A 72,089-nucleotide genomic window follows, 5' to 3' on the forward strand; every position below is an offset into this window, starting at 1 on the left:
TTTCTGTTCTGGTTTGTGTGGGGCAAAATCATGCAGTCTGTTCTTTTAGATTTTAAATACAGTATTATCAGTTTTGTATTTTTTTATATTAGTAATGGATATATATATATATATATATATATATATATATATATATTCACCAGTATATATATATATATATATATATATATATATATACTGGTGAATTTGGTGGTGGGTAGTTTTTTCAAGTGGTTTGTTTATATGCATAAAAGGGCAGGTGTATAAAACAAATACAAAATTTAAGATGCCCTTCTAAAAACCGTACTGTTTTAACTAACTTAATCTAAATGCTGCAGACAACTCTTTTCTGTCCTATGCCACTTCTGTCATGGACAAATGTGTAATTATTGTGATTATACTGCACCCTGGCGGCCAGATATGGACAATGCATTTTATAGTGCATTTCATTTTTACCTTTTCTGGCTTTCACCACAGGAAAAACAAATTGTTACTGATCATGCTTTCATTGTTCATCTGTAAGAAAAAAAAAAAAAAGTATACAGTTATTGGTGTAAACTCCACTACACTGTAAAAAATAAAAAAACACAATTTGTTGAGTCAGCTTAAAATAATGTTACCCTGCTGCCTTAAAATTTTAAGTTCAGTCAACTAAAATAAGTTTATTCAACTTGAAATGCTAAGTTGTACTAAGTAACAACTTAGATATTTGTGTCTGCTAAACTTAACAAATGGGCAAGTAACCCAGTTGCCTTAAAATTTTAAGTTGATTTAAATCAAATATCTAAGTTGTCACTTAGTATAATTTAACATTTCAAGTTGAATAAACTTTTTTTGAGTTGACTGAACTTAACATTTTAAGGCAGCCAGGTTACAAATTATTTTAAGTTGACTCAACAAATAGTTTTTTACAGTTTATTCTTTTTTCAAACTTTACTTTTTTTGATCTTCACTTTATGTTTAGAGTTATTATAGTTCTTGGCGTGAACAAGCTCTTAGGCCTCGGATATAATGAGCTAATGAACATTTAAAGCAGTATTGTTCAGGAAAAAAAATACAGTTCATTAAACATACTGCATGCCTATAATACATGGCAGTGTGGTTTTATCGTATTCACTTTACTATCCACCTGTTTTCATGTAAAAATTTGTAAATAGTAAGAGTGTTTTCTTAACGTGTCATCAGTCGGCCATATTGGCGGCACTGAACGTAAACAATGCCACTGAAATGAACGAAATTCACATATTTTGCTGATTACTGCTGCTGAAAATGGTCATTTATCATCATGTTTTGGGCTGTACTAGTCGGTCGGACCGGGAAAAACATTTGGAGTACTATAGACTGCCAAAAGTTATAACAAATCAAAAAACTGTCTGAGGAACAAAAGGCGTTTGTGGTTGGTCAAACTGAACCAGGACTTCCAGGGCCAAAATCTTGACAACATTTGTGTTTGTTCCTATCATTTCCAGTCAGGTAGGTGAAATATTAGGCTAATATCTTAATAAATACTGCTCATACATATCTTTACCACTTATTAACTGTAGTTTGTCAAACTCTCTATATGATTTAGCTGCTTCCACACATTTATTCTGTGGTTTAGACATCATAAATAAGCAGAATAATGTTTTCAGTAGTACATTAACCATGTAATCCATGCTGTTGTTTACATCTGAATATCACTAATGTGGTCGCACATCCTTAACTGACCAAATCGTGACGTAAGTGCAAACCCTCTATAATATGCTACTGAACATTTCAATAATTATCCAGGAAAAACAAATACAGTTCATTAACCATAGAGCAAGTCCCTAGCAGCATAGAAGTTTGGTTTTATCGCATTCACTTTTTATTTACTTTACTATCCAACTTATTCTTCAACCCAGAAGTAAGAATAACAATATGCATATTATGGTAAAGCTGTTTGTACATCAGACCAGTGTGTTTATAATTAAAATATGGTAAGACACACCAATTTTATAGCTCAAAAAAAAAAAAAAAAAAAAAAAAAAAAAAAAAAAAAAAAGCTGGACATGGATGAGACCGGAAGCCAAAACTATAAAATTTACAAACGGCCGCTCCCAGTTTTACGGGAAAAATAAGGTGGATAGCTACCGTACTATAACTAGCAACAAATAATGTTATTTACATTTTTAAAAAACACAAACGTTATTATAATTCATAACTGAACAAGACGGTTTGAAACAAATATACAAAACAATTTAAAAAAATCTACTTTTTACTTCAAAATATACTGTATATAGTTTATATAGAAAAACCTACCATGTTTTTTTCACATTAAAAGCAGAAGCAATCATTTTCTAACCTGTAGTAGCCTACTCACACCACCTTGTGGTCTTAAACTGGTTCAACGTCTGAACAATCAATGTAAACAATGCTACAAATACAGTATTCGCAGTCTTCTTTAAGCAAAGTATTGTAATTAAATGCTGGTTACAAACATACAAACCTTTTATGTCTTTTAAGCCAACGGACATTCAATATCTGTTGTGATTGTTTTGAGTTATCTGCTTTTTGCAGTTCATGAAACTCACCGGCAAGCACACCAGCGTCACGGGAGCGAGCACGTCTAAGCTCCGCCTTCTCTTTAACTTTGTTGACTACTGCGGACACGCGATAGATCACTCGCAGCATCTCTCTAAAGGACATGACTAGACTAAACGGACAGAGAATGGATGCAAACGTCGTGGTACTCGGCACAGACAATGTGGGAAAATCTGGTAAGTTTATTTTTTAGAAGATATACCATGATATATGTGCATAAAATGCATTTATTTCTTCTTAAGACATCTTTTGTAACTTTATGAACATCTTGCCCTGTGCTCATATGACTTGTTTATTGCAGCACTTATTGTCCGATTCCTGACTCGAAGATTCATCGGGGAATATGGGGATATCGGTATGTCTTTTAACTGACTGATTCATAATTTCATAAGTTTTCCTTAATGTTTTTACATTTCACAATAACTGATAGGCTGGTTTCTCCACAGAGTCCCTTTACACTCACAATGTTGTTGTGGATGGACGAGAGCAGACTTTAAATATATGGGATGCACCATATTCACAGGTGATTCAGTGTTTCATTTGTAAAATTCAGGCTGTTTTGTTAACTTCTTGTGAACTATTTTAACATTTTATTAACATTATGTAATTTTTATTGAATTATATTGAAATACCCCTGGTCTGGTTTGCTAGATTTATAAGGTATTTGGACAAGAATTTGTAAACTTGTGCAGGCTAGAAGACTATCTTAATTCAGCAAAGACCATCAAACCAGCTTAGGCTGGTTTCATGTGTTCTGCATATTTGTGACCCTGGACCACAAAACCAGTCATAAGGGTCAGATTTTCCAAATTGAGATTTATACATCATCTGAAAGCTGATTAAATAAGCTTTCCATCGATGTATGGTTTGCTATGATAGAACAATATTTGGTCGAGATACAACTATTTGAATATCTGGAATCTGAGGGTGCAAAATAATTAAAATATTGAGAAAATCACCTTTAAAGTTGTCCATATAAAGTTCTTAACATTGCATATTACTAATCAAAAATTAAGTTTTGATATATTTACAGTAGGAATTTTACAAAATATCTTCATGGAACATGATGTTTACTTAATATCCTAATGATTTTTGGCATAAAACAAAAATCAATAATTTTAACCCATACAATGTATTTTTGGCTATTGCTACAAATATTCCCCAGCAACTTAAGACTGGTTTTGTGGTCCAGGGTCACATTTATAAAATGTTCTGTAGTCAATAACAAATATTAAATACACCATCTGAAATGTTAAATAAATACACAGTGGTCGTCTTCTCAGCAGGATCTGTCTTCCGAGTCCTTGATGTGTGAGAAAAGAGTCCAGTGGGCAGATGGCTTTGTGCTGGTCTACAGCATCTGTGACCGAGCCAGTTTCAACGCGGTTTCCAGACTCATTCAAATAATCAAAACCACTAAGGACTTTCTGGGCTTTGAGAAGATGCCCATAGTTATTGTGGGAAACAAGAGGGACCTGCACCATCGCCGTACGGTCCTCAGCGAAGAGGGCAGGCTGCTTGCGCTCTCTGCAGACTGTCAGTTTTATGAGGTCTCGGCAGCTGAGAACTACCACAGTGTCCTCATGGTTTTCCATGGGCTGGTGGATCGCATCAGGGAGTCCAGGGTGTCTGTAAAAAAGTTAGCAGGGATCAAGGGCATTGTGAAGAGCATGTCTGCAGTGTTCGCCCGCAGGCGAACAGATTCGCTGTGAAGCTGATGGGAGCTCTGGAAATAAAGCTTATGTGGTCTGATGTGACCTATTTTAGACCCACTGAGAGGGACGAGCTATTGCTGTGGCTTGCATGAGAGTCTGGAATCGCTCGTGTGACTACAGCTGGATCTTCTGCGTGGGCAGCCAAGAGATTGCCCTAGTATGTCTGCTGAGGTGATGGCTTCCTTTGAGAACATTGAAATCATAGAGTTCTCAATAAAATGCTTAAGATGTGATGTGGCAGCAGATTATATCAATCATAAGTGGAGTGAATATTCCATTGTATGAGGATAAATATGTAATTTAACCTCCTTTGCTTACTTTAAAAGGAATAGATCAGCTAAAAATTTCAATTTTCTGAAAATTTACTCAGGCCATCCGAGATGAAGATGAGTTTGTTTCTTCATCTGCACAGATTTACAGAAATGTAGTATTTGTTCACCAATGGATCCTCTGGAGTGAATGGGTGCCGTCAGAATGAGAGCTGATAAAAACAAGTAATCCACATAAACAACTGCTTTGGACTGTTTGGACTTCACAAAATGTGAATTGATGGCTGCAGTTGTGTTGATTACCTATGGATTATTGTGATGTTTTTATCAAATGTTTGAACTCTCATTCTGACGGCACCCATTCACTGCACAGGTGCGGAGGTGATGTGATGCTAAATTTGTTCAAAGTTTATATCTCGCAGTTCTTAGTAAAAAAGTCAGAATTGCGCGATATAAACTCGCAATTGCGAAAAAAGTCTGAATTGCAAGATACAAACTGGGAATTCTGAGAAAAAAATCTTTGTGACTTTATGACTCGCAATTGTAAGTTGACGTATATCACGCAATTCTACGAAAAAAACAAAAACAGAATTGAGATATTAACTCGCAATTGCAAGAAAAAAAACTAAATTGATATACATACTCAGAAAATTCTGCGTTTTTATCTCACAATTCTGACTTCATTTCTCAGAATTGTTTATATCTCGTAATTCTAAGGAAAAAGTCAGAATTGCGAGATATAAATTCGCAGTTGCAAAAAAAGTCAGAATTGCAAGATACAGACTCGAAATTCTAAAAAAAAATTCTGAATTGCGAGTTCATATCAATTCTCAGTAAAAAGTTGGAATTACGAGATATAAACTCGCAATTGTGGAAAAAGTCAGAATTGCTAGTTTATATCACGCAGTTCTGAGAAAAAAGTCAGAATTGCGAGATTTAAACTCACTAATGCAAAGAAATTCAGAATAGCGAGATATAAACTTGAAATTCTGAGAAAAAAGTCAGAATTGAGATAAATTCCCAATTGTGAGAAAAAATTTAGAATTGTGAGTTTATCTCTCACAATTCTAAGGAAAAAGTAATAATTGTGAGATATAAATTCGCAATTGAGAGAAAAAAGTTAGAATTGCGAGATATAAACTCGCATTTGCAAAGAAAGTCAGAATTGCAAAATATAAACTCACAATTGCGAAAAAAAAGTCAGAATTGTGAGATATAAACTCGCAATTGCAAAGAAAATCAGAATTGCAGATATAAACTCAGAATTCTGAGAAAAAAAGTCTGAATTGCGAGTTTATATTTCTCTAAATCTGTTTAGAAACAAACTCATCTACATCTTGGCTGGCCTGAGGGCGAGTACATTTTCAGCTAATTTTCTTTGTTGGGTGAACTATTCCTTTTGAACAGGAAAGATTTCAGTGCTTCTGCAAATAATCATGAACGTTGGAAGAAGGTAAACACTGTGGTGATGACGGCCGTGGGAATCTTTCATGAGTCAGTGCTGATGCGCCGTGGCCTAAAAATATAAGCTGACGCAATACAACATTGTATTTTGCTACATTAATCAAAACAAAAGTCTCCAAAAGTATCAGGTATTATCATTCAAGGAGCTGTTACCAGCTCAAGGCTGTCTTGGAGTTTAATTACAATGGACTGTTTGATGATTGCATCTGTGTTTTTTTTCCCCAGCTTCATTTCTGAGGCTGTTCAAGTGCTTTATGAAGAGTGTGTATTGGTTTCTCGACCACATTGTTTAATAATTCTTGTGCTATAGAGCTAACAATCAAAGGAACTCTTCCCCTGTGTGCCATTTTACAGTGCAATGTTACAATCAGAAAATGAATATGTTGTATTTGTATTGAATACATTGTTAAACCAAAATCAGGTTGTTAATGTTAACTGTGGTTGATGAAAGATTCCAGATAGAAGTTTAAAGGGAAACAAATGCAATGAATACATGGTGTACAGCTGACAGTTTATGTACATGTGTATTTATTTTTTAACAATCTAAACAAAAATTCATATTATTATATATTAATAAACCACAATCAGGCATTACAAGTGCATGTAAACAGGAATTAAAAGTGCATGTAAACATTTTGATCAGCTCTTTGTGATGTCATAACTGTGCAGTCTTTTCTAATGAACCTGTTGTGTAATGATCAAATCTCATTTTTCACATCTTGGTTTTTCAAGGGACGTCTTAAGGAGAAAGTGTATTGGTGTGACTGTTAATACAATAAAATATTATTGAAAAGTAGACCTGTGTCATTAATGAGATTTGCTGTCTAAGAGATTTGTGTCATTAATGAGATTTAGTTACTATTATATAATCAATCACAAATAATGTAAGATAACTGTAACTTGGTGATTTCTCTAGCACACATTTTATTCTACTGAAGTCATGCCACAATTTCTAAATCTGCACTTTTTTTTTTTACCAAACTACACTAGTGACCAAAATTTTGGGGTCAGTAAGACTTTCTAAAGGATCATGTGAGACTAAAGACTAGAGTAATAATGCTGAAACTTAAGCTTTGCCATCTCAATCTCATCTCCCTACCCCAAACTTTTGAACAATAAAGTGTATTTTATGCACCGTAAAATAACTTGCTTTATTATAGACAAGACTCTATAGCCTCTATATGTATAATTACGTGTAGGTTACTGAGTGTCAAGTTTTGCATCCTTGGAAGCCTGTACTTGCATCTTTTTACCAATTACGAGTATATCAGTTTTTTCTCGCGTCTGGACTTTATATCTCACAATTTATATCTCGCAATTCTGAGAAAAAAGTCAGAATGAGTTATAAACTCGCAATTGCGAGAAAAAAAAAAAAAGAATTATGAGTTTTTATGACGCTATTCTGAGAAAAAGGTCAGAATTGTGATATTTTAATTGAGTTTATGTCACGCAATTTTGAAAAAAGGTCAGAATTGAGATTTTAACTGGCAATTTCAAGAAAAAGTCAGAATTATGAGTTTATATGTTGCATTTCTGACTTTATTACTTGAAATTGCAAGTTTATATCAAAATTTTAAAAAGAAAGTCGCAACGGCGAGATATAAAGTCAGAATTAAAATTTTATATCTTGCAATTCTGAGAAAAAAGTCAGAATTGTGAGTTATAAACTTGCAATTGCGAGAAAAAAAATCAGAATGAGTATATGACGCAATTTTGAGAAAAAGGTCAGAATTGAGATTTTAACTCGCAATTTCAAGAAAAAGTCAGAATTACGAGTTTATATGTTGCATTCTGACTTCATTACTTGCAATTGCAAGTTTATATCAAAATTCTAAAAAGAAAGTCGCAACGGCGAGAAATAAAGTCAGAATTACAATTTTATATCTCGCAATTCTGAGAAAAAAGTCAGAATTATGAGTTATAAACTCGCAATTGCGAGAAAAAAATCTGAATTATGAGTTTATATGACGCAATTCTGAGGAAAAGGTTAGAATTGAGATTTTAACTCACAATTTGAAGAAAAAGTCAGAATTACGAGTTTATATCTTGCAATTCTGACCTTATATAATGCAATTCTGAGAAAAAAAGTCCGAACTGTAGGATATAAACTCGTAATTGTGAGAAAACTAAGAATTATGAGTTTATATCTCACAATTCTGATATATAACTTGCAATTGCGAGTTTATATCATGTAATTCTGAAAAAAAGTCGGAATCGCGAGATATGAACTCACAGTTGCGAAAAATAAAGTCAGAATTACGAGTTTATATGATGCAATTTCAAGAAAAAAAGTCAGAACGAGTTCATATACATATCTGAGAAAAAAGTGAGAATTTTGAGATAAAAACTTGCATTTGTTAGAAATAAAGTCAGAATTAGAAGTTTATATTACAGAATTCTAAAAAAAAGTCAGAATCACAAGAGATATAAACACGACATTGTGAGGAAAAGTCAGAATTATGAGTTTATATCACAATTCTGAGAAAAAAAGTCAGAATTGCGAGATATAAACAAAAGTCAGAAAAACGAGTTTATATCTAGCAATTCTGACTTATATAACCTATAACTTGCAATTGCAAGTTTATATCATGCAATTCTGAATTCAGAATTGCGTTATATAAAGTCACAATTGCAAGATATAAACTTGTAATTCTGACTTTACCTCGCAATTGCGTGTTTATATCTCACTATTCTGGCTTTTTTTTTTGTCTTCTCAAGCCAGAATTGCGAGATGTAAGCTCGCAATAGTGAGAAAAAAAGTCAGAATTGTGAGTTTATATCTCGCAATTCTCACTTTATAACTTACAATTGTGAGTTTGTATCATGTAATTCTCAGAAAAAAAAAAAAAAATTATTCAGTGGCGGAAAAAATTATTCCATAGTTGACATACCCCTCTCCCAGCACTTTAGAAATCATACTCCATGACTGCTATGCCTTGTGCGTTAAATGAACATGACAGACCTGCAGGATAAATAATGAAAACTGCATCCCACTCTGTCTATGCTGCATTCTCATTCTGAAGTAGAAGCGGTGATCTGTGTGCAATCTGGCAGACTCTTCCTGGGAGAAGTTGATGCTTTCTTGTTGCTGCCACCAAGAACTACTTTCTGCTGAATGGGAATCTGCTTCATGACCTTTTTCTTTAGCTGACGGATCTCCTCTGATATCTCCTTGAGCTCTGTAACCTTTTGAGGCTGCTTTTGAGAGTCGTCACTGGGACTGTGCATGTGGTCTTCTACACTGGACTCCACTATTAGGAAACCACTCACACATTCTTTTGATCCATCTTTTTCCACCAGTTGGGAACCTCCTTCTGGCTTGGATGATTGCCTAGGAATCTGTTATGAAAGAAAACAAAGCCATTCTTTAGTTTTCCACATGTGAAGGCTCTCAAAGGTAGCAGAAATTATGGAATTTGGCAGTCAAGCACTACTGTTCATTCATATGAATGTATAAGCATTAAAAACAAGCAGATGTCATGGAGTTAACCGGCTGAAGATGAAAAACATCTAGTTTGCTTGATGTTCAGACAACAATAGAGACCAAGACTTCAGAATGAGGCATTAACATATACTAAACATGGAGTTAAATCCCACTCACATAAACACTTCGGTTTGCAGAATGTCTGCTTTGTTTTCAATGGCTATGCCTAAATGTGGTTGGTCTGTCTCTTTTACTCATTTCAAACACTGTGAACCTATTATTTTGTGAGTAATGATTCTCTAAAATACCAAATGAAATACCATCAGAAAGTCAAAAGTCACACAACATCTCACTGTATGTGGACAGATATCAAGCTGCTAGAGGGCAGAGTAACTTTGGTGCCAGACCTATTGGAGTCTCCTCCTTTTGTCTAGCTATTTTATGGCATCCCAAACAGTCCCAAGCCAGGGGTTAATTAGGGAGGCACGGGACTGTCTGTAGCCAATTACAGCTCTTTGTCACATTCCCTGACCTCTATTGCCTCTAAAGTCTAAGTTACTGAGCTCTGAGCTACAGTGAAGACAGTAAAGATCTATTTCATTAAAGACATAAAAATGAAAATTCTGTCATCATTTATTCACCATCGTGTTGTTTTAAACCTGTATGACTTATTGTTTTTTTGTAAACACAGATATTTTGTTTTGTTTTCCTGAATGATTTGGACCCCACTGCCTTTTATTGAGTGGACAAAGCAATTTCTTCTAAATATCTTTTATGTTCCACAGGAGAAAGTCAGTCATAAAGGTTTGGAACAACAAGAGGGTAACTGATGACAGAACTTTCATTTTTTTGGAAGAACTATCCCATTAAGACACCTAACTTGTGTAAAGATACACTGGAATAAAAACAAACAAAAAAAAAAAAAACCAAAAACAAACAAAAAACAAAACAAAAAATAAATAAATAAATAAAATACACCACAAAACCAAAACAAGACAGAATGAAACAAACAAACAAAAAAGACAGAATAAAACAAAAAATAAAAACAAAACACAAAAATAAAAGTCAAAACAAAAAATAATAAAAACAAAACCTAAAAAATAAAACAAAAGCAAAACAATAAATAAACCACAAAACAAAATACAAAAGCAAAACAAAAAATAAAACAAAATCAAAAACAAAACATAAAAATAAACAAATAAACCACAAAATAAAAACAAAATACAAAACAAAAACAAAGTCGTAAAAAACAAAACACAAAAAATAAAAAACAACAAAAAATGAAAAATAAAAAACAAAAAGAATGAAACAAAACAAAAACAAAATCCTAAAAGCAAAACAAAACACACAAAAAGCAAAAGCAAAACAAAAAATATATAAAATAAACCACAAAACCAAAACAAGATAGAATGAAACAACAACAAAAAACTAAGCAAAATGGTAAAAACAAAAATAAAACACAAAAGCAAAACAAAACAAAAAACAAATAAACCACAAAACAAAAACAACAAAAACAAAACATAAAAATCAAAACAAAAGTTAAACTAATAAACCACGAAACAAAAACACAAAACAAAAACAAACTTGTTAAAAACAAAACACAAAAGCAAAACAAAAAATAAATAAACCACAAATTTATGGCACAGGCCCTAAATGGGAAGGTTCTGGCACCGAAAATTTAAGATGAAATGCCATAGAAAGTTTCTGTGCAATTTTCTGCAGCCAGGCAGATCAGAGTACCTTATCTACTTCTAAGAACATGAAGAAACGTGTGGCCTCGGCTCTTCACTGTTAACACTGTGGTCTATCACAGATCTTTCACTCCAGATTTTCCACTCAGTTAAACTCACACACATCCTTAAGAAACACGCAGACACAAGCATCAACCTACGGGTCATTCCATGATACCTGTGCCATTTGCCTCCATAAGAAATAATCAAACATACAATTAATATAAAAACAAATATATGTACTTAAAAACATAACAATACTATACTAAAATACTATGTATTCCTTCATCAATATTACATCAAATTAAAGTCAATTAAATATTTATAATTTAAATAGCATTTATGCTGATAAGGGTAAGGTTTTTGGCCTGTCCCTCACTATGATTTTTTTCTTTTTCAGCAGAACTTTTACTTTGCAAAACGACTGAAAGATAGAAAAATCACATTTGCATATTGTTCTAAATACAGTCTCATTGTTAAGCAGTGTTTTTGGCATAATTATGCATTTCCCTGATTTCATGTCAGCCCTGTTACCTTCATCAAAAAACGCTTGTAAAATAATGGTACATTCAAGTGACATCACTTCTCTCAACCAGGATTGTAACACTTAAAACACAAGCATGTTTCTCTCACTCCTCTATAATCTTATATTTTTGATGATTAATGAGGCTTCCTGCAATCATACAATGTCAACCCTGTTACCATTTTTTTATGTAAATGTAAACAATTATTTATTACATTTAATATAATCAATATCTACAAGTAACATTGTTTTAAAGTGTACAACGTGCTTTTGTGAACTTGACTAGTAGCTAGCAATTAGCAAATTAGTCTGAAATCATCAAACCTGTTACTGTCAGCCCTTGTATAAAGCACTAAATAAATAGAGGCGACTTGACTTGACTAATACAACCGTGCAGAGTAAATGCAAAATAATATAATGCAATTTTAAAGGGTAAAACTTTACTGTATTATGTAAACAAACATGTGCATTGTGCTAAAGAATGTGTGTCCTGTCATCCCTGTTAAACTGGTCAGTCCTGTGACCATGATGTCAACCCTGTTACTGCTCATAATTTCATTAAAATAGTAAAAATGATAATTGATACAGCCTTCCAAGATTTTCCATCATGACTTTAACTATAGTTTATTTTAGACAAAGCCCTTTTTAAATATCTATCTCATAAAAAAATATATATTTTTCTTAACTGACGTGGCCACTGTCCAAAATTAGGATGTTCTTAATCATCTAAATGACAGATAAAAAAAAATCTAAAAAAATGTGAAACAATCCCAGTGAAAATAGGGACTAAAACATAAAAACTATCACATAATTTTAATTAAATCTATAGTATATAGTAACGTTTGTATCTGTAACAGGGTTGACAAAAATGCCAAAACATGAGGTGGAAAAATAGTCATAAAATAATAAATTACATAGCCTGAGATGGCACAATACAATTTCTTGTCATTTTAGGGTGTCTTTATTTCATGGATATTTGAAAAATTTTATTAAACATTTTATATATATATATATTTTTTTTTTATTTTATTGGAAATGGCACCATTATAGTGGAATGACCCCTATCTCTACCTCTCACTTCTACAGATAAGCTTAAGTGCAAAAACAAAGAAGCTCTTAGACACAACAACCCAGATATACATAGAATGATAAGATCACCTGTGAGACGGGACTCAGTAGCACAGTCTAACCAAACATTATGTGTAACAAAGGTACAAACGTGCACCCAAAACACTCAAAATGTATTTTTAAACCAACCCTAAAGCGAAAAACTGAGGAAAAGGTTACTGAATATCATTAATAAAACATGAATTTATTTAATTTCACTCAGTTTTTAGTCAAACTGCTTGCAGTTTGTTGTATCACAGACGTCATCTTCCAGCTGCTTTCTGGGAACTGTGATGTAACAATCGACATCTCTGTACCCAATTCTGTCACTCCACATTTGTGATGCTAGCAGTCTGTGGCTAATTACAATATCAGACCACGTTTCCTAGAAGCAACCAGTGGGGTGTGTTCTACTGGTGGACATCTTCCAGTGAGACTCGCCTGCTGTTTTTCAAGGAATTCGAGACTAATATGGCAAAAAGAAAAATGGAGAACTTTAAATGATTCATAAGATTCTCTATGATCTCATCTGGTGGACGCACTGCAATATAATTAATCAAGGACGGGGATCTAAAATATCTTTTTTATTACATCTCGATGACTACTAGGTTAAAGAATCCACTGCACCTGGGAATAGGTATTCAGCATGTCATGAGAAACTAAACCTTCGCTAAAGCTCTTTATGAAGCTTTAAATCTGAATGAGCATTATTAAACATCACTTGTAATTTTAGAGTTTTTAAAAGTCTATTTATAGGAATGACACATGGCCAAGTGTTAACTCAAACTGTGCAATTATTCCCAGAACATAAATGATTTAAGGCTGAACAATGTGCTTAGTTCCAGTTTGACCTGCATGAGAGCATCCTTCATAAGGATAAAAATAAAATCAATTCTGATTAAGTTCAAAGAAGCTTGAGATCAAATTCATTTAATTAATTCTATGTTCTCATTCTGGTTTGGATTTTATTGGATTTCCTGTATCAACTAGATCTGACGCACATCAACGATTGACATGGAAGAGAAGAAATTGTTGAATAAAGTTATTATCTTTTGTCCACAAAAAGTATTCTCACAGCTTTATAAAATTAAGTTTGAACCACTGATGTCTGATGGACTATTTTAACTAAGTCTTCTCTACCTGTACGGGCCTTGAATGTGATAGTCATGTTGCTGTTTACGCTGTAAAAAAAAAATTCTTTCAAAAAGTTGTTTCAGCTTAATACAATTTGTCACCCCGCTGAACTTGAAATTTTAAGTTACTTAATGTTAATTTAAGTGACAAATGGAATATTTTAGTTGACTAAACTAAAAATTTAAGTCAGCGAGGTAACAAATTATTTAAAGTTAAAACAACTGTTTTTTTTTTTTTTTTTTTTTTTTTTACAGTGTATGCAGGGTCAGAAAGCTCTTGGATTTTATCAAAAATATCTTAATTTGTATTCCAAGGATGTACAAAGCTCTCGGTACACAGACGATGAACTTACACGTGATTCGTAGTAGTGATGGGAAGTTCGGATCATTTTAGGTCAGACTCGGACCTTTGAGTCTCGTTAAGCAAAATTAACGAATCTTTTTCGAGTCATTTCGTTCATTTTAGCAAAATATAATTAAAATGTTACGTCTTCCCTAACACATCTACTGTTTACACAAACGTTGATCACACTACAAACAAGACAAAACTATAATGCTATAAGAAACAGAAAAAGATTAATTCATTGTTTACCTGGGTCTTTAGTCTATGATTAGCTCACCTCACCTCTTATCTGACAAGTTTTCGGGTTTGAGCCGTTCGTTCATCACGTGACAGCCCCATAAGACGAATGAACGACTCGAAAAACCCGAAGACTCGAAACAGGTGAACTAATTCCAGTACAGAACCTAATGGGATGTTGCGCATGTGTGACTGAATGAATCACTCCCTGAGACGACTCGTTCTTCCCAAGTCACACTGAAGATTCGTTCAAGAACGACCCATTACTAATTCGTAGCAATAAGCTTTTGTACTTAAAAAGTATACAAATTTTTATTTTTTAAAATAAAATGACCAAATGTTTCGCTAGATAAGACCCTTCTTCCTCAGCTGGGATCATTTAGAGCCCTTTGAAGCCGCATTTAAACTACATTTTGGAAGTTCAAAATCGGGGCACCAATGAAGTCCATTATATGGAGAAAAATCCTGAAATGCTTTCCTTAAAAATCATAATTTCTTTAGGACTGAAGACAGAAAGACATTAACATCTTGGATGACAAGGGGGTGAGTAAATTATTTGTAAATTGTTGTTCTGAAAGTGGACTTCTTCTTTAATGAACTCTGTTGTGAACTATCCCTTTAAGTAGTGAAATTGCTTTATTAGATCTTTCATCTTTAGATTCATGACAGTTCTGTAAGCCAATAGCACAAATTCTTGCTGTGATTCCAGCTGGATCACTTCAGCTATTTTGCAACAGCTAGAAAATGAAGATTTGAAGCCAAAAACAATCAGCTGAATTTTATATTAATTTGATAAGCTTGTTAAGCTGACTTCTAATTTCAATATGCAAACATTTCTTCAAGAAGATGATAAACCATGTTAAACTGTGCCAACAAAACTATAAAGAAAACTGCATTTATCAAACAGTTGCACTGGGTCTTTAATGTAATATATATATATATATATATAGCTATAAAAAATTATACATAAACCATATTTATAGTTAGGTTGAGGACAGTTAGACAATGCCAGGACGTCACTCTTAAACCTTGGTTTCTTGAATAACATTAGTGACAAGCCACCAAAAGAACATCCAAGAATGAACTACTTAGTAATGATTGAAACTATTTGTTTCCATATCAGCTGACGTCTCGGATGTGTGTGGTTGTCTGGCATTGTCATTAACTACATGTTTGCCACTGACTCTGCGTAGGAAAAATAAATTACTCTGACAAATACAATAAATGTTGGCAACTACAGATAACTGACAACAAAAAATGACTAGCCTGTTATAAAAGCAAAAGCCTTGATTTATAATCCATTTACCCGTCCAAATACCACAGAGAGTCTGATATTAAAGTCAATAAGTACAGTAAATGTGAAAGTCAGAATGAGATTGTCACAGTGGGCCCTCAGTGGTATTTAAAATATTAAATACCACTGAGAGCACACTATGACAATCTTATATTGACTTTCACAAGTGCAATAAAGAGTTTGTCAGGCTCTGCGGGGGTCTGGAATGTGTGTACTATAAAACGCTCTGCGTTTGTGTGAAATCTCTTGCTAAAAAATATCAAAAGAACATTTAACTGTTCAAAAATTTGAAAAATCTGATATCCCAGTGCCTTAAGCACTCCAGTGGAGCCTGAAAAGGCCACCTGCAGATCTGATTCCCAAATAAATTTCTAAACACAACCTTCCTTACCCTTGCTGTGCCACACAACACCTTTTTTGTGTTTTTGTGTTGTGTCATTTATATACAATACCACTCAAAAGTGTTTGAACAGTAAGATTTTAATTTGTTTTAAACAAAGTTTCTTCTGCTCACCAAGCCTGCATTTATTTGATCCAAAGTACAGCAAAAACAGTACTTTAATAGTAAAGTAAACTTAATAGTAAACTTTTTAAAAACGTTTACTATTTAAAATAACTGTTTCTATTTGAATATATTTTAAAATTTAATTTATTCCTGTGATTTCAAAGCTGAATTTTAGCATCATTGCTCCAGTCACACGATCCTTCAGAAATCATTCTAATATTCTGTTTTTCTGCTTAGAAAACATTTATTATTATTACTATTATTATGTTGAAAACAGCTGAGTAGAATCTTTTCAGGTTTCTTTGATGAATACAAAGTTAAGAAGAACAGCATTTATCTGAAATAGAAACATTTTGTAACATTATAAATATCTTTATCATTGCTTTTGATTAATTTAAAGCATCCTTGCTAAATATAAGTATTAATTTCTATAATTTCTTTCTCAACAAGCTTTTGAGTGAATAATGTTACAAAAGCTTTTTATTTCAGCTAAATGCTAATCTATGAAACTTTCTATTCATCAAAGAATCCCTAAAAAAAAAACATTGATAATAATAATAATAAAAATGTTTGTTGAACAGCAAATCAGCATATTAGAATGATTTCTGAAGGATCATGTGACACTGAAAACTGACGTAATGATGCTGAAAATTTAGCTTTGATCACAGGAATAAATTATATTTTAAAATATATTCAAATAGGAAGCAGTTATTTTAAATGGTGAAAATATTTCGCAATATTACTGCTTTTGCTGTATTTCGATCAAATAAATGCAGGCTTGGTGAGCAGAATAGAATTCTTTAAAAAGCATTCAAATCTTACTGTTCAAAAACTTTTGACTGGTTTTTAAATTAAAATATAAAAACTCAATCTATTCCTTTACTCCAGTTCAAAACCTAAAATGAACATTTGTTAAAACCAGACAGGAGCTGTATCTCCTAATCTGTCTGCAAAAATACTCAGATCTATAATACAGACGACCTCTACCTCATCTGTTTTTGATTAAATCCTCATGTGGGCATCTTCTTTTCACACAACGCTTCACAAATGTCTAGAAAACATGTCTGCACACGTGCTTGCGCCGTGCCATGGATGCCCTGGTTTTTTCAAAGAAAGTGAAACTTAACTCGCTTGAGAATAAACAACACAATACAAGCAGAATTAAAATGATTTTCAATTAAACTTCATCTATAAGATCTGTAGACTATAAAGGAGGCCTTAAATGGGCAGTATTGATGTGTGTTGTGACAGGCTGCTGAAGTGTCTACAGAGTGAAGTGAGGTAATGAGGACTTTTACAGGACACAATGGGGTCAGACAACCACTCTGCCTAGCAACACCACAAAGAGAGACAGTCACAGACTGTGGACCGCCACGCTACATCACAACACCCACATCAGGTTAACTACCAGAGGTGTCGAGCCAGACGAAGGTTAACAGGTTACAGCTATCTGCTGTGCACATCTCCATGTTATCATTTACCATTTCTTAGGAAGGCATACAACTGCACCAAGGACTGTTAGAAATATGGTTGGGCCATGCTGTGGATATTTATTTGTTCTTTAAAAAGATGAAGACTAGATTTTATGTGTTGAGTAAACCAACCAAATTATATTTACAATTACACTACGGCTGTTGAATGCTTGAATCTGGTTGGCAGACAAACATTCTAAGGGGTGCAATTATTTTCATGCAGGTCTTTAAAGAAAGATTTTTATCATATCAAGTCTTTATCACATCAAAAATTGATATGGCTTTGAATGGAAACTTTGTAAAATGCCAAAATGCTCACAAAAATGGCAGATTTTTCATGCTTCTACAGAGGCATTTGATCTTGGAAGGACAACAATATTTGCATTGAGTTTGTTAGAACGGGTGAAATTTTTGAGAGGAACACAGGAAGTTCTCAGTAATCAAGTGAAATGAATCTTTGTCAGAGTCACTCTAAAAATATGCTCAATGATTTTTGCAAACAGCAAAAATTCCTTAAACACTCAAAGAAACGAAGCATTTATAAATTGTGTGTCCATCTGGACCAAAAATGTCCTTTTTTCTTTCTGAAAATATATTTAAGCAATGAGTTTGGTTTTAGAAAATACTGTTTTATAAACAAGATGTAAACACTGAACAACTTGCATTTAAAAAAATATATAATTTCTTTAATAAGTACTTTTATTAAAGAAATTATATCAACTCTATTGTAAAAAAGGCCCAACAAAGGTTGTACTTCCTTCGCCAGCTAAGAAAGTTCAACCTACAACAGGAGCTGCTAAAACAGTTCCACTCAGCCATCATCGAGTCTGTTCTCTGCACATCAATAACTGTCTGGTTTGGCCCAGCTATAAAATCAGACATCAGACGATTACAGAGAATAGTTCGGACTGCCGAGAGGATTATTGGTGCTCCCCTGCCCACCCTTCAACAACTGTATTCATCCAGAGTGAGGAAGAGAGCTCAGAAAATCACTAACCCTAACCCTAACCCATCTGGCCGGCACTACATTGCCCCAAACACCAGGACAACCAGGCACAAGAACAGTTTTTTCCCCCCAGGCAATTCTCCTTATGAACAGTTAAATGTTCCCCCCATTGTGCAATAACTTTTTATTTATTAGTTACCACCCCCATCCTAGCACATCCTTGGATCTTTACCTCTTCTATTCTATTCTATTCTATTCTATTCTATTCTATTCTATTCTATAGCACAACTGTACATACCACTTATTTATTTATTTCTCAATTTTTTATTTTTCTATTTTTTGTCTATTTAGATTTACATATGTGTATTTTATTCTCATCTTATTTTTCGAAGTTTTGTCTATTTATATTTACATATGTGTATTTTATTCTCATCTTATGTTTATTGTCTGTATGTTGTTGCTGTCTCTGTGTACTGGAAGCTAATGACACTAAAACAAATTCCTAGTTTGCGCAAGCATACTTGGCAATAAAAAAAGATTCTGATTCTGATTCTGATTTTAGAAAGTTCGCTGAAGTGTACTTCCTTTCACAGGGGTACATTCAATACCAGTTCATTAATCTAATTTTACTGTCAGTGAAACTATTTCCAAAATGAAGCCACAGCAGAATTATAGGAGTAGAATCTGTGTTTTTAAACTAATCAGTTGACTGAATGATTCAATGACTCACTCACAAATCACTTTGAATCACTGACATGTAACTCTGTTGTATTAAAACAACTATACTTTTCTGCTCATTGAAGTAAAATGACTAACTACTGTAGATGAACTGCTTAAATTAACCTTTTTCTTAAAGGGACAGTTCACCCAAAAATGAGAATTAGCCCATGATTTACTCATCCTCAAGCCATCCTAGATGTTTATGACTTTCTTCTTTCAGACGAATACAATCTGAGTTATATTATAAATGTTCTGGCTCTTCCAGGCTTTACAATGGCAGTGAATGGCTGCTGAGATTTCCAATAAAATGCATCCATCCATCATAAAAAATGCTCCACATTGTGGGTTAATAAAGGCCTACTGAAGTGAATCGAAGTGACAAATGCAGAAGCAAAGCAAAGAAGAGAGAAAAACACTTTTTTGTGCGACCTTATGGACATTTTTGTCCTTCTCAGTTTTTTTTATTTATTTTTTATCATTTTGCCTGTGTTCATCCCAACTGCATACATTTTGGCACGTGTGTATTTTTATTGGAATTGTAATATTTCACCCTAATTTCCTTTAATAAATCTATTTTACATTAGGTACAAAAAAATACTTCCTCTCAGGACCTTAAGGACAAAAATGTCCTCACTGAAACTTATTAAAACTGCAAGTTTTTTATTCCAGGGCCATTTAACTATAAAACGATGCAATTTTTTTTAATAGGCTTTAATTCTGTTGGCAAGGCTTCAAAATGAAGATTTTTACTTTTTTTTTTTTTTTTTTTACTAGATGGTGCCATTTTTTCAAGTTTGGCAAATACTCACTTTTTTTCCTGTTTTCTGCTTATGCATATTATAGTCTGTTATAGAGTCAACTGGATAATTTATGCAGCTATAATTGTGTGGGTATGTTGGTATGAATGTCAGAGTGTGAAAAAATTAAAAATTAAATTTTTGTGTGTGCCCACATGTAATGTTTGAGAGAGAGAAATTATACTGTACAGCAAATCACAAATCCCACCACTATGTATGTCAGCGGAGCTTTGCTGGAATGTAATGGGAAAAATTTAGTACTGAACCCAAACAAAATCTTACCAAAAGCTCATTTTTTCAGATACACATTTTTCGAGAATCAATGTGTTTTGTTACACAAACACACCGATTCGCTTCAGGAGGTCTTTATTAACCCATCGCGGCCATGTGGAGCACTTTTTATGATGGATGGATGCACTTTAAAACCCCTTCACCCATTATAAAGTTTGGAAGGGCCAGGACATGTTTTAATAAAACCCCTAATATCTTCATCTAAAAGAGGAAAGTCATATACATCTAGGATGGCTTGAGGTAAATCACAGGGTAATTTCCATTTTTGAGTGAACCCTCCCTTAAAGTGAAGTCTCCAATGTTAAGAAGATCTTACACAGTTGTGAAGAAAGGTCAAAATTTATTGAAGTAATTCAATGTTGCTCTCAGTCTAGACAGAATCTATAATAGAAAAAATCCACCTGATATGCAGAGCTAGGTGTGTGATCACAGCAGGAGCGAGTTGAGGTGTGTGTGTTTGTTTGTGTTGAAGGGGGTCTATGCACATGCGAGGAGTCCACGTGAACTAGATTCCAGATAGCTCAAAGCACGTGAGGGGCCAAATCAAATCAAACCCGAGGATGACTGACTCACTCACCAGCCTGTAATAAGAAAGGTTGTCCAGTGTTCTCTTCCTGACTGTGCCAAAGGACCGCAGGACAATGCTGACTCCATCCTTAGCCAGGTTGAAGCTGGTTTCATGGGTTCTCTTTACATTAGTCACCACAGACCCATAGACCTTCAGTAACTGCTGCCCTAATCCACTGACTACCCTCTGCAGCCCGTTACTCTGCAAGAGAAAATATATGTGTACTGTATGTGCACAAGCATATTAATATGAGTGTATAATGACGATTAAGCAATGAACAGTTTTGGGTACTACAGAATAGTTTCTTTCCAGGACTTCTAGCAACAAGTGTTGCGTAATATTGCTTAAATCTTCTTGGCCATCAGTAAATTCTGTGAAATTTCACAGGAAAACAAGGTCTGTTGTCAACAGTGTAGTGATCTATGAAGCGCAGAAATTACATTAACACAAATCAGATTTCTGTTCTGTTTTAGTGTGTGAATTACTAGACATTAAGTTTTCAAGTTCAATTTTTAAGAAGTGAAATGAAACTAAAAAGGCCAAAATTTTGAGTTTATATAAGTGGTATTACAGTCTTAATTTGCCAGATTTAGTGATGCTGAAAAATCTCACAAACCTTGAACTGCTCATGCTCATTATTTATCACCTCCTTCAAAAAACTGTGCTGTTTCATATACACTGCCACAGAGTTGGGCAGTCCCAGTACTCCACTTCCTACGGTTTTCACACTCCTCATGGTATATTCAACCTTCAAAAAGACAAAATCAATTTTTACACCACAGACATCAATGTTTTATATATATATTTTTACTGTTTTTAATTTTGTTTTTGTACAGGCAATACATTTTGTGCATGTAAAAATAAACAAATAACTTCATTAATTAAGCTGGGGCAACCGTGGCCTAATGGTTAGAGAGTCTGACTTGTAACCTGAAGGTTGCGGGTTTGAGTTTCAGGTCCGGCAGGGATTGTAGGTGGGGAGAGTGAATTACGACGACTGAGATGAGACCCTTGAGAAAGGCACCGAACCCCCAACTACTCCAGGTGTGTGTTGACGGTGTGTGTGTGTTTGTTCACTACTCACTGCTGTGTAACCTAGATGGGTTAAATGCAGAGCACAAATTCCCGAGTATGGGTCACCATACTTGGCCTCACGTCACATCCTTTCCTTTTTTAAAAATTCGATACAGAGAAGATTAGCATGGCCCCTGCAAAAGGATAACACGTAAATCCGTGAAGCGCACCATACTTTTGGGGGAAGTCATGGCCTAATGGTTAGAGAGTCAGAACTGTGACCTGAAGGTCGCCGGGTTGATTCCTGCACTGACAGGAATTGAAGGTGGGGACTAATAGCACTCTTTTTGAGCAAGGTACCAAACCCCCAATTGCTCCCTGGGTGCTGGAGCAATGGCTGCCCACTGCTCTGGGTGTGTGTTCGCAGTGTGTGTGTGTGTTCACTTCTCACTGCTCTGTGTGTGCACTTGGATGGGTTAAATGCAGAGCACCAATTTCGAGTATGGGTCACCATACTTAACAATATGTGACGACTTTCACTTCACTTTTAATTAATGAGTGAATTTGTGTGTGTACATATAGTTGAGGTCAAAACTTTACATCCCCCTTTCAGAATCTGCAATATGTTAATTATTTTACCAAAATAATAGGGATCATACAAAATGCATGTTGTTTATTTAGTACTGACCTGAATAAGATTTTTTACATAAAAGATGTTTACATATAGTCGCCAATATAGTGCTACAGCACTCAAAAGAAAAAAAAAAAAGAATTTGCTCATAACTCCTAAACTGTCAGTCACAGGCTCAAGTGTGTTATGTCATTGAAATCCTTGGCTCACGTCAGACAAAACACATGCCTCAGTTTCGATCGTGAGCTAGGCGAAATTTTTGGGTATTTTGGATTTTTAGTCCTAGGTTTTTCACCTGATCAGGACCAAACCAGTGCAGAAAGATTCTCTGGAGAGTGAATATCAGTAATTATCAAAAAAAAGGTTGAACTTCCGACTCACCATTGCAAAGGGGCACCAAAATGTTTGAAAGGGACAGGGCCGCTTTTAGTAAAATGCCTATAACTCCTGAACGGAATGAGATATCTCTGCCAAACTCAGAACACTTATGTAAGAGCTCAATCTAAGGTCACAGGGAAAAAAATCGTGAAGGTTAGCCACTTGGTGGTGCTGTAAGAGGAAAAAACGTTAAAATGGCTATAACTGCACAATCATTTGTCCATGAAAATCGATGTGCACAGTCTTGGTCTGAAGTGCCACAAGTGTATACAAGGACATTTGCGCATCTCAAAAAACATGGCCTCCACTGGCCGACAAAGTTTAAGCACCTGTTATACGAGATTAACGGAGGCCAAACAGAACGCAACTTGATGGGCCTGTTTGATTCACAGTCCCAAAGGTCTGAGAGAAATGTAAAAGAAATTAGCCACTGGGGAGTGATTTCGCATATTTTTAAGGGCGTAAACGATTGTACGTCGTACGTTTTTCCGCATATACACACAATATTCCTATCATATGATAGAACTCCTCATTCCAGACAACATTGTCTCTAGAACCACTGCTGTCAATCAAATCATTTGTTAAATGACTGAGATGATGTATAAACCTACTTTTTGCGAACTAGTCCTAGGTTTTCTGGAATAAAACACTAAAAAACACTGCAGTACAATTCTCTGGACTCTCTAGGCCAATAATTATCAAAAAAATTGTGAAATGTACCCTTTGGGAAGCTATAACGGGTCATTTAAAAAAAAAAGGCCTGCTCAAATTTACCCAAAATCCTATAAAGCTTAGAAAAACTCAAAACTTCACAAAAATCTGCTGAGCATATGCAACAGGTGATTCCAAACAAGCATGCAAAGTTTTAAGGGGATCGGACCACAGCTGGCGCTACATAACTGTCATAACTGTTAAAAAAATAATGCTTTTTAAATCATTGCTTTAGGTGGTTACAAGCTTGCTAAATTATGTATTTTTTCATATGTGCTTGAACCCCGATAATCGCTACTTGCAGCTGTATTTATACTTGTTTTCTTTGGGCACAAAAAGTATTTTTGTAGCTTCATAACATTACAGTTGCCCACCGATGTCACATGGACTATTTTAACAATGTCCTTACTAACTTTCTGGGCCTTAAAAGTGTCAGTTGTGTTGCTGTCTATGTGTTCCAAAGATGAACTAAGATCTTACAGGTTTGGAATGACACGAGGGTGAATAATTAATGACAGAATTTTAATTTTTTAATGGACTATTAACTTTTTTGCAGACTCCCTATTCTACCCTTGTATTGCACTGGCTTGATCAGTTCTTACAACTGTGTTTATGAGTAGCGGTTTGACAATGTTACTACAGCAATTGACTGCATGTGTTGGGTCATGTGCTCTCTGTTTGGGTCTGCTGGCATGGTACGGTGTGGAATCACAGTCATTTAGTGTACTAATTGAGCGAGAGGTATGCGCAACTGCGGTTTCCAAAATCAAGGAGATGTACAACACAGATGGCCACTAATTTGCGGTGGCTCTGTGAAGAGTTGTACACAATTACATAACCTAACGCTTCAATAAAGAGCATGTGCTCAACGCTGAAGCCACATTTTGCACTTGGAAGGACAAACTAACACTTGATTACGGTTTGCTACTTACCATGGAACTCGTGCCAGGGATCTCTGTGACCAGTCCCTGACCTTGACGTTTGGAGCGCTGGAGCTGTGCAGCTGTCTTCTCAAACGCCCGTCTGCAGATGGTGCCGGCCAGCGCTCCCAGCCTGCCAAAGCTGGGCTTTGGGCCAGAGGCTCCAACATCAGGCTCCTGCTCTCCCATACTCCCATCATCCTCTGCAAAAAAAGGGCTCTTACATCTTATGTGAGGACATAAAGAGTGGAAAGGAGGATTTTTGACTGCTTTGAGGCTCTCTTATAGTGGTCCAAACATTCATCTTATTCACTCAGTTTCTGTGACAAAAAGAAGAGTGCGAAAGGGTCACAGAGTGGTTAAAATGACTTTACGCAATGGAATTAAAAAACAACAATGGAATGGACAAACAGGATAAGTTGCTGAAAAGGCTATTAATAATGTAATAATATATTTACTTTATACAATTGATAAATATGTTATTTCCTATGATTTTTGTATGCTTTTTTAAATACACTGCCATTTAGAAGTTTGGAATCCGTAAGATTTTTTTTATGTTTTTAGAAGACGTCTCCTATGCTCATCAATTTGGAAGCCCAAATCCACCAATGAATGAAAAAAAAAAATGTTAAAAAGTTTGTTTTGCGACTTTTTCTCTCACTATTCTGACTTTTTTCTCAGGATTGTGAGAAATAAACTTTTTTTCATGATACAAACTTGCAATTCTGACTTTTTGTCCTAGAACTGTGAGATATAAACTCGCAATTGCGAGTTATAAAGTCAGAATTGCGTGATTTCAACTCAGAATTGCAAGAAAATTGCAAGACTTTTTTTCTCAGAATTGTGAGATATAAACTTTTTTCTCACATATGTGAGTTTGTATCTCACAATTCTGACTTTTTTCTCACAGCTGATGCAATTCTGACAATTCCTAATTTTGAGGGGCATAAACACTGACACAATCTTAAAAATAAAGGCTCTTTATTGGCATCAGTGGTTCTATGCAGAACCATAAACATCCATGGAACCTTTCAAATGCAGAAAAGGTTGTTTATAGTCTGAAAAGCTTCTTTAGATTTTTAAAAAGTTCTTCAAAAAGGTTCTGTTAGCAACTGTTCACTGAAAGGTTCTTTGGGGAACCAAAAATGGTTCTTCTATGGCATCACTGCAAAAACAACCTTTTGGAACCTTTATTTTTACGAGTGTATGTTCTCGGAATTGCAAGTTTATATCTCACAATTCTGACTTAACTCGCATGCTATGAAATCAGAATTGCGAAATATAAACGTGCAATTCTGACTTTTTCTCCTGCAATTGTGAGTTTATATCACACAATTCTGACTTTATAACTCGCAATTGCAAGTTTATGTCTCACAATTCTGAAAAAAAGTCAGAATTACAAGATGTAAACACGCAATTGTGAGAAAAAAAATTCAGAATTGTGAGATAAAAAGTCGCAATTACCGTTTTTAATTTTTTAATAAAGTAGCGGAAACAGGCTTCCATACATCAAAGTTCCATTTATTGACCAAAAACACAAAAAAATTAAGTAAGTATAAGAAATATTATTGCAATTTAAGGTAACAGTTTTCTATTTTAATATACTTTTAAATGTAATTTATTTCTGCAATGTCAAGATGAATTTTCAACATCATTACTCCGGTCTTCAGTGTCACATGATCTTTCAGAAATCATTCTAATATGCTGATTTATCATCATCTTTGGAAACAGTTGTGCTGCTTAATATTTTTTTGGAAACTTTAATACTTTTTCAAGATTCTTTGATGAATAAAAAGTTAAAAAGAACAGCATTTATTCAAACGACAACAATATAAATCTTCACTATCACTTTTTATCAATTTAACACATCCTTGCTGAATAAAAGTATTAATTTCTTTCAAACAAAGAAAGAAAAAATGTACTGACCCCAAACTTTAAACAATAGTGTATACTGTAACAAAAGATTTCTATTTTCAACTAATGCTTTTATTTTCAAGATTCGATTCAAAGAATCTTGAAAAAGTATATTAAGAAGCACAACTCAGCTAATCAGCATATTAGAATGACTTCTGAAGAATCATGTGACATTGAAGACTGGAGTAATGATGCTTTGCACCACAGAAATATATTCTAATTTAAAATATATTAAAATAGAAAACCACTATTTTAAATTGCAATAATATTTCACAATATTACATTTTTTCCTATATTTTTAATCAAATAAACACAGCCTTGATGAGCAGAAAAGACGTCTTTAAAAAAAAAATGTAAAGTCTTACTGACCCCAAACTTTTGAAAGGCAGTTTTTCTATTACAGGCTTTACTGTGACAACATACCCTATATGTGACATGGCCCACTACTGTGACAACTATAGCACTGGTTTCCCACATAGAGGGAGGAAATATATTCCTTCAGGCTAGGAAATGACAAAAACAAAAAGATGGCGGAAGTGAAGAAAGAGAGTTCTTAGCACTGTATCTTCAGGGCAGATATATAAATGATCTAAAATGCATAAGGGTTAAAAAGAGAAGTTCCTCAGGAAGCACTTCCTCTCGGTGTATAAACAAAACAAACAGCACCCAATGTAATAACGCCACACATGACTACTAAGCTCAGGGCTACAGAGGCATTCAGGCCCCCTCGCTCAATATCCAACATTAAATGCAATCCAATTCAATTTACAAAGGCAGACAAAACACAAGCTAAACAGATTCTCTCTGCTGAATGTACCAGTAAACATGGCCAGAGAAAGACAGAAGCATGAAAAAATGCTCTAACTGTATTGGGATAGAAATAACCAGCAGCGTGCTGCTTCTTTAGGGCCACGTGAGGAAGGAATTATCCCGTTCGACACACTTTCACACTCATGGATAAACAAAGGTTAAACCAAAAAGAGCTGTACACAGGAAACTTTACTTTTCTCTTTCTAAGAGAAAACATTGCCTCTGAGCAAACAGGTCTGTAAGTCACTTAAGTACATTATCGAACCATGATGCACTGAATGCAGAAGCTAAACAGGTCAGGAGCACATGTACTGTAACTCTTAATGCACACTGTGTCCTAACATAGACAGGTGACTGTTGGATAACACTTTATTTTAAAGGAACAGTTTAACCAAAAATGAAAATTGATGGATGAATTTGTTTCTTTATCAGAATAGATCTGGAGAAATTTAGCAGTGAATGGGTGCCGTCAGAATGAGAGTCCAAACAGCTGATAAAAACATCACAATAATCCATAAGCAATATGAATACCTTTATATCACGCATTTCTGACTTTATAACTCGCAACTGCAATATAAATATGCAAAAGCTGTCTGTTCGTGATAAAACAATCCTTAAGACATTTTAACTTTGAACCATTGTTGGTGGATTTTGATGTGAAAGAACAACAGGATGTATTATTATGGATTAAGCTATTCACATTCTGGCCAGAAACAATGTTCTAAAGTTAAAACACCTTAATAATGGATTGTTTTTTCTTACAAACATGTAATTTTTCACTTTACAATATGTTAATTGATGGCTTGGATTTGTGTATAACTTACTTGTGGATTATTTTGATGTTTTTATCAGCTGTTCAGACTCTCATTCTGATGGCACCCATTCACTGCAGAGGACCTATTGGTGAGCAAGAAATCTCCAAATCTGCAAGAATTCGCCAAAACCGCTAAGATGAAGAAACAAACTCATCTACATCTTGGATGACTCAAGTAAATTTTTAGCAAATTATCATTTTTGGATTATCTGTTCCTTTAAGAAGAATGTAGTTAAGATGACACGTTACATGTACTTACTTATAGTAATTATAACTATAGTAATATAGTAAACCAAACCCTAACCCTAACTACTATTACTTAGTGCTTATTTGTATAAAACAAATTACCATTTAATTCTTTTTTACACACTGTAAAAAAACAATTTGTTGAGTCAATTTAAAATAATCTACCCTGCTGCCTTAAAATTTTAAATTCAGTCAACTCAAAAAAGATTGGTCAACTTGAAATGTTAAGTTGTACTAAGTGACAACTTAGTTGATTTTGTTTAGTCAACTCAAATAAGTTTTCACTTAGTACAACTTAACATTTCAGATTGACTAAACTTATTTGAGTTGACTGAACTTAAAATGTTAAGTTGACTCAATATTTTTTTTTTTTTACAGTGTATATATATAGAATTATTTTAGTCAGTTGCCTGGACACGTTTTTTTACTTTTTATGTCATAATTATGATATACCAAAGCATGATTTTGTCTTATGTGTCGGAAATGGGCTTCTATTTTAGTCAGTCCATCCATCCAGCAACTGTATCCATTTTGTTTAATGTTTTAAAAGTTTTAGTATTATTTAATGACCCTGCCTTTTTTAGACATTAAACAGTGAGAGCGAAGCACTAGGGATCAATTCAAGCCAAAGCCAAAGCCAAAGTTCAAAGCCTTAATAGTTCAGTTCCATGATGTGTTGAAACACCCTCTTTAAAACATCCTGTTAATAGATGATGCAATTTGTAGCCATGAATGTGAATACGTGCCTCCGGACACATCTCTGTAGAACAGCAGATGCACAGAGGACACTTAAAGATGAAATATTATAATAAACAGACAGAAAGGAGGGTACAAGGCTACTACAGCTGTTCCAGGCAATGAGTCACTAAAATAGATCAACACTTATTCAATCCAGGGCTCTCTATTAGCTTTATCCATAGCTGCTATAAGATTTGAACCAGAGTAATACAGTTCACAACACAACTGTTTTTAAAAATCCAGCAGGTGTCAAATCCTGCTTCTAAAAGGCCACTGTCCCGCAAAGTTGAGATCCAACCCCAATTAAACACACCAGTAACAGCTAATAAATGTCTTCAGGCAACTTTACAAACTTCCAGGCAGATGTATTGGGACAAGTTAGAGTCAGATGTTGGCCCTCCAAGAGCAGGTTTGGACACCCCGGTCTCTGACCTTTGCCACATCAGAAAAAAAGATGGTAAATCATAACTGACATAAACAAAGTCATACTTATAAATAGATTACATACTAAAGTATTTACGATATAAAAAGTAAAAAGTATGACATTAAAAGGACTTTATTTATGTTTCATCATATAAATATGAATAGTATGTCATAATTCTGCAGATAAATAACTATGATTTTTGTAATGAGTGTAGAATAGCACCCATAAACTAGTCATGGATCAACAACAGAGAGAAAAAAAAAAGTGAATGCAATGTAGTTTTTGTAAAATTTGACAAAATTATTATGGACCCATCACATTTCAGGACTTCATCACTTTACCAATGAGGTTTCAGCAACATCTAGTGTCCAGCTTTAAAAGCACATGAATTTGGCTGGAGCCAACCTAAATTATTAGAATTTTTTATAATACGACTTTCTCCCATGGAATACAAATGGAGTAACATTAAAATATATATTTACCAAAAAAATGAAAATTCTGTCATTAAAGGAGAAGTCCACTTCCAGAACAACAATTTAGAGATAATGTACTCACCCCCTTGTCATCCAAGATGTTCATGCCTTTCTTTCTTCAGTCATAAAGAAATTATGTTTTTTGAGAAAAACATATCTGCATTTTTCTCCATATAATGGACTGATATGGTGCCCCAAGTTTGAATTTCCGAAATGCAGTTTAAATGCGTCTTCAAACTATCCCAAATATGGGATCCCAGTTAAGTAAGAAGGGTCCTATCTAGCAAAACGATCGGTTATTTTCATTTAAAAAAATACAATGTAAATTCTTTAAAAGGTAAAACAGCGATATAGGACGATTTTGAAGTTGTGTTTTTCGACATACCCTAACTGTCATGAACCCAGAAAAAAACAGAGGTCAGGAAGAGCAAGACAAGACGAGTGTTTGAGATTAAAATGTATATAAATTGTATTATTTTTAATGAAAATAACCAATCGTTTCACTAGATAAGACCCTTCTTTCTCGGCTGGGATCATTTAAAACCGCATTTGGGATCGTTTGAAGCCGCATTTAAAAGTTCAAACTCAGGGCACCATATCAGTCCATTATATGGAGAAAAATCCTGAAATGTTTTCCACAAAAAACATAATTTCTTTATAACTAAAGAAAGAAAGACATGAACATCTTGGATGACAAGGGGGAGAGTACATTATCTCCAAATTGTTGTTCTGGAAGTGGACTTCCCCTTTAATTACTCACCCTCATTTTGTTCCAAAGACCTTCGTTTATACGTGTCAAAAACTAACATGGAAAAGTAGAATAAAGTTGTTATTTTTGTTTTCTTTGTGCACCAAATTTTCTTGTAGCTTCATAAAATTAAGTTTGAACCACAGATGCCTCATGGACTATTTTAACAATGTCCTTACTACCTTTCTGGGCCCTGAACATGTCAACTGCATTGTTGTCTATACAGAGTCAGAAAGCTCTCGGGTTTTATCAAAAATATCGAATTAATGACAGAATTTTCATTTTTGGGTAAACTATCCCATTAAGCATATAAGATGATCAAAATACCTGTCTCAGTTGAAGATACAGGAAGGACAAAGTCAACTAGGTCCTCCATCAGACTTAGGGCCCTGGCAGCTCTCTGCTCGGCCAGGCAGGCAAGCTTGCTGTTAAGGACATAATGCATGCCGTCACTTAAGGCATTTTTACTCTGCTGGTACTGAGTAGACACCTTGTCCAATACAACATTAGAGGTCTGTTTGATTGGATAGGCAACACTATCCATGGCGGTTTCCAAAGTTGATGACATCAGCTCCTTGATACTTTCTGCCAGCTGTTGTGGAGGAAAAAGGAAATGTTTGCACTATACTTCTTGCATCTTAGCTAAATGTCTGGCCAAAATGAAAACAAATCCAATTAACAACTTTTTTTGAAGCACATTACCTCTGCAGGTGGACACTGCAAGGCTGGTACCTTCTCCTCCAGATGGTCCAGTCCTCTGCAGGCCACTGCGTTGGCTGCTACAACTATGAATAATAACATTTTCATAAAAATGCAGAGCGTTAATGTTTTATAACTTGATTAAATGTGTTAACACATATGTTAATGCAAGCATATGGTGATTCATCTGGCAAAAGCATGAACAGTTCCTTTTAAAATGTTTCCCCACCTAATGCTAAGCCTTACTAAGTCCTCCAGAATTCGTGAGGCTGACCTTTAAATTCTGAAATCACTGCTGAGCTGATCTGGAATGATTTTATTGCCTTGTAAATGTCTTGTTAATGTCCATTAAAGACACAGATCCACTGTGTGGATGAAATATTGCATACGTCATGTACAATACCGTTCAACAGTTTGGAGTAGTTAATTTTTAAAACATCTTTGAAAGAAGTCTCTTACACTTACCAAAGATACTTTATTTGATCAGAAACATAGTAAAAAAAAAAAAAAAATCAATTAACCGCAATTAATCACATCTAAAATAAAAGTTTGTGTTCACATAATATATGTGTGTGTACTGTACATATTTATATACAGTTGATGTCACAAGTTTACATACACCCTGTTAATTATTTTACCAAAATAAAAGGGATCATACAAAATGCATGTTATTTTGTTTGTTTGTTTTTCTTTTGCTTGGTGATACTTGTTCATGAGTCCCTTGTTTGTCCTGAACAGTTAAACTGCCTGTTGTTCTTCTAGAAAAATCCTTCAGGTCCCACAAATTCTTTTGTTTTTCAGCATTTTTGTGTATTTGAACCCTTTCCAACAATGACTGTATGATTTTGAGATCCATCTTTTCACACTGAGAACAACTGAGGGACTCATATGCAACTATTACAGAAGGTACAAATGGGGGTACAAACTTTTGAATTTGAAGATCAGGGTAAGTTAAACTTATTTTGTCTTCTGGGAAACATGTAAAAATCATATGTAGCTTCTAAAGGCTGTACTAAATGAAAAAATTATGATATTTAAGCAAAATAAGAAAAATGTACACATCTTCAATCTGTTCAAAAGTTTTCACCCCAGCTCTCAATGCATCGTTTTTCCTTCTGAAGCATCTGTGAGTGTTTGAACCTTCAGTTGCATATGAGTCCCTCAGTTGTCCTCAGTGTGAAAAGATGGATCTCAAAATCATACAGTCATTGTTGGAAAGGGTTCAAATACACAAAAATGCTGAAAAACCAAAGAATTTGTGGGACCTGGGGATTTTTTTGTGGGATTTTTCTGAAGAATGGCAGGCAGGGTAACTGTTCCAGGACAAACAAGAGACTCATGAACAACTATAACTAAACCAAAAAAAAAAAAAAAAACACAGCTGTGGATCATTCAGGTAACAACACAGTATTAAGAATCAAGCATATGTAAACTTTTGAGGGTCATTTTTATATATTAAACTGTTATTTTCTCCAGTGGACTGTGTAAATGTCTTTTATGTGAAATATCTTAGGTCAATACTAAATAAAAAAACAACATGCGTTTTGTATGATCCCTCTTATTTTGGTAAAATAACATTTTGCAGATTCTGCAAGGTGTATGTAAACTTTTTACTTAAACTGTATTTATAGTGTGTACTTGAAAAAAAAAGTTCTAAGAAATCTAAGAAAAAAAAGGAATGAATTATATTATGCAGCGCCGGACTACAAAATATTCAGCTATTAGCTCATTACAAAAAGGAAATACAGAGGCGAATCAGAGCGCTAGTAATAAGTAATTATGTCTCTCAGCAGATTAGTCTTGTGTAGTCTTAGTCAGATTAGTCTTGCTCAAGTGGACCCTTAAAGGATTTAAATATTTAACATTATTGCCCAATTATTCATCTAATCACAAACACGTTGAGACCAGAGTTCAGTTTTGCAATGCCAGACTATAACCTTGGCTTACACTGCATTTCTCAACTTGCATTTGAATTTATGTTACAAATATATTTGTACAAAACAGGACAAGAAACGCACTTGCAAAGGATGATGCAACTAAACAGCACCTGGCCTATTTATTGGTATTTTTCCAAGTTAAATAAATGATCTTTTACAGATATCTATTAAGATCACTGTTAAATGAAATCCAGTGCAATAAATAGTTCACGTTTTCACATTGACCTGCAAGCACAGCATCCACTGGCAGACATGTCAGAAGTAATTCATGAGTCATACTGTGTCTAGACAGACTCTCCCTCACTTGAGCATCAATATCCACGTTTGAAGACCAAAACAGCTCATTAACGTCTCATCAGATTAGTCCTTTTGCAGGGTCTCACTAAAACAGACTTTATTGCAATGCAGAAATAAGATATTACGCTACTCATTTTGTCATATTCTACACTACAAACTTAAGTTACATTTCAGGACTTGATAGCTTTAACAATGAAGTTTCAAAGTTGTAATCAATTTGATAATGAGTTTGATTAATAATACAGAAGATTTCACTTACGCTGGTTCTCTAGTACATGCAGGGCAGGTTGCATGCTCCATACAGCCAAGCTGCCAGCCCTACTCACACCTTTCTCATACATCCCACACACAGAGCTTATAATGGGATGAGACTGCTTCGTATGTACGTATGTCTTCTCAATGGATTCCAGAGCAGAACTGACAGACCGAAGATTGCGGATTCGAAGTAATACATTCTGTAAGGAAAAACTCATCACAATTCTTAAAACTAAAATGCCTTTTTTTTTTTTTTAGTTTTCTACCTCAATTTATAACCCAAACCCTGCCATACTTAAATGAACCGGTATTAGTTATAGCTTTAAATAACCCACAACTAGTGTGGACATAGACATACAGATAAACAGCACTGACCCTCAAAAAGAACAAATGTATTCATATTAAAAAAAAAAACAAAAAAAAAAACAGTGTAGGATGATAACCTTAAAAATGAAAAACTGAGCTATCAGCAAGAGGACAGAAGCTGGCAGAATTTGAAACATTACCTGATCCTTCAAAACTTCACCAGGGTCTTTTTTCTCAGACGCCATCTCCAATAGCCTTCAGTGAGCTACTGAAATATGTGGAGAGAAACTTCAGCAGGTCTAATCTTCAATGTAGACAAATATCTTGTGACAGAATTATAAGATTATGAGTACTGGGGCATTCTTAAGCAATGAGTAAATCTAGTAATCTCAGTAGAGGTCAGTATAGACTTTCACCAACAAATCAGAGTCTAAAATGAACTACACCCACTGGCAACCCTGTAATGATTTCAAAATCTCTCCCTGAATTACGTGCTTGTGTTTTTATTGGTTAGTTAATTCCAAAGACTGTGTTTGCTCTACTAAATATACGTTCAAGTTATTATAAAAATTTCTTACCTGGAGAAAGACACCTTTAATACCAACTAACTATTCCTCAGCGGTGTTGCCCACTGTTGCACGTTGTCCGCTGCAGTTAGTTTTGTGATGCAATAACGTCTACAACCACTAGATGCCAGTGTTGTACAATCACCCGTTTCTTTCGCCATGATTATCGCCACTAGATGTCAGAATTTGTCCAGCTCTATTTTAATATTCAGACTTAATATGAGAATCTGTGGGGCTTTCCACTAGCAGTTAAGAGGTGTTGACAAAAAGAAAAGACATTTGTGAGGACAGAACAATGCATGCATGACTGACGTCTTGTGTATTCAGTGTTATTTAGCATTATATATTAGCTATTATAGTTTTTAAGATTTTGAATGATATTTTATTTACTGTTTTTACTAGTTATAGTAATTTTGTTGTGTTTTTTGGCATTGTTTTTTATTTGCACTACCAGTCAAATTGTTTTTAACAGTAAGAGATATATATATATATATATATATATATATATATATATTTTTTTTTAAGAATTCTGTTCTGCTCACCAAGCCTGAATTTGTGATCTATAGTACAGCAAAACAGTTAAATTTTACAAATATTTTTACTATTTAAAATAACAGTTTTCTATTTGAATATATTTTAATATGTAATTTATTCCTGATTTCAAAGCTGAATTTTTTGCATCATTACTCCAGTCACATGATCCTTCAGAAATAATTCTAATATTCTGATTTGCTGCTCAAAAAAAACATTTATTATCATTATTATTATTATTATTATGTTGAAAACAGCTGAGCAGATTTTTACAGGTTTCTTTAAAGAACAGAAAGTTCAGAAGAACAGCATTTATCTAAAATAGAAATCTGTAAAATGATAAATGTCTTTATCATCAGTTTTGATCAATTTAAAGCATCCTTGCTAAATACAAGTATTAATTTATATAATTTCTTCTCCCTCAATTGTTTTAAATATTGATAATAATAATAATAAATGTTTCTTGAACAGCAAATCTGTGTATTAGAATGATTTCTGAAGTATCATGTGACATTGAAAATTTAGCTTTGATCACATGAATAAATGACATTTTAAAATATATTCAAATAGAAGGCAGTTATTTTAAATAGTAAAAATATTTCACAATATTATGTCTTCTGCAGTATTTTGAATTAAATAAATGCAGGCTTGGTGAGCAGAAGATAATTATTTAAAAAACATTAAAAAAATCTTACTGTTCAAAAACTCTTGACTGGTAGTGTGTGTGTGTATATATATATATATATATATATTATATTATTTATCTTATATAGTTTGTTATTTTAGTACTTCAAGTTAAACTAAAAGAAAATAAGAAATGTTAAACTTTTTTTTGATGGTTCTAATTGTATTTAATGATAATAACCATGATTCAGTGTGTATCCAACTGAAAAATACTGTCTAAATCAACCATGCTGATATTAAGTATGATCTTGTTTCTCCCCAAGCTGAATTATGTTTAAGTTCTTTATTATTTAAGAGTATCATGTTAATCTTCATATTTCATTTTAAGGACGTTATCAAAACTATCCATTTAGTCCAGCTCAACAATATTGAAATGCACTCTAAGATGAATAGAACCATACAAAAACCTCTCAATATTATTCAACTTGGAAATTACGACAGCATTTTTAAATGACTTTGAAAGGAAAACAGCTTTAAGAACTAGAAATTTCAAAAGGGACCACTAATTGACCTTTAAAGATTATACTAGCACAAGCTGAAATAACACTGGACATCATTGTTTGGATAAAGGCTAAAGTGTATTAGACAGGCTGAATAAAAAGCTTCTCTATAACCTTGAGATAATTTTATTAGTTTAGACTTGGCTAGATTGCCTGTAATGAATTTATGTCTATTCTCCTAAACAGGGATGGATCTGGCAAAAATGACATTGTCCATCAAGCCAACTATATAATTGTGATTTTCATTTCACGGACACATTGTGACAGAAGTGAACAGGAGAGCTTGTGCTGATAATAGACTCTGTGTGCGTCTCTCTCAATGATGTGGATCCAGCTGTCTGTGATCATAACAGCATCTGAAATGTGTTTACAGTCCTTGGAAGGATCAGCCACATTGAGAGCTGATGGTAAGAAAAGCAAATATAGATTTTTTTGCTAATAAATGGAAGACGAGTCCAATGCCAATCAGGGCTGATATAATCAATAGTGATACCAAGTTGTCGAAAACAAAGAATATGGGCAACAAAATAATTCAAAAGAAAATGATCCTCGAAGTTGTTGTGGAAACACAAACACTCACTAAGGAGTTGCCCATAGAGGCTCAAACCAATAAAGATACACAAAACAACAAAAACCAAAGAAGGGGATGTGGGAGATCAAAGGAGGAAAAAAATATTGTCATACCACAGGGATGAAAAATAGATAGGAAGACAAAAATTAAGAGCAGGATGATCATTTCAAAGACAGACAGAAACTGCTGTGTTCTGCATCTTAGTCAGCTGTTATGCTGATCTGTTGTACCACGAGAGATTTTAAAAGTAGCGTGAAATCATAATTTACTATACATACACACTACTTTTCAAGTTTTTTAGCAAGGATGCATTAAATTGATCAAAAGTACAATTAAAGACTGCTGTTCTTTAAAGTTTTATTCCTCAAAGAATCCTGAAAAAAATGTATCATGCTTTCCACAAAAATAGTAATCAGCACAACATCGATAATGACAACAATGCTCCTTGAGCACCAAATTGAGAGGTGAAGAGGTGAGGTGAAGAATGACAGATAATTGGAAAATGCAGATGTCCAAAATTTGTCACATTATACCCAAAAACACTTGAGGCTGTAAAGGTGCTTCAACCAAGTACTGAGTTAAGGGTATAAATACTTATGCAACGTATTTATATCAGTGTTTTATTTTTAATAAAGTTGTAAAGTTGTCAGAAATCTGTCATTACGATCTATGGAGTGCAGACTGATTTGGGAAAAAAGTAATTTAACGTGACTGAACGCAGTTTAACATAAGGCTTCAACATAAAACGTAAAAAAATAAAAGGGTATGAATACTTTTGCAAGGCACTGTATGTATTTAGATACAACGTTAGAATGCCAATCAATGCCGATATAGTCAATAGTGATACCAATACTAATAAAATAGTCGAAAATGTGTAGATTGATGTGGAAAAAAGCAATTTAAAGCAGTTTAACATAAGGCTGCAATATAAAATATGAAAAAAAATGAAGGGGTACAATTAATTTTGCAAAGCACTGTATATATTTAGATATTTACAACGTTAGAATACCAATCAAGGCAGATATAATCAATAGTGATTCCAACTCCTTATAGCACACACACATCTGGGAGACATCTGCTTTTACATCTGGAACACGTAGTGTTTGCTTATCTGGATATCATGGATTAGATGTCTTTAAGATGTTTGTGATTTAGAATGTATGTAAAACTAACATCTTACAGATGTCTGTCAGATGTTTGTACACAGCAGATGTTTTCCAGATCAAGCGATCTTTAATGTGCTATCTAGGATACTAATAAAATCGTCAAAAATATGTAGACTGATGTGGGAAAAAAGCAGTTTAACATAAAGCTGCAACATAAAATGTGAAAAAATAAAGGGGTATGAATACTTTTGCAAGGCACTGTATATACAATGTTAGCATACCAAACAAGGCAGACATAATCAATAGTGATTCCAATGCTAATAAAATCACTGAAAATGTGTAGATTGATGTGGAAAAAACAAAAACAATTTAAAGCAGTTTAACATAAGGCTGCAACATAAAACGTGAAAAAAAAGAAGGGGTATGAATACTTTTGCAAGGCACTGTATATACAATGTTAGAATACCAATCAAGGCAGATATCATCAATAGTGATTCCGATACTAATAAAATCACTGAAAATGTGTAGATTGAAAAAGCAATTTAAAGCAATTTAAAGCAGTTTAACATAAGGCTGCAACATAAAACGTGAAAAAAATGGCACTGTATGTATTTAGATACAACGCTACAATCAAATGTAGCTACATATCAAGAACAATCTGTCCGAAAGCAGCCCATACGTTTATTCCTGTGATTAAATGGGTTATTTGAATATTCATTCGAAGAGTAACAATAAACGGTAGCTTTTTGTTCTGTCTTTATCAACTGAATGTGTCCTGTACTTCAGTAAAGTACATAAAAACCTTACGTACAAAGAAATCTCCTCACACACTAGCACACAGACTCCTCTGTCATTATTCCTCTTCTAAAAGGTGTTCATCAAGGACTATTATTAACACCTTTGCAAGCACAAATCTTTACTCCAGTAATCTAAGTGTTCCAAATCCATTAGTGCAAATGTGCCCACCTCTGCTTGCCACTTCCAATTAAGTCACTGAACACTATTCATATTTTCTCAACCGTGAGCTGGATCTAAACTGTGTATTCCAACAGCAAGATATTTAAGAGCAAAGATAAAAACCTTGCCCTGTTCTGCAGTGTGGGATCATGTATAATTAGATATCAAAATATCTAACAAGGCATAAAAGATAACTATAGTTAGGAGTGGTACACTAAAACAAATGGTACAATTGTATTACAAACATACAGCTTTTCACTTCACAAGACATTAACTGATGGAACGGAGTTGTGTTGATTACTTGTGAATTATTGTGATGTTTTTATCAGCTGTTTGGACTCTTAATCTGACGGCACCCATTCACCGCAAAGGATTCACTGGGGAGAAAGTGGTGTAATGCTAAATTTCTCAGAATCTGTTCTCATGAACAAACTCATCTACATCTTAGATGGCCTAAGTGTGAGAAAATTTTCAGCAAATTTTAATTTTCCAAAATGAAGCTTTTTGACAGTTTATCAAAATGAGAATCAATGTTTAGTGATTGCCTGTCAAATATTAGTTTTCCACGGATATATGAATGTATAGAAATTAAAAACCTTTAACTGGAAAACATGAGTCACAGCTGCAGTTGAGCTGAGTTAATTTGATGATCAAGTTTGCAAGCCTATTAATAGAGCTGTATGTCATTGAATAATAATGAAGCTAATATATGGTGTCTCCCTGCAGCAAATTCCCCCCTGAGATTGCTTCCCACAGGCGTAGAAAGCTGATGTGACTCACTATACTCCTGTATACATCCACTGAAGCTCTTGTGAAGTGAACACAGCAGGGGCTAAGAGGTGCCATCCTGCTTCTGTCTCACATCTGAATCTACCCACAGCCACTGGAGAATCATGTCTCATAGTTTGATTGATGCACACACTCATATCAACTGACATATCAGGAATTGTGTTTTTTTTTTGGGAGGTACATTGCACTGCAATTATCATTTAGTCTGAGCAGGGATGGGAGTCATAAAGAAATAGATGATTCTAGTGTTTTAACTGTTACAATAATGATTCTTTTATAATTTTTTTCAAAAGAAACAAATGCAATTGCTAAATAAGAAGATAATAAATTCATATGAACATGTCAGTTGCACTGCTGTCTATGCAGGGTCAAAAAGCTATTGGATTTTATCAAAAATATAACCGGTGTTCCGAAGATGAATGAAGGTCATACGGGTTTGGAACAACATGAGGGTGAGTATATAATGACAGAATTTTCATTTTTGGGTGAACTGACCCTTTAAAGCAACCAGCTCTGAACCTTAGGTTTCTTTGTTTTTAACCCTAGATGCAACCCAGGAGATCACACATCACACATCCTCCATCTACAATACAGTTAAGATCAAAAGTTTACATACACCTTGCATAATCTGCAAAATGTTCATTATTTTACCAAAATGCATTTTATTTTTTATTTAGTACTGAATAAGATATTTCACATAAAAGGCATTTATTCCACAAGAGAAAATAACAGTTAATTTATAAAATTGACCCCGTTCAAAAGTTTACATACACTTGATTCGTAATACTGTGTTGTTACCTGAATGATTCTGTATTTTTTTTTATTGATCATGAGTCCCTTGTTTGTCCTGAACAGTTAAACTGCTGGCTGTTCTTCAGAAAAATCCTTCAGGTCCCACAAGTTCTTTGGTTTTTCAGTATTTTTGTGTATTTGAACCCTATTACAGGAGGTTCAAATGCTCAGTGATGCTTAAGAAGGAAACACAATGCAGAGCAGGGGGGTGAAAACTTTTGAATTTAAAGATCAGGGTAAATTTAACATATTTTGTTCTCTGGGAAACATGTAAGTATATTCTGTAGCTTCTGAAGGGTAGTACTACATGAAAAAAATATGATATTTAGGCAAAATAAAAATAAAAAAAAGTAGGCCTACACATCTTCATTTTGTTCAGAGGTTTTCACCCCCGGCACTTAATTCATCGTTTTTCTTTCTGGAGCATCAGTGAGCGTTTTAATTTTTTGTAATAGTTGCATATAAGTCCCTCAGTTGTCTTCAAAAAAAAAAAAAAAAAAAGAATATTTGGATCTCAAAATCATACAGTCATTGTTGGAAAGGGTTCAAATACACAAAATTGCTGAAAAACCAAAGAATTTGTAACAACGCTGCATTAAGAATTAAGCATATGTAAACTTTTGAATGGGGTCATTTTTATAAATTAAACTATTATTTTCTCTTATATGTAAATGTTTTTTTTATGAGAAATATCTTATTCAGGTCAGTACTAAACAAAAAAATAAGCATTTTGTATGATCCCTTTTGTTTTTGTAAGATTTTGCAGATTCTGCATGGTGTATGTAAACTTTTGACCTCAATTGTATATGGGTGACTGCATTAAAAAAAAGTCTTAGATGTTTTTCTACAGACTTCAGAGCACCAATTAGGATAAACCACACAACAATAGAGTGAAAGGTGAAGGGTGAAAGTGAAATTGTCTATATGGTATTGAAAAATAATGACAAGCTCTCAGAAAAACCACATGTAACAAGCGGAACAGCACATAGATCAGTCAGCAGGGATCCATCATCGCCATATCACAAGAAGCCCATATGACACATCATTCCTTCTGGAATTCTTCAGTACATTGCATGACCTTTCATTCCTTCCACCAGAAACACTACAGGACTCCACACTCTCTATGGGATAATATCTGCCCCCAACATGTTGCCATCATCCATGAGAGGTTCACCTCCTACCCACTCACACAAATTACCTTCCTGCCATGATTTTCCCTGTCCCTCAATCAGGCTGGAGAATATTTTTCCACTTGGTGCTGGGGAGCTTAGGATCTACACTCTTATCAGCAAGACTTGAGGCGTGCAGGCTGTTGGCATGCAGGAGATATTCCTCCAGAGCATCAGAAATACGTCTGTCATTCAGGGTGATACAACCCCTATTGGGCAGGAAACATGCACTGGGTTACGGATGAAAAAATCTGGCCCAAATCCAACATGATTGACAAGATTTTTTAAAAACTACTAAATTTCATTATATAGATAGAAAGACAGATAGAAGGGCAGGGTAAAAATATAAATATATATTTTAATTTTATTTTAATCGATTCTCATATTTACAAAACAATATTGATTCTTAAATCCCAAGAATCGATTATTTTAGCTGTTTTTAGTTAACGAACTGAACATGTAGCGCACGTCCCATCCATTAAATCACAATAAGCTTTGTGTTTTTTGATATGAAACAAAGTCTTGGATTTCAAATTCTATCCATTTTATTACAGTATTCAAACAGTAAATGCCATTTTGGTGCTGCTTAATGTGGAGTGACAGATAGCACCTTAGTTGAAGAGAAGCCCACGAATCGCACATGAACTGATCATCTCCTCCGCTTCAATACCAGTTTCAGCACGAAATAAACATGAATAAACATCTGAAGGTATGAGTACAACTTACTGAAATCCCTATCCTGTCTCATGTAATCACTCATTCAGTGTTTCAACTGTGCAAAGATCTCAAAATAACAGCTTGTAAACAATGTCATGTAACGTCACATTTACCTTAGAAAAAACATTCTGTGACCATAAACTTGTTGGTCAACTAGAAAAATTAACTCTAGAGAGGACATTTTGCTAAATATATGCACCATATAACATATTCATTATATTATTACTGTTCTTCATTGTTTCATTTATGTTTGAATAAGTCCATCAAGTTTTTGTGATAGCCACCATTTAAATGTTGATCTTTCGAAAAAAACAGTTGGAGTAGAAATAATTATGTAATTGTATACCTACTCTCCTAACGAAAACGCACCTGTGGGAACTTTTTCCCAAGGCCAGAAATATGTACTATTAAGTACGTCACTGCAGTTTCCAGCAGAAATGAACACTAGAGTCAGTAAAACAGCAAGCACTTGTTATCTTTTTCGTGCAAAATTATGATTACAGCTCCATATGTTTCACTTTTCAGACGAAACAAGTTTGCTCGGTAGCTCAGCCGGCACGGAATTGGACTGAGGATGCAGAATCCTTGGGTACGAATTCTGTGAAAAACATGACTCACAAAGAAAGTGCTGAAAGATGAGAGATCGAAAAACAAGCTAAAATGGCATTCTTGAGGCTTGCATTTTTATGTCACATTCGCTTTTGTTCATACTATCAGGTATGTTTAGGTGTAGTGCAGATTATACATAATTTTAAAACTTCATGGAGCATTAGAGTTATAGGGCCACTCAAAGGACATTTCAAGCCAGAACTGCGGTGACACGTACAAAACCAAGTATAAACCATAAAACGTACCATATGTATGTTCATCTGTTCTATGGTGAAAAAAAAAAACAAACAATCTTTTTGCGCCACTTCAGTGGACATTTCACATCGAATATATCACAAAACGTTTATGACGGTATTTGGTGTCTCATGAAAAAGTTCCCACAGGTACTTTTTCGTCATGAGATCAGGTTGGTAAATGTAACTTTATTATTATAAAAAATTGAAATTTAAGCATTTGTATACAAATCAGTTAATTTTAACCTTTAATATTATTGTAATGTACAGGTGCATCTCAAAAAATCATGAAAAAGTTTTTGTTTGTAATTTATTTCAGAAACTGAAGCTTTCATATATTTTAGATTCATGACATGTTAAGTAAAACATTTCAAAAGTGTTCTTGTTTTTAATTGTGATGATTAGAGCGTACAGCTCATGAAAGTCAAAAATACAATATCTCAAAATATTAAAATATCAACATTGAGTTTTATTAAATGTCCATCCCTACAGCATAAATTCCAGGTATCTCTTATTCTTTGAAGCCACAATAATGGGGAAGACTGCTGACTTGGCAAAGGTCCAGAAGACAATCATTGACACCCTCCACAAAGAGGGTAAGTCACAGAAGGTCATTACTGAAAAGGGTGGCTGTTTACAGAGTGCTGTATCAAAGCATATTAAATGCAAAGCTGACTAAAAGGAAGAAATTTGGTAAGAAAATGGGCACAAGCAACAGGGATGACTGCAAGCTTGAGAAAACTGTCAAGCAAAGCCAATTCAAACACTTGGGAGAGCTTCACAAGGAGTGGAATGAAGCTGATGTCAGCGCATCAAGAATCACCACGCTCAGACGTCTTCAGGAAAAGGGCTACCAAGCCACTTCTGAAACAGAAACAACATCAGAAGCATCTTACCTGGGCTAAGAAGAAAATGAACTGGACTGTTGCTCAGTGGTCCAAAGTCCTCTTTTCAGATAAAAGTAAATTTTGCATTTTATGTTGAAATCATGATCCCAGAGTCTGGAAGAAGACTGGAGAGGCACAAAATCCAAGCTGCTTGAAGTCCAGTGTGAAGTTTCTGAAGTCAGAAATGATTTGGGGTGCCGTGACGTCTGCTGGTGTTGGTCCACTGTGTTTTATTAAGTCTAAAGTCAATAGATTTTGGAGCACTTTATGCTTCCATCTGCTGACAAGCTTTATGGAGATGCTGATTTCCTTTTCCAGCAGGACTTTAGCACCTGCCCACAGGGCCAAAGCCACTTCCAAGTGGTTTTCTGACCATGATATTACTGTGCTTGATTGGTCAGCCAACATGCCTGACCTGAACCCTATTGAGAATCTATGGGATATTTTTAGGAGAAAGACGAGAAACAGTCGATCCAACAATATACAGACGATCTGAAGGTTCAGTAGTGCCTCAGCAGTGCCACAGGCTGATCGCTTCCATGCCAAACCTCACTGATGCTGTCATTTGTGCTAGGAGCAAGTCATTTGCTGTCATTCGTGCTGCAGACCAAGTATTATAAATTAAGTGCATAAATGAACATACTTTAAAGAACTTGAACTTTTCTGCTTTGCAAATCCGTTTTTTAATGATCTTAGGAAATATTGTAATATTTTGAGATACTGGATTTTTGACTTTCATGAGCTGTAAGCTCTAATCATCAAAATTAAAACAAACAGTAATTAATCTAGAATATATGAAAGTTTTAGGTTTTTAAAATAAGTTACAAACAATTTTTTTTTTTTTTACTTTTTCACAATATTCTAATTTTTGAGATGTACCTGTTGTACCAACTGACTCTAATGTGTATTTTCTTTTCCTTGAGAAAATCTGGCATGTGCTGTACCTGATTTGTATCCAAAATAATCCATACAAAATCAAATCGCTAATTGAATCGAATCGTAAGCTTGTGAATCAAAATCAAATTTTCGAATTTGTGTCAAAACCCAGCCATAATAGAAAGACATATTGGCAGATAGATTGACATATACACAGACCGATTAATAGATAGAGTCACAACTCTTTTCCATTTGATTTTGGTGGGGATCTGGCAGCAACAGCAGATTTTTAAGTTTGGGTGAGCAATTGAGAACAGCTTTTCTTTTGCATGAAACCACCCACAATGCCAACAAACTGATGAGAATAGGGAACAATAATGATGATTTATAGCATCAAAGCTGTTACAAAGGCATCCGCTTCCCTGGATCCGTTCGTAGTTGGCACACATCTACAGAAAATTACTATTGTTTGGCAAATAAGAAAAGTTGCATAAAAAACAGAAAGTTACATATGTATTCCCAGTTCCAACATATTATTATGTAAGCTTTATGTTACATCTTAAATGACAAGGGAGTTGATGTTAATATTAAATTAGTAATGTTCATATTTGTGACCCTGGACCACAAAACCAGTTGTAAGTAGCATGGGTATGGGTTGTAGCAATAGCCAAAACACACTGTATTGGTCAAAATTATCGTTTGTTTCTTTTTGATGCCAAAAATCATTAAGATATGAATATGGATATATTATAAATTTGAATATAAAATTGAATCCATGAATATATTTTGCAAATTTCCTACCTTAAATACTTAAAAATGTACTTTTTGAATAGTAATATGCATTGCTAGGAATTTCATTTGGACAACTTCGTACGGCGATTTTCTCAATATTTAGATTTATACTAAACCATACTTTTTCCAGTATACAGACGTTTACAGGAATATTTTGTTAATTTGCTGAAAAAAAAAAAAAAAAACCCACACTGAAGCGGCAAGATATCAGAACCGAACCAAAAGCTGTGGTTAAAAACTGAGGTATGTATTGAACCGTGGACTAACTGTATTGTTGCATCACTAATATCGAGTCATCTTCATTTTGCTACTAAACCTAAACACAACAGTCTTTTCTTTTTCTGCACCACTTTGAGAATGTTTACTTTTCGTATGTAATCACAGTGGGTGATATTTCATCATATTTTCATCACATGCCTCTATTTTAATTCAATACAGGTGATTGTTAGATGCTTAATATGAAAACTGTTTCTGCTGAGACCATTGTTGGGGCTTAGTGCTAATTATAAAACAAATTAGATACTGAATCAGATTTAATAATAGCTACCGGTTCATGCTTTAAAGTGGCCATCGGTGGAATAGAGCCAACAATACATTTTTTTTTAATAATAAAAAGAATTTAATTATGATTGTTTCTCTCTGTGAATGTAATTAGTGTTTCTGTGCTGCTAATTTAACTTGAATAAACCCTTACTGGCTTGTTTGTCTGCTCACAGTTGGTTCATTTATTTGGCTAGGCATTATTTAACCTCTTACACTATACTGGTGTTCTTAAGTTTGAAGTCAGTAAGTTTTTAAGGAATATTTTTGTTTAGAAAGGAAGCATTACATTACTAAAAAATTATATACAGTCATGGCCAAAAATATTGGCACACTTGCAATTCCGTCAGAAAATGCAACTCTTCTCTCAGAAAATTGTTGTAGTTGCACATGTTTTGGTACTCACATGTTTATTTATTTATTTATTTTTTGTTTGCATTGGAACAACACAAAAAAACAGAAGAAAAGTAAAATCTGATACAATTCTACGCAGAACAAAATTATTAGCACCCTTTGGTAGCACCCCCTTTGGAAAAAAATAACCAAAATCAATCGCCTCCTGTAACCATTAATGAGTTTCTTACACCTCTCTACTGGAATTTTGTACCACTCTTCTTTTGCGAACTGCTCCAGGTCATTCAGATTTGAAGGATGTCTTCTCCCAACTGCTGTTTTGAGATCTCTCCATAGATGTTCTATGGGATTCAGATCTGGACACATTGTTGGCCATTTCAGGACTCTCCAGCGCTTTGTTTTTAACCATTTCTGAGTGCTTTTTGAAGTGTGTTTTGGGTCATTGTTCTGCTGGAAGACCCATGACCTCTGGTAGAGATGCAGCTTTCTGATACTGGCCACTACGTTGTGCACCAAAATTCTTTGGTAATCATCAAATTTCATGATACCGTTTACACAGTCAAGGCATCCAGTGCCAGAAGCAGCAAAGCAACCCCAAAACATCTTTGAACCTCCACCATGTTTGACTGTAGGGACTGTGTTCTTTTTTACTTTGAAGGCCTCATTTCTTTTTCTGTAAACAGTGCCATTATGTCCTTACCAAAAAGCTCTACTTTTGTCTCATCTGTCCACAGTATGTTCTCCCAGAAGGATTGTGGTTGTCACATAAGTTTTGGCAAACTCCAGTCTTGCTTTTTTCTGCCTTTGTGTCAGCAATGGTGTCCTCCAGGGTCTGCAGATCAGCTTGAATTTGTTTGGAAGTTAATCGGGGTTCTTTATCCACCATTCAAACAATCCTTTATTGTAATTTTTCATTAATTTTGAATGGTGGTTCTTTATCCAACATTCAAACAATCCTTCGTAGTAATTTTTCATTAATTTTGCTCTTCTGTCCACATCCAGTGAGGTTAGCTACAGGGCCATGGGCTGTAAACCTCCTGATGATGTTGCGCACTGTGGGCACAGGAACATTAAGATCTCTGAAGATGGACTTGTAGCCTTGAGATTGTCCATGTTTTTCCACAATTTTTTTCTCTCAAATCCACATACAGCTCTTTACACTTCTTTTTTTCCTCCATGCTCAGTGTGACACACAACCCAAAGATTGAGTTACTATATTGCCCACACCTGTTACTTGCCACAGGTGTGTCTAAATACAAATTACAGGAGCATCACATGCTTGAAAAGAAATTATTTCTTACAATTTTGACAAGGTGCCAATAATTTTGTTCAGTCCATTTTTGAGTTCTGTGTGAAATTTTATCAAGTTTGATCTTTCTTCTCTGTTTTTTTTTTTTTTTTTTTTTGTGTGTGTGTGTTGTTGCAGTTTAAACAAAAACAATAAGCATGTGAATATCAAAACATTTGCAATTTTCTGAGAGAAGAGCTGCATTGTCTGACAGAATTGCAAGGGTGTCTATATATATATATATATATATATATATATATATTTTTTTTTTTTTTTTTTTTGAATCGTGAGTTTTGAAGCAGAGGTCAGGCAAGGACTGTCCATGGTAAAATACCATAACATACCAGCTCTTTAATGGATTTTTGTCCCCACCAAGCTACCAGTAATTGTACATACAGGTAAATGTCTGTAGAATTACGGGTTTACAAAAAAGTAATGGTGTGAGAACAAATGCAGCTTTCAAAGCTGGAAATTCACAAGTAATCATTTTTCAAAATGATACTTTCACAGCTTACAATGACTATTCAGCAGTTTTATGCATAAATGGCATGCAGGTGGATGGCTTTTGATACAAAGAGCCACTTTGGTTCTTGCAAATTAACAACCTTGGGTCTTGAGTAGCAGCTGTCAGATGATGTACAGTAGTAATTATTGCTTGGAACTGACCAAAAATACAACATTATTGAAAAGCCCACCAAATAAAGCACCTCTGAAAAAGTCATCTAGCTTAGATTTCAAGAAATGCTAAAAGAGAAACTCAAGAGAAACAATAAAGTGTAAGCTTAAAATGAAAAAGACAACTAGGAACTAATGCGCTGCTGAATGAATTGCATGTATGATGACTCATATTGCATCATTGCTTCATATTACCATTTCCAGCAGTCTGTTTGCTTTTCAAAACACTGACATAATGAATACTCTTCATTATGTCACAATTCATATTTTCAGCAGGTTGTAACCCTCTCCTTGGTGATAAGACAAAGAATGGTGCTATGATTTTTTCATTTTTGGTTCCCCTTATGGTCAGCAGAACTAATCAGAAATGTCAGAAATGCCAGGCATTTTTTTCATTGTTAAAGGTATTTCCACACAAACCACTGTGCGTCACGCATGCAGTTTAACCGAGGTGAATATGAATACATCTGCCACCTCCACATGCACTGGAGCTAATAAATGCTTATGTGTAATTCGCTTGTTTCCTAGAAATTGAGGATTGTTCACCAGAGAATACTAGAGGGTACAGTGTAGTGAAGCTCCGAGAACTTCAAATAAGGAAAAACAAACTACATTTAGAAAGAGCGAGAGAAGAGGAGAGTGCAAGTGGGTAAACAAGGTCTAATGATGGAAATTATAGATGTGCATAAAGAGGGCACTGTATTCCTGGTAATATCTTCGTATAAAAACATGTTTTTTTTCCACAGATAACAACCCTCCTATCTATCTATCTATCTATCTATCTATCTATCACAAAACATTTACTGAATGTTTTACATTTCAAAAGCCCTATTTTCAGTCCACCATGAAAAGATTTCTTCACCATATCCTTTAGCAATCATTCTAATGTCTTAGCAGGTGGTTGAACAGTTCACTCCTACTTAATTAAATGTGGAAAATGCAATATATTTCGTTATTATTATTATGAATTATTGAGGACACTTTCTGAGGCATTTCTGTTCCAGGCATGGGTGTGCATTTCTGTCAAGAAGACAGTCAACTGGATCAGACATCAGGACAGTGATAGAAGTGGACGACTCAGATGCACAACAACAAGAGACAAGTACATCAGAGTCTCTGTCAGGTGTGTAGCAGGCAGGAAGGCAGATGATGAACGGAGAATGTTTTAAACAAAATGATTTTAATAATAATGGAAAAACCAGGCAGACAGGGTGAACACACAACTAATATAGACTGAGAACAGAGAAAGAAAGACTGAACAGAATGGACAATACTAGGACAAATGAGAGGAAATAAATAACAGGTGTGGGGTAATTAATCAAAAACCATAGCAACACATGAGGAACAGAAACAGAAGGCAGGAGAACAGGGAAAACGGAAGCAAAACACAAAGAACACATGACAGTCTCGAGGGTGAGAAAAACCACAGGTCCTCAGCTAGCAGAATTAGTACAGATCAAATAACTAGGGATGTAACGATTACCGGTTTGACAATAAATCATGATAAAATTCCCCACGGTTAGTATTACCGTGTCATATTTCAATTATCATTAAAACCGTATTTGATTACCACGATTTGAACAACTGATGATAAATAAATACTGTCCAGCATAAAGCACAGTCTCATCTGCGCACGGCACGCAGAATAGTTTCGTTTTGTGTGAAATGACGACGAAAAAACTGGGATGTTTTAAAAGGGTGCTAATGGCATAGGCACCGATCCCCACGGAAATGATCGAGCACGCACGGAAAAACACGAGATAGTCTTCATTTTCATTCAGTTCATTTTAAGCAATAAGAAATGGATTGCAGCTTTTACGACTCAATTCTCATTTTCATTCTTCATTTGAAGCAGTTTTTGGCGCTATTTTATTAGCAAATGCAAAGAGTGCACTATTGTAATACAAGAGTGTGCCCGCACGAATCTCTCGGATTGCAGCGGGCTTGCTCTCCCAAATATATAGTGATAATGGCTGTTCACTCCCTCAGATATTACATATGCGCCCTCAAACTTTATCATGTGTACGCGCGAATAAGTGCTTATTGTAAACAGGTACTTATTAAATCATTTTATTTAGTGAAGCGAAACCCTCATAGAAAAAAATGTTTGTATTTGGTAACTAATGTATTTGCAGTCTATGCGTTTCACTTCGCAACTGGGGGTTGCCCACCGGCAGAAACATAAATCTGGAATTATACAAATAAAATGAATATATGAATGAATTAATTATACGAATGTAGCTCTGAAGGTTCTGGTTGTCTTCAGAAAAGATTCAGTGTCATTTTGTTTTCATCTTCACTCCATGTAACATCTAAAGTAGTGTTCTTGATCGCAATACTGCTTTATCCACAAAGTTCACGGAAACAGCTGTAATTCAGCTTTTCCATAAGCGCCATCTAGTGACATGCAGTGGATTTACAGGGACTTACATTTACAGCTTGTGTGCAGTTTTTGTCTGGCCAAAAAACAGCCCGAATTGTCATGCCCTTGCTGTAGCCAAAATGTTGACCAGTTGATGAAAAACAAGCTTATGTGGATTGTACACATTTAAACAATTTAGACCAGTTATCTAGATTTATGGAGCAGATAAAAACATATAATCATTTATTAATCAGTTATTATTTTGACTTAACTCTTTTCTTTATTTAAAGGCTGAAATGTGAGGTTTGCCTTTTATGAAACGTTTTCAAAGCTTTATTTGATCATTTACTTTAGATATTTGAACATGCCATATAGGTTGTCGGTCATGTTGTCATTTAAAATCCTGACATCATTGGTATACTGTTATTGTTTTACTGATTAGGTAAACAAAAAGTCATTTTATTTGTTGTTTGTTGATTTTCAAATGTAAAACTTGGTGAAGTGATTTATGTGTCAGTACTTTTTGAACATTGCCGGCACATTTTAACAATACCGTGATAATACTGATAACCGTGATCATTTTGGTCACTATAATCGTGATAGAAAATTTTCATACCGTTACATCCCTACAAATAACATAATCATTCATATAACCAGATGAAATCTGCAATGCAGAGCCTTTAAGGAAACTAATTTTACAAAGATTTCCCTTGTGAAAAAAAACTACTTAAAATCGTATTAAAAATTTTTAATGTATGTTAAATCTACTAAATTGCAACTTTGTCATTACAAATGTGTAATTACAAACATACTTTACAAGTCACAATAGAAATGACATTAATGTGTATTTTATTTTACAATATATGCTTGTCAGTATTTTTCAAGAGTACACTTAGTGTACACAAAGACTATAGAATACCCAAGACCTGTCACTTGTATAGTTTTGAATGGGGAAAAATGCAATGCTCATAATGGCCGTGAAGCCCTGCCTTCGGACTAAATGAGCCAATTGCTAATCTGTAAAGTCAACGTGTCACTGCAGCTGTAGTTAGAAGTCCTGGTTGCTATAGAAACAGTCAGCGTTCTGAGATGTGCACTCAGTACTGCGCATGCGCACTGATTGATCTCGCCTGAGAAATAAGCTTTTTTAACACTATCGGAGCATAAGGAACAACATTTACAAGGCAGTTGTTGTCAGATTTCATTTGTGATTTCAAATACGAATTTTAATCGTATGCTTGGTGAACAGTTTTGGAGAATTTGATGTTTCCCTATTCAAAAAGATAGGAGCTGAACTTGCCTGCCCGAGAGGCGTTTCAAAGATGGGCACCAAGTGAAATGAATTGTCTTAAAGGGACTTTGACCAATACAAAACAAAAGTAGTATTTATAAAATTACGTTATGATGTACTTACTTTCTACTTAAAGGGATATTTCACTAAAAAAAAAACTCAAATCTGTATGAATTTCCTTGTTTTGTTTCCTTGTTTTTGACAGTATTCCCCCCTCCCAGAAGGGGTGTCCCATGGCGTAACATATCAACTGGGGAGGTGGAGGTGGGCGCCCTGGATGGCGATAACTGAGGCGGATCAAGGAGTTCGGGGAGCCATGGCGGAGCAGACAGGTCAGAAGGCAATGGCGGATCAGGGAGCTTGAGGAGCCATGGTAGATCAGGGAGCTTGGGGGGCCATGGCGGAGCAGACAGTTCAAGAAGCCATGGCAGAGGCATATAGGGTTCTACAGGCCCATAAGAGTTCAGAAGGAGCAAGCTCTGGAGGGCGCTCATGAGGAGTGGGCTCTGGAGACGCAGACACTGTAGGGCGCACTGGAGGCACAGACACTGGAGAGCTGGACGGGGCCAGCGGAGACATAGGAGACTCAGGAGGGCTGGACAGGACCAGCTGAGACGTAAGAGACGAAGGAGAGAGGATTGGGGCAGAAAACTCCACTGGGAGCGCCATATCCATTATGTCCACCAACTCTATTTTGACCGGGGACTCAGGTGAGGCGGCCATATTGGCCGGGGACTCAGGAGGAGCTTTGGAGGACTTGGAGAAGCATTCACTCATTGGAGACACATGTGGAGGGTACTGGCTTGTGATAAGACGGAGTGACCACATGCTTCCGGATGGGGGGAGAATTAAGATCCTCCACATCAACAAACAACTCGGAATTACTTAGATCAAGGACATAATTAATAAAATCCACTACGGGTCTGCGGCAATTGTCAGGAGTCAGAACTCGGAACAAATTATCATCTTTTAGTCCCATCCGGAAGCATGCATTGAATCGCTCCATCTCACCTGGTCGAACACTCTCAGGAACTCCTCCACATATTCCTCCAATGATCATCCCCCCTGCTGAATATCCAGAAGGTAGTCCTCAGCCCAGTTCATTTTTCATGTTTGGTCTGCTATTCTGTCATGGTTGGGTGCTGTAGAAAAGCGCACGACAAAGGAATAATTCACAAAGTCTTTTATTTAAATCCACTAAACCACAACAAGGAAACTGGGACCAGGGTAGCACAACACATTGACAAAACTAAGAGCAGACAAAGCAACAGGAGAGAACACAGGGCTATAAATACTAGCAAAGTAATCAGGGAGAAACAGAAACAGGTGTGGAGCTAATTGATAATGTATTTGCAGTCTATGCGTTTCACTTCGCAACTGGGGGTTGCCCACCGGCAGAAACATAAATCTGGAATTATACAAATAAAATGAATATATGAATGAATTAATTATACGAATGTAGCTCTGAAGGTTCTGGTTGTCTTCAGAAAAGATTCAGTGTCATTTTGTTTTCATCTTCACTCCATGTAACATCTAAAGTAGTGTTCTTGATCGCAATACTGCTTTATCCACAAAGTTCACGGAAACAGCTGTAATTCAGCTTTTCCATAAGCGCCATCTAGTGACATGCAGTGGATTTACAGGGACTTACATTTACAGCTTGTGTGCAGTTTTTGTCTGGCCAAAAAACAGCCCGAATTGTCATGCCCTTGCTGTAGCCAAAATGTTGACCAGTTGATGAAAAACAAGCTTATGTGGATTGTACACATTTAAACAATTTAGACCAGTTATCTAGATTTATGGAGCAGATAAAAACATATAATCATTTATTAATCAGTTATTATTTTGACTTAACTCTTTTCTTTATTTAAAGGCTGAAATGTGAGGTTTGCCTTTTATGAAACGCTTTCAAAGCTTTATTTGATCATTTACTTTAGATATTTGAACATGCCATATAGGTTGTCGGTCATGTTGTCATTTAAAATCCTGACATCATTGGTATACTGTTATTGTTTTACTGATTAGGTAAACAAAAAGTCATTTTATTTGTTGTTTGTTGATTTTCAAATGTAAAACTTGGTGAAGTGATTTATGTGTCAGTACTTTTTGAACATTGCCGGCACATTTTAACAATACCGTGATAATACTGATAACCGTGATCATTTTGGTCACTATAATCGTGATAGAAAATTTTCATACCGTTACATCCCTACAAATAACATAATCATTCATATAACCAGATGAAATCTGCAATGCAGAGCCTTTAAGGAAACTAATTTTACAAAGATTTCCCTTGTGAAAAAAAAACTACTTAAAATCGTATTAAAAAATTTAAATTAATGTATGTTAAATCTACTAAATTGCAACTTTGTCATTACAAATGTGTAATTACAAACATACTTTACAAGTCACAATAGAAATGACATTAATGTGTATTTTATTTTACCATATATGCTTGTCAGTATATTCAAGAGTACACTTAGTGTACACAAAGACTATAGAATACCCAAGACCTGTCACTTGTATAGTTTTGAATGGGGAAAAATGCAATGCTCATAATGGCCGTGAAGCCCTGCCTTCGGACTAAATGAGCCAATTGCTTATCTGTAAAGTCAACATGTCACTGCAGCTGTAGTTAGAAGTCCTGGTTGCTATAGAAACAGTCAGCGTTCTGAGATGTGCACTCAGTACTGCGCATGCGCACTGATTGATCTCGCCTGAGAAATAAGCTTTTTTAACACTATCGGAGCATAAGGAACAACATTTACAAGGCAGTTGTTGTCTGATTTCATTTGTGATTTCAAATACGAATTTTAATCGTATGCTTGGTGAACAGTTTTGGAGAATTTGATGTTTCCCTATTCAAAAAGATAGGAGCTGAACTTGCCTGCCCGAGAGGCGTTTCAAAGATGGGCACCAAGTGAAATGAATTGTCATAAAGGGACTTTGACCAATACAAAACAAAAGTAGTATTTATAAAATTACGTTATAATGTACTTACTTTCTACTTAAAGGGATATTTCGCTAAAAAAAAAAAAACTCAAATCTGTATGAATTTCCTTGTTTTGTTTCCTTGTTTTTGACAGTATTCCCCCCTCCCAGAAGGGGTGTCCCATGGCGTAACATATCAACTGGGGAGGTGGAGGTGGGCGCCCTGGACGGTGATAACTGAGGCAGACATGGAAGGCCTCCAGGGCGGATCAAGGAGTTCGGGGAGCCATGGCGGAGCAGACAGGTCAGAAGGCAATGGCGGATCAGGGAGCTTGAGGAGCCATGGTAGATCAGGGAGCTTGGGGGGCCATGGCGGAGCAGACAGTTCAAGAAGCCATGGCAGAGGCATATAGGGTTCTACAGGCCCATAAGAGTTCAGAAGGAGCAAGCTCTGGAGGGCGCTCATGAGGAGTGGGCTCTGGAGACGCAGACACTGTAGGGCGCACTGGAGGCGCAGGCTCTGGAGGCACGGACACTGGAGGGCTGGACGGGGCCAGTGGAGACGTAGGAGACTCAGGAGGGCTGGACAGGACCAGCTGAGACGTAAGAGACGAAGGAGAGAGGATTGGGGCAGAAAACTCCACTGGGAGCGCCATATCCATTATGTCCACCAACTCTATTTTGACCGGGGACTCAGGTGAGGCGGCCATATTGGCCGGGGACTCAGGAGGAGCTTTGGAGGACTTGGAGAAGCATTCACTCATTGGAGACACATGTGGAGGGTACTGGCTTGTGATAAGACAGAGTGACCACATGCTTCCGGATGGGGGGAGAATTAAGATCCTCCACATCAACAAACAACTCGGAATTACTTAGATCAAGGACATAATTAATAAAATCCACTACGGGTCTGCGGCAATTGTCAGGAGTCAGAACTCGGAACAAATTATCATCTTTTAGTCCCATCCGGAAGCATGCATTGAATCGCTCCATCTCACCTGGTCGAACACTCTCAGGAACTCCTCCACATATTCCTCCAATGATCATCCCCCCTGCTGAATATCCAGAAGGTAGTCCTCAGCCCAGTTCATTTTTCATGTTTGGTCTGCTATTCTGTCACGGTTAGGTGCTGTAGAGAAGCGCACGACAAAGGAATAATTCACAAAGTCTTTTATTTAAATCCACTAAACCACAACAAGGAAACTGGGACCAGGGTAGCACAACACATTGACAAAACTAAGAGCAGACAAAGCAACAGGAGAGAACACAGGACTATAAATACTAGCAAAGTAATCAGGGAGAAACAGAAACAGGTGTGGAGCTAATTGATAATTGACAAATGAGAAAAAGAACAGAACCAAATAAGGGCAAACAGGAACTAAGGCTGGAAAACACAGAACACAATGTCCAAATCCTGACATTGACTTCCATAATATTTCTTTCCATACTATATAAGTCAATGGTTACAGACAACTGTTTGGTTTCTATGATTCTTTAAAATACCTTATTTCTTGCTCAACAAAAAAAAAGAAACTCATACGGGTTTTGAACAACTTGAGGGTGAGTAAATGATGACAGAATTATAATTTCTGGTGAAACATACCTTTAAATGTATATGTATATATATTATATATATATAATATATAGTTGTAAGGACTATTTTAACAATGTCCTTACGACCTTTCTGGGCCTTGAACGTTTCAGTTGCATTGCTGTCTATGCAAGGTGAAAAAGCTCTCGGATTTCAATACTAGCCACTTTTTTCCCCCTTTTTTGGTCATCTTATACTTGCATTTGAAAAAAAAAAGCATTGACATTTTAGCATTTAAAAAAATTAAAAAGTGCCATAAGTAAAAATAAAAAAAAATAAAAAAAAGTAAAAAAGTAAACTTTCTGAATGAGGAAAACAACTACTTACTGCAGTGTTTATACATTTTAGTCATCCTATTTTTCCATTAAACTGTTGTTGTTTTAAAAATAGTTTTGCAGTTTTGACAATCAACATTTTGTAGGACTTTTGACAATTGTTAATTGGCAAATGGCAAATAATAACTTGAAAATGAAAAGAAATATGTAACCAATTACTAAGTGACGTTCAGATACAGTACTACATGATAACTACTTTGTCTGATGTAATAAAAGTTGTCATGGAAACAATGCTAATGACAGTTCCATACACTATAATTATCTCATCTTTTAGTACCAAATTGTCAAACGTGAGAAATTCCACACTTTTAGTATGGATTTATTGTCCAGCTGGCGAGGACAGGTGGATTGGTGACATGACATTGGGAAGTGATACAGAAAGCATGCAAGAAACTCTGACAAGAATAATAGTCTATACTACCTCAAGTCTGCAAAGCTGTCATTTCTACAAGTAGAGAATTCATTAATAAAATCCATTGTTCAACATAAAGTTGGACAAAAACAGCATCTATTAGAAACAATACATACTGTATGGAACAGCTATTTCTGTCTGTTCTGACCTTTTCTCTCCCTGTCTGTCCTTCTGTCCTCATGCCACCTGGTTTATGTCTAACCCTTATTTTACTTGACTTCCACACTGACTCTTTGTGATGTACTGTATGTCGGATGCCGCTACTAGATTCTAAACTCACAGTGTCTGCACTTTTTTGCCCTTTTGTCCTGAAACCAGCAACACCAGCAATCCAGGTCTGTTGCTGTCTAAATCTCTTACATTGGATCTAAACAGCAGTGATGTGCAGGGTGGAAAACCAGGTCTTCTGACAACTGTTGTTATGCTACTTCCTGTCATACATTTAAATATTGTATATTGTTACATGTGCATTTCTGATACCAAGTAGTCCTACTCTAAATATTCTCCTCTCATATCCCCTCTTTGGATGTTTCACAGAATACATTTGCATCAGTTCACAGCTTAAAATATATAAATAAATAAATAAAAAACTTGGGTCTACATTCAGTCTGATGGAACAATGTCCACTTCATAGCATTTTAGTGCATCAAGACCTCTTACGCTCCAAGAGAAGATGCTCTTATTATGTTTTGCTGCAGTCTGAAACATCCTTTAACCCCTCTATTATCCAGAAACACTTTAAACTATATTGCAACTCTGCTAAATCTTCAGTGGAAAGTCTTGCTACTCTACACACAGTGTTTTGTCATGACTCCAGCTCTGTACCGACAGTTTAGCTTAGGGGCACACTTTTTATTAAATTTGTCACATATTTTTTGCAGCCTAACAGTTCTCAGCCTACTGTAGTACAAAATTTTAACAATTCTTTTCACATTTATTTCTTTGCAGGTCTGAAAACAAAGAAATCGGGAAATTGTATTTTTTTGTCTTTAACACAAAATAATAGTTACCTAAAAATGAAAATCTGCTGAAAATTTGTTTTAAACCATTACTTCTGGCCAGTGAAAAAGTCCATTTCCTGTTGTGCTCTCCCATCAAAATCTGTTTTCACATGTAAACAGTTCTTAATCTGTGCATATTTCTCTCCTGAATAAGACAAGACAACCTTTTCACTGGAGAAAGCAATATTATGGATAGAGGGCTGATATTTTAGTCTGAAGCAATGGTTTAAAGTTTAAAAAAGAAAGTCTTAATGATGGATTTTCTTACGAACACAAAGCTTTTTGATTCACAAGATGTTAATCGAGTTGTGTGGATTACTTATGGATTAATGCTTTAATCAGCTGTTTGAACTGTCATTATGACATTTACTGCAGAGAATCCACTGGTGAGCAAGTGATGCATTGCTAAATTTCTCCAAATCTGTTCCAAAGAGCAGATGGAGAGGAAATGAGGCAAAGATAAAATCAGCAAGTGATGCAAGCATTTAGATTTGGATTTGAACTTGTGTCACCATAATAACAGACAGTGGAATATGTCAAAGTTTGTGTGCTACCTGCTAAGGCCACGGCACTGACCTCTCTTTCTCTTTTTGTCTTTCCCTCAATTTTTTTTTGAGGTCACAAAGTCTTGTCAGTGGAAGTCTTGTAGGGGCAAAAGGTTAAAAATCACATCATTTTCTCATTATTTAATTTTTTTTTTTTTTAATAATTTCCCCATCCAAAGAGACTAAGACAGAGTTAGAGAACCTTTAAAGGAGAAGTCCACTTCCAGAAAAAAGATTTACAGATAATGTACTCACCCCCTCATTCGAGATGTTCTTGTCTTTCGTTCTTCAGTCGTAAAGAAATCATGTTTTTTGAGGAAAATATTTCAGCATTTTTCTCCATATAGTAGACTTCTATGGTGCCCTGACTTTGAACTTCCAAAATGCAGTGTAAATGTGGCTTCAAACGATCAATAATACAATTTAAATATCTTTTAATCTCAAATGCTCATCTTGTCTTGCTCTGCTTGAACTCTGTATTCTGGCTTAAGACAGGGTATGTCGAAAATCTCCTATCGTATAAACTGTATTTTGGAAGTTCAAACTCGGGGCACCATAGAAGTCCACTATATGGAGAAAAATGCTGAAATGTTTCCCTTTGCATAGACCAGGTTGGTACTTCTGCAGCGCTGTAGGATGATTTTGACATTATTTTTGAAGTTGAGGGAGAAAATACGATTGGATTTTCGACATACTCTAACTGTCAGAAGTCAGAATACACAGAGTTCAGGCAGAGCAAGACAAGATGAGCATTTGAGATTAAAAAGTATTTAAACTGTATTATTTTTATGAAAATAACCGATCATTTCACTAGATAAGACCCTTCTTCCTCAGCTGGGATCATTTACAACTGCATTTGAGATCGTTTGAAGCTGCATTTAAACTGCCTTTTGGAAGTTCAAACTCGGGTGTAGGGTATCAGAGCGAATCAGACAAATGGAAGATTCGATCAGAACATTTGGTTGAAACCAAAGAGCCAAATTCCACAAAGGGGCCCAGAACCACGTCATAAATCTGTCCAGGATACCCTGGCGCCAGCCAGCCTGAAGTAAGCCTAACCAACTAACTTGCACAGCTTTGAACAACTTGCAACATTAAAACAAAAGAACACAATTATTGATAATCCCATCTCAGGAAGGAGATTATCAATATTGGGGCGAGAAACCCAAGATTAATGGTCAAAGATGCAGCCCATCAGGACCATCACATGAGGAAACTTTGTTGGGTGGTGCTCCCCCCACCCAAGACAAGAACCAGACCAAGTTTCTTCTAAATTCCTTTGTTCCTTGGAACATGCCCTTAGTTCACAGAATGGCAGAGACTGTCCATTTTACCTAAATATGCACCAAAACGATGCTTAAAAGGACATATGAATGAACATCAGACCATTGCATAACTCCCTGCTATGTATGCCACCCACACATTTGTCTATTATGTTCTAATCACTCGTTGTGTATGTCCTTTTTAATAACTATTGAATGGCTTAAGGGTTTATATTCATGTTTGGTATGTATGAGTTTGAAAATTCATGCTTTGAATGTTTCCACCAATCAATTCATTGTCAAATGTGTTGTATTCATGTTATAGGAATCATGGCCAAATTATACTCTGCAAGAGCGGGAAAATTCTGACCATGTGACTGATAAGATAACATGCTGATTTATGTTTTGGGAGGAGAAACATAGCAATATCCTGAGTTAAGACAACATCTAATTGGTCAAGACACCATTTTGGGATGTGTCCAAAGCTGAGTTTAAAACCACAGGACACCATCAAATTTAGCTTTTAGCTATTTCCATCGCTCCTAGCCATGCTTTTAGCTTTTAGCTTTAGCTTTTAGCTATTGGTTTAACCATTGCTTTTAGTCAGGCTCTTAGCTTGTGCTTTTAGTTTGTGCTTCGTGCCATCTCTTTTAGCCATGCTTTTTGCCATAATTTGCCGCTGCTTTTTGCGTTCTTTGAACGCTTCCTGGCTTGCACGCCAGCCACTCCTCTAACGAAAACATGAGGAGACCGTCACATTTCTTTCTTTTACTTTAATCTTTTCTTTCCGTTGAGAGTTTCGTGTTCTAAGTTAAGTTTTGCCGCTAAGCCGTGTCTCAGACTTCGTGCCTGCCTCAAAACTTCAACCAGCGTACACGACTCCATCATCCAGCCAACGCCCAAGACATCACCTCCAACGACCACGGACTTCCAACCAATCAGCAACCTTGGGGAACCCCTTTCTGCAACGACGTCATCAAAGGAAACCCCTTAACACAAAGGCAACGCAAGTACAACCTCCAGATTCTAGCTGAACTGGTGCATTAATATAGCGTTTAATAACCTCACTAAGAAACTCAACGCGAGGGTTAATCAAATGATTGATGGTTGTTCAGGTCTAAGCAATTGCATATACGTATGCTATAAACTTGGGATTTCACATTTTCACTCTTCTAAACTCATTCTTTCCTCATCTCTCTCTCTTTCTGCAACTTGTATGAATGTGTGAATGCGCGTCTATGTGTTAGATTAGTTTATATGTCTTAGGTTTTTCCAATAAATTCCTATTCATATTGAAAGGAGAAGTATCTTGTGTTTTGTGCTTATAAATTAATGTCTTAAACTGCCGACCTTGTTACCGTGCTAAGAAATAGTGTTTTCACTATATTTTGGATATTAGTATCCAGTACAGTGTTGATGTTATACGGCTCGCTCAATGAATCACTGACCGATTCATTGATCCGCTGTATACGGAGATTCTGTTCAATCTTAAATGATTCCCTTTGAGCAAAATTGACTTCTGTAGATCCCCTACACGGGGCACCATATCCGTCCATTATATGGAGAAAAATCCTGAAATGTTTTCCCAAAAAACATAATTTCTTTACGACTGATGAAAGAAAGACATGAACATCTTGGATGACAAGAGGGTGAGTACATTATCTGAAAAATTTGGTTCTGGAAGTGGAGTTTTCCTTTAAAGAACTATACAGGGGCTTAACAGATTCTTTGTATGGTGCTTTATAGCACCTTAACCACTCGAAAGAACAGCTGAAGAACGGCTGAAGAACGAGTTGAAAGTCCAAATTGTGGTTTCAACTCAACTTCAAAAGGCTCTACACGATCCCAGCTGAGAAAGAAGGGTCTTATCTAGCAAACCAATCAGTCATTTCAGAACAAAAAGCTAGGGCGAAAACTAATTTTCTCCTCCAACTTCAAAATCGTCCAACATTGTTGTTTGTAAAGGGCATTTGACTTTCTTTGCATGTTCACTTTGTAAACAATGGGTTGTGTTTCCTACGTCAAACGTGACCTTTACAATGTGACTGTGTAATGCTTGAAGTCGAGCTAGTGGCAGACGAGCATTTGTAGTTTAAAATGTACATACTTTTTTTTTATTATTATTATTTTTTTTTTTAGAAAATGACTGATTTTGCTAGACAAGTTTCTTATTCCTCGGCTGGGATCACTGCTCCCACTGTCCACTATATGGAGAAAAAAAACCTTCATTACTATTCGACTGAAGAAAGAAAGACATGAATATCTTGGATAACATGAGTGAATAAATAAAAATATTGGGGTGAGCAAATTATCAAGAAAATTTTAATTCTGGAAGGGAACTAGTCCTTTAACAGCTTTTTTAAAAAAAAAAAAAACAAAAAAAACACTAGCGGTGGTATATAACAATTTCACCACTTCAAAGAACCGCTGAAGAACCAAATTTTTTGTGTGTGTGGGATTTTAAAGATCTATTTAAAGATCACAAGAGTATAATTCTATAACGCATTTTTTTTGTGCTGCTTGGCATAAAAGACCTGCTTTAAAAAAAGAAAATATGAGTCATTTGATCACCAACTGAAGCAAAAAAAAAAAGTAATAAAAAAAAAAAACATGTAAGTCTGAAAGCAAACATAAAGACCTTGTATCCTGTTGAGATCATTGAGGGGCATGTGCAAGTTTATAATTACACTGCGTATTGTATAAAAAGCAATTTTCTGTTTTTCAACAGCATAATTTTAGATCTCCCAAGGAAAAATAACCACAGTAAATTGTATGTGATGGGAAAAAAAAATCATTTGTATTTCATTGAGGTTGCTGTATAAGATCTGACAGAACTGACCTTGATACATTTCCTCTGAGAGTGTAATCAACAGTCCAAGTAAAAAATGAGACAGCTTTGTGACACTCTTGATATAACATCTCAAACTGCAAGAAGTGTTTTGGGAGGACACACAGAGCCCTTGTATCACAAAGCATCCCTGATTTCAATACCCTTAATACACTCACTTTGATCATATCATTACAAATTACTTTGCAACTAGATTAAAGAGAAAAAAAGTGTTCAAATGCTCCATTTGGGTTTTTTCCTTTTTAATTTCTTGTTTCTAATCATCCTCTTCATCTGGCAGTGATATAATCTTCTTTCTTTAAGAGCGTCACTTATTACTGTCACACTATGGATTCAAATAAGCAGAGCTTTTATATTTTACATTGGTCATCAAGTCCTGTGCAACTGCAGTTAAATTATTCATAAACTACATTTGATCAGTAGTAATCAGTATTTTGTTGTCAAAATTAAATAGTCACGTAAGAGGAGGCGATGCCTCCATCGCGATATGATTAGATATTGTCACGAATCTGGTCGGTGTCCTGCGGACCGCTCACCACCAGATGTCACTCTCACCTTTACCCACACACTCTGACTGTTGCACCACACTCCGGACTACATCTCCCGTCATGCATCACGCTGATTGCGTCAACTCATGTGACCAATCAGCAGCACTATAAAAGCCCCGGTCTTTCCCCATGCAGGTCACGGATTGTTGTTGTTGTTGTTGTTGTTATTTCTATTGTTAGCGTTCCCTAGTTTCCTTGTTCCCGAGTTCCTAGTTCCCTAGTCCCTAGTTCCCTCGCCTGCTCCCCCGTTTTCGTCTGTTCGCCGCCTGCCTATTGGACTCTAGCTCTTGTTTATTGGTTTATTCTCCTAGCCCAGCCCCTTACGGATTACGTTCGCCACGGATCGACCCTCGCCTGTTTCACGGACTTCTATTGTGCATCGCCTTTGTTATACCTGTCTGCCATTGTTGTCTGACCCTGCCTGTTCGAACATGTATCTGTCTCGTCCCCTGAATAAAAGCTCGCAGATGGATCCGCTCGCCTCTCGTCTCTCACTCCCCGTTACAGATATGACTGGATATATTCAGCTGTGATTGGTTCATGCGATAAATCCTGCCTCTAAAATATCATGTTTAAATTGTTATTGCTTTGAGTTATTATTTTAAAAAATGTGAAATGCTTAAAAACACTAAACTGAATAATAAACAGAATATTGATTACATTGTTAATGTAAAAATATAAAATAGTGTAAGTAATGTTTTTTCAGAACTGGAATTTTCCTTTAAAATCTATCCTTAGTCTTATAAGAATAACTAATCAAATGAATTTAAAATATAATAACATGAGCAACAAAAAAGCCAGGCTTTTAAAGATGTTCATAATAATAAAGACTTTATAAAACCCCAGAGGTCAAGGTTTTCACAGTTTTTTTTTTACACAACCAGAGCAAGTTTGCAAGTGCAGATGATTTAATTTCCGTTACACTTGGCGCACTGTGACACTGGTGCGATTTACCACAAAAATATTTCATAAAGAAGGGCTCTGAAGTAGTTATTTTTGAGCACTTCTGTTTGGAACGACACAACATGATGCAACATGATTGCTCTCCCTCTGGAACACGCTGTTAATGAATGAAATTAGAAAAGAGTTGAAAGATTTTCAATATGACACCATGCACCTTTTGTACTAATTTCTAACCTCTTAGAGCTGTGCAGTGCTGTTAAGAAGTGGACATCACCGGGGGAGTCTAAACATAAAATAATAGGTCACATAGATTTACTAAGCAGTGGCCCTTGTTGAAAGGTATAAACATTCTCTATCCAAATGGCTCTTGGAAGCAATTCTGGCCAAAAACCATTTATTAGGTTATGAGCATTGGGTAATGGGTTTCCATCTGTGCAAATGCCTAAAATCAAATGTTTAGACTGGGGTGGCATAAAGCTCAATGATACTGAACTCTGGATCAGTGGAAATGCATCTTCTGTCTGAGGAATTTGAGTTTGGTGAATGTCAGAAGGACACTGCAAAAGTTTAAAGGGCGAAAAACAATATTCTGGGGCTGCCCATAGTAGCACGTGACTTTGACTTTGTGGCAGCCCTCCTCTGGGAGATTTTCTTGTTCTGGCATGACAATGCCTTAATAATCGCATTGCATTGTGAGATGAGTGGGGAGGAACTTCACAAGACTGCAGAGCGATCAATTAAATGAACTGGAATGGAGACTAGTAGCTTGCCTTGGTTTTAATTAATCAACAGTTTTAATTATGTGATTATTTGAGTCTGTATTAATAGCTTTTGCCACCTTCCTTACCAAATCTTTTGTGCAAAAGTTGTTGATCAAAAAACACAAAAGAATAAATTCATCAAACAGTTATGTCAGTTTGTACAATTCAGCATAACTGTATAAATCTATATATAGTACTTTGCGAAAGTATTCATACCCCTTCATTTTTTTTTCACGTTTTGTCTTGTTGCAACCTTATGTTAAACTGCTTTAAAATACTTTTTTCCCACATCAATCTACACCCCATACACCATAATGACAAAGCACAAAACAGGTTTGTTACAACTTTGCAAATTTATTAGAAAAAAAAAACTGAAATGATTCCATTGCATAAGCATTCACACTCTTTTCTGGGACACTTGAAATTTAGCTTAGAAGCATTCACATCGCTTGTCAATGTTACTACACTTCAAGTGAAGTAAACCTGTGTCAGATTCATTTGAAAGAGTATGATTTTGAAAGGCACAGACCTCTCAAAAAAGATCTAACAGCTGAAAATGCGTATCAGAGAAAAAAACCAAACCCTGAGGTCAAAATAACTGCCTGTAGAGCTCAGAAACAGGCTTGTGTCAAGGCACAGATCTGGGGAAGAGATCAGAAAAACACTCTGCCGCAGGTTCACAGAAGCATGTAGCCTCTATTATCCATAATAGAAGACGCTTGGAACAACTAGGACTCTTCCTAGAGCTGGCCTCCTGGCCAAATTGAGCAATTGATGGAGAAGCTGGGCTTGGTTATACTGTTGACCAAGAAGCTGATGGTCACTCTAGCTGAGCTTTATGATCATATATGCAGATGGAAGAAACTTACAGAAGGACAAACATCACTGCAACACTCCACCAATCTGGTTTTTATGATGGTGTGGCAAAACTCAATCCTCTCCTCAGTGAAGATACATGAAAATACACTTGGAATTTGCAAAAAAGCACCTAAAGAACTGTGAGAAACCAGATTCTCTGGTCTGATGAACCTCAATTCCAAGCATAATGTTTGAAGAAAACCAGTCATTGCTCATCACCTGCAGATTCCATCCCAAAAGTAAAGTGTGGCGGTAGCAGCCTCATGCTGTAGGGCTGTTTTTCAGCGGCAGGGACTAAGGGACTTGTCAGAGTGGAACGAAAAGGTCAATACACCAAAATATTGAGATAGTCTTAATGAAAATCCAGTTCAGAGCTTTCAGAACCTCAGACTGGGCAGAAGGTTCACCTTCCAACAGGACAATGACCCAAAGCACACAGCAAGAGTGACTTATAGGCAACTCTGTGAATGTCCTTGAGTAGACCAGTCAAAGCCTTGGCTTGAATACAATCAAATATTTCTGGAGAAACCTGAAAATGTCTGCCAGCCCCCATCCAAGCTGACAGAGTTGGGAAGTAAAGAAAAGAGATGAAGAATGGCAGATAATTGCCAAATGCAGATGTAAATAACTTATCCAACATACCCAAAAACACTTGAGGCTGTAAAGGTGCTTCAACTAAGTACTGAGTTAAGGGTATGAATACTTATGCAATGTACTTATTTCAGTGTTTTATTTTTGTCACAATCCTTTGTCATCAGGGTGTATGGAGTGTAAACTGATGTGGGAAAAAAGTACTTTAAAGCAGTTTAACATAAGGCGGCAACATAAAACATGAAAAATAAAAATAAAGGGGTACGAATACTTTCGCAAGGGACTGTAGATACACATTTTGGGTTTGTAAGACTTTCTTGTTTTTGAAAGGGGTCTCTTATGCTTACTAAGGCTGCATTTATGTCATCAAAAATACAGCAAAAAGCAACACTACCTCACAACGAATTTGTACGTATTTTACGAGGTGGCTAATTCGTATGAATTTGTACAACCTTACGATTTTGTACGATTTGTCTAGACCCCAGTGACGGGTAGGGTTATACGAATTGGGAAACTCATAAAATACAAGTCAGGTTGTACGAATTCAGAGGAATTAACCACTTCATAAAATATGTATTGAAGTGTATTGAAAAATTGCCATGAGATCGGGTTGGAAAAACTGTAAAACTCTAAAATTGTATTATAATTTAAAATATAAAAAATAATTTTTTATCATATTATATTTTGAAATATAACTTATGCCTGTGATGTCAAAGATGGGATTTTTCAGTAGCCATTACTTCAGTGTCACATGATCCATCCAAGAAACATTTAATGTTATTATCACTGTTGAAAATACTTGTGCTGCTTCATATTTTTGTTGTGGTACAGGATTCTTTGAACAGAATGTTCAGAACCGCATTTATTTTAAATATCTTTTGCAAACTCTCTAAAACAGTCAATAAAAAATAGATCACATGCTCTTCTGCTTAGTAATATAACTGCAGGTTGTTAGAAGGAAGCCAAAAACATGAGAATCCAATTGCGAGCTAACAAACAAGCCCATAAGGGTTTTGTTTTCATGTTAAATTAGCAGCACTGAAACACTAATTTCATTCACACAGTGAAACAATCACAATTAAATTGTTTCTACTATTAAAAAGAAAATGTATTGTTGTATCTGTTTAACTGATGGCCTTGGTTAGCACCTTAAATGATAAACCGGTAGCTATTATTAAATCTGATTCAGTATCTAATTTATTTTTATATTTAGAACCAAGCAACAGTGGTCTCAGATAAAACATCTTATTCAGCATCTAACATGGTTAGTGAATAAGAGTTTAAAAAATATATATACATACATACATACATACACAAACACACACATACATCTATATATAGGCCTAAATATGCAAGATGAGTCATTACAAAGTACAAATTGTAGCCAGCACGAATATTGTGGGCACATTTCCTCCATTATCATATTTGCATAATTTGTTCTACTGGGCCGGTCTGTAAAACAATGCAGACAGCATGTGCAAAATAAATGCTTCTATTAGGCTATAATTCCCTCTAAGTAGTCATTCAGAGCCAAAACAGGAAAACCCTCTTGAAATGGTAGTCCATTTCTATTGGTTAATGTAGTTGGTAACAAGCTGGTGTTTTTCATCATGCAGCTTTCTGAACTCTAGGGTACTATGGCAGTAGTAAATAATCTACCGTCGAGCTGCCATTCATGTCATTCACAGTCCCCATTTCTGATTGTGTTTATAACACTGCTTGTTAGAGCGGCAAGCAGTACATTTCACATTTTAGCCTTCTTATGGTTTGTTTTTCCTGCTTGTTAGCTTAGTGAGCAGTGCACTTCAACAGTTGAGACTGCGCTCCTCTTTGACCCCACCATTACCACCTAAGATGAGAAATATGGCTTTTTATGGATGAACTCGATTACATTCTCCAAGCTGTCTGTGTAGGTGGGCTGCACCTTCTGCATCATCAGCACCTTCTGACAAGGCTTGGTACTTAATATCCTCTTGTGTCTGTGTACCTGTCACTTGTGATATTCAGCAAGAAAATGTCTGTGGGTTAATTTCTGCAACGCATTCGCCCCTCATTTCAAATGAAAAAATATTTAAATAGATTTTTTTCCTCTATCATCTGAATGAACCACACATAAATCTATAAACCTGAAATGTTTAGAACAGAAATGTATAGAAGCTGTTTCCAAAATGGTAATTGTGAGATTAAAAGTGATAGCTCACCCAAAAATGAAAATTCTGTTGTTAATTACTCACCCTCATGTTGTTCCAAACCTGTAAGACCATCGTTCATCTTCGGAACACAAATGAAGATATTTTTGATGATATCCGAGAGCTTTCTGACCCTGCATAGACAGCAACGCAACTGACACGTTAAAGGCCTGGAAAAGTAGTAAGGACATCATTAAAACAGTCAATGTGACATCAGCAGTTCAACCTTATTTTTACAAAGGTAAGAGAATACTTTTTGTGCACAAAGGAAACAAAAATAATGACTTTATTTAACAGTTTCTTCTCTTATGTGTTGGTCTTCGATGCACATTCATGAAAGTACCACGACGCAGAAGAAACTGCTGAACAAAGTCATCATTTTTCTTTTCTTTGACTAATTAATGACAGAATTTTCATTTTTGGGTAGACTATCCCTTTAATTGTGAGGTTAAAATAAGAAATAATTTACTATCACAAGAAATAAATTTGCTGTTACATGAAAATACAGTTACAACTGCTAGATAAAAAGTCACATTGTAATATATAATGCTGCATTTGCGAGATATGAAATGGCAATTACGAGAGAAAGTATCAGTTGAAAAATACTGTAATGTCACCTTGTCAGACACAAGAAGTCGCAGACTTTAAAGTCACAGATATCTTTAAAATAAAAAAAAAAAACAGAAATGGAAGGCCATTTCTAAACTGCAATAAAAAAGATAATTTTGAGATTTAATTGTGAGGTTAAAATAATACATAATTCACAGTTACAACAAATAAATTTGCTATTTTTAGAAATACAGTTGCAACTGCTACATAAAAAGTCACTTTAGTACATTGAAGAATAAAAGACATGACTTTACTAGGTTTGTCAGTTTAACACGTTAACTTAATTAATTAGTTATGAAAAGTTGACTGTTCACAAATATGATGCATAAATGCAGTTATGCCCTAAATTTCCCCGCAGTTATGCCCTAAAAGATATTGGTGCAAAAAAGATTGGTGCCCGTTTGTGTTTTGTCTCATATATATATATCATATACCACACACCACACAATATCACACGGGCAGCAAGAGCAATAAGGCTGATTTTGTCCCAAACTATCACAAGCTTAAATGTGATTTTATACAATAGTTCAGTAAATACGAAATTGCTATTGTTTTATATTTCAAACACAATATTATGTGTATTTGCTCAATTTTGCAGAGAACGTATTACCTTTGAACCCATAGCAAAATTGTTGCACGTTTCCAAGCAACACAGCGGTGTTTAGTTTATGAATGTATCAGCGTTTTGAAAGAATTGTGTGAACCAATGATTCAAAGGCCCATTTATAAAGAGAGCCATTTACTTCATGCCTGAACGAATCAACCGTTTGAATGAATCGAATGAATGAATGAATGAATGACTTATAAAGACATTTACCGTCACCTACTGGCAGATTTAGTTTCTTATTTGTTTCAAAATAATAATACTAATAACACTACTACTAATAAAAAACAATAAAAAAGAGATAGTTTACCCAAGAAATTCTGTCATTTACTCACCTCATGTCGTTTCAAACCTTTCTTTTATTGAACATAAAACTTTTATGGTAACAAAGCTGAACATGGGAAAAAAAAAAAAAAACTTAATTAAGATGTTTCTTAAATTATCTTGTTTTATGTTTCATAGTTTATGTTGCAGTCTAAATGCTTATGTGTAATAAATTTTATGTAAAATCAAATATTTCTTTCTAAAGCTACATTTTGTAATGTCTACTTGATACAAAAATAGCTTATAGCTGAATCTTTTGTGGGTATTTTCACAGTCAAATTTATTTTGAGATTAATTTGAATAATGAATCGAAGCATCTTGTAATTAATTAGATAAAAACTTTGAATCGACTGACAGCCCCACTTTTTACATACACCATGTGACCTGTAAATGTGGAAAAAAAAGATTTCCATTGCAGTTTTGCTAAATATTCCTTTTTTGAATTGCCTGAAAAACCACCTTGTGTGAGCGCAAAAACTTTTTTACGATATATGGGCGTTTTTGGCGATTTGATACCATTTGATATGAAGTCACAATTTCTAGATGTAATGCATTAATTGAAAAATACTGTAAATATTTTACCATACAAATGTCTTTAAAATTGAGAAAAAAAGAGAAAAAGTATTGTATGGATGAACAAATCTATATCACTCTAACAATAAAAATGATAAATGTGAGATGTAATTGTCAGCTTAAAATAAATAATTATTAACAACTATGTGAAATACATTTGCATTTACGAGAAATGAAAAATAAAAAGTCACACTACCACAGTCACATATGGTAAGGCATTTACAAGATATGAAGTCAATCTACGAAAATAAAGTACCAACTGAAAAATACACTATCAAAAATAAAAATACTTAATTGGCACTGATTCATAGATCCTTTCTATTTTGTGTGAAAGGTTTGAAATTTTGTTCTGTGAGAAAGAAAATGTTCATTAAAAGGTTCTTCGAGGAACCAAAAATGTCTCTTCTATATGGAATCACTGTGAAACCCCTTTTTTTAAAAAGAGTGCACTGTAAGTTCCCTTTTGCAGACATCCACAGAAATATCTTTAGAATTGGAAAAAAAAAAAAAAAAACTAAAAT

The 72,089-nt window shown here is 35.2% G+C and overlaps 2 protein-coding genes and 1 non-coding gene across 5 annotated transcripts; 2 read left to right on the forward strand and 1 right to left on the reverse strand.

The window, feature by feature from the left end:
• Positions 1-2,608: 2,608 nt before the first annotated feature.
• On the forward strand, positions 2,609-6,486 carry si:dkeyp-59c12.1 (Ras-related and estrogen-regulated growth inhibitor-like protein). Of its 2 annotated transcripts, none has more exons than XM_051134384.1 (4): positions 2,609-2,717; positions 2,843-2,896; positions 2,988-3,064; positions 3,825-6,486. In XM_051134384.1, exons 1-4 carry the CDS (start codon positions 2,645-2,647, stop codon positions 4,251-4,253), a joined length of 633 nt encoding a protein of 210 aa, XP_050990341.1. In that variant the 5' UTR covers positions 2,609-2,644; the 3' UTR covers positions 4,254-6,486. The 2 variants fall into 2 exon arrangements, with proteins under 2 accessions (XP_050990341.1, XP_050990342.1); XM_051134385.1 differs by having other exon boundaries at positions 3,828-6,486.
• Positions 6,487-7,547: 1,061 nt separating this feature from the next.
• Positions 7,548-35,057, reverse strand: plin1 (perilipin 1). 2 transcript variants are annotated; one of them, XM_051134367.1, is made up of 9 exons: positions 34,973-35,057; positions 34,595-34,662; positions 34,093-34,288; positions 31,603-31,685; positions 31,228-31,492; positions 24,746-24,936; positions 21,696-21,827; positions 21,089-21,280; positions 7,548-9,328 (listed from the first exon to the last, which is right to left on the reverse strand). In XM_051134367.1, the coding sequence occupies exons 2-9, from the start codon at positions 34,637-34,639 to the stop codon at positions 9,002-9,004; spliced, it is 1,431 nt and encodes a 476-aa protein (XP_050990324.1). In that variant the 5' UTR covers positions 34,640-34,662; positions 34,973-35,057; the 3' UTR covers positions 7,548-9,001. The 2 variants fall into 2 exon arrangements, with proteins under 2 accessions (XP_050990324.1, XP_050990323.1); XM_051134366.1 differs by lacking the exon at positions 34,973-35,057 and having other exon boundaries at positions 34,595-34,815.
• Positions 22,234-22,332, forward strand: LOC127181268 (U6 spliceosomal RNA). Its single transcript, XR_007829756.1, has one exon. It is a non-coding gene; the product is annotated as a U6 spliceosomal RNA (small nuclear RNA).
• Positions 35,058-72,089: the final 37,032 nt, after the last annotated feature.

This window comes from Labeo rohita, chromosome 18 (assembly GCF_022985175.1).
Source record: "Labeo rohita strain BAU-BD-2019 chromosome 18, IGBB_LRoh.1.0, whole genome shotgun sequence".
NCBI classification, from domain to species: Eukaryota; Metazoa; Chordata; class Actinopteri; order Cypriniformes; family Cyprinidae; genus Labeo; species Labeo rohita.

Coding starts and splice junctions, on each gene's coding strand:
- si:dkeyp-59c12.1 (XM_051134384.1), top strand. CDS start 2,645: ATGACTAGACTAAACGGACAGAGAATGGATGCAAACGTCGTGGTACTC. Junction 2,897..2,987: donor CGGGGAATATGGGGATATCG/GTATGTCTTTTA, acceptor GTTTCTCCACAG/AGTCCCTTTACACTCACAAT. Junction 3,065..3,824: donor GGGATGCACCATATTCACAG/GTGATTCAGTGT, acceptor TCGTCTTCTCAG/CAGGATCTGTCTTCCGAGTC.
- plin1 (XM_051134367.1), bottom strand. CDS start 34,639: ATGGCGTCTGAGAAAAAAGACCCTGGTGAAGTTTTGAAGGATCAG. Junction 34,289..34,594: donor GTGAAGTTTTGAAGGATCAG/GTAATGTTTCAA, acceptor TTTTCCTTACAG/AATGTATTACTTCGAATCCG. Junction 31,686..34,092: donor GCATGTACTAGAGAACCAGC/GTAAGTGAAATC, acceptor TATTATTCATAG/TTGTAGCAGCCAACGCAGTG.